This window comes from Temnothorax longispinosus, chromosome 8 (assembly GCF_030848805.1).
Source record: "Temnothorax longispinosus isolate EJ_2023e chromosome 8, Tlon_JGU_v1, whole genome shotgun sequence".
In the NCBI taxonomy this organism is placed as follows: Eukaryota; Metazoa; Arthropoda; class Insecta; order Hymenoptera; family Formicidae; genus Temnothorax; species Temnothorax longispinosus.
Window position 1 is genome coordinate 12,648,626 of NC_092365.1, and position 71,695 is coordinate 12,720,320.

General features: G+C 41.7%; 6 protein-coding genes across 8 annotated transcripts in view; 3 read left to right on the plus strand and 3 right to left on the minus strand.

The window, feature by feature from the left end:
* The window catches only part of LOC139818136 (uncharacterized), a 16,042-nt gene extending 10,149 nt beyond the window's left edge, over nt 1–5,893 (plus strand). Inside the window, exons 5-10 of one of the 3 annotated variants that reach the window (XM_071786676.1) lie at nt 402–555; nt 1,638–1,835; nt 2,719–2,820; nt 3,021–3,304; nt 3,409–3,586; nt 3,692–5,893. In XM_071786676.1, coding sequence (XP_071642777.1) covers nt 402–555; nt 1,638–1,835; nt 2,719–2,820; nt 3,021–3,304; nt 3,409–3,586; nt 3,692–3,822 — 1,047 coding nt within the window. In that variant the 3' untranslated portion in view covers nt 3,823–5,893. The remainder of the gene's footprint in view (nt 1–401; nt 556–1,637; nt 1,836–2,718; nt 2,821–3,020; nt 3,305–3,408; nt 3,587–3,691) is intronic. The other 2 variants (XM_071786677.1, XM_071786678.1) reach the window with 2 other exon arrangements.
* Nucleotides 5,894–27,856: 21,963 nt separating this feature from the next.
* On the minus strand, nt 27,857–57,757 carry LOC139818314 (uncharacterized). Its single transcript, XM_071786930.1, has 3 exons — nt 57,475–57,757; nt 36,323–36,326; nt 27,857–28,154 (listed from the first exon to the last, which is right to left on the minus strand). The coding sequence occupies exons 1-3, from the start codon at nt 57,755–57,757 to the stop codon at nt 27,857–27,859; spliced, it is 585 nt and encodes a 194-aa protein (XP_071643031.1).
* LOC139817766 (putative nuclease HARBI1) lies at nt 47,360–49,159 on the plus strand. The gene is made up of 5 exons (XM_071786056.1): nt 47,360–47,590; nt 47,674–47,870; nt 47,988–48,135; nt 48,488–48,635; nt 48,732–49,159. The coding sequence occupies exons 1-5, from the start codon at nt 47,360–47,362 to the stop codon at nt 49,142–49,144; spliced, it is 1,137 nt and encodes a 378-aa protein (XP_071642157.1). The 3' UTR covers nt 49,145–49,159.
* Nucleotides 57,758–59,945: 2,188 nt separating the features above from the next.
* On the minus strand, nt 59,946–60,548 carry LOC139818315 (uncharacterized). The gene has a single exon (XM_071786931.1). The coding sequence runs from the start codon at nt 60,546–60,548 to the stop codon at nt 59,946–59,948; it is 603 nt and encodes a 200-aa protein (XP_071643032.1).
* Nucleotides 60,549–68,209: 7,661 nt separating this feature from the next.
* LOC139817558 (uncharacterized) lies at nt 68,210–70,303 on the plus strand. Its single transcript, XM_071785753.1, has 2 exons — nt 68,210–68,955; nt 69,112–70,303. Exons 1-2 carry the CDS (start codon nt 68,916–68,918, stop codon nt 70,086–70,088), a joined length of 1,017 nt encoding a protein of 338 aa, XP_071641854.1. The 5' UTR covers nt 68,210–68,915; the 3' UTR covers nt 70,089–70,303.
* Nucleotides 70,304–71,368: 1,065 nt separating this feature from the next.
* LOC139818034 (uncharacterized) overlaps nt 71,369–71,695 on the minus strand; it is a 7,140-nt gene continuing 6,813 nt past the window's right edge. Inside the window, exon 4 of the mRNA XM_071786429.1 lies at nt 71,369–71,695. This exon is cut by the window's right edge and continues 109 nt beyond it. Coding sequence (XP_071642530.1) covers nt 71,563–71,695 — 133 coding nt within the window. The 3' untranslated portion in view covers nt 71,369–71,562.

A 71,695-nucleotide genomic window follows, 5' to 3' on the forward strand; every position in this document is an offset into this window, starting at 1 on the left:
AATACGATTCATGTGGTTACTTTATTCACCTGATTAAAATGGATTGGCATTAATACGATTGAAACCAATTCAGTCGGATTCAGATGAATCCGGAAATATCACATTAAATCCGATTTCGGTGTTGTATTAAAATTTTACGATTGATGCGGATTCAACACGATTCATGTGCTCACTTTATTCACCCGATTAAAATGGATGTGCATTAATACGATTGAAACTGATAACGACGGATTCAGATCAATCCGGAAATGCCGAATTAAAAACGATTCCGATTGATTTGTTATTAGAACCGATTCACTTCCAATCGGGCATCCGATTAACCGGATTGAAAACGCATTCATTCCGATTCAATTTCATCAAATTTAATACGGAACCAATCGGATTTAATCGGTCATTTTCAGCAGGGTTGTTCATGGCTTGTTCAAGATAGCAAGAAAACATTTTGCCTTTATCCACCAAAAAGTCAAACAAAACTGATTCGACAATGGTCCGAAGAGTCTCAAGATCCGAATTCAAAATGGGAAAAAAGTCGAGTAGAAGTTATAAAGTATGCTTGTAAGTACATTTTTTTATAAAAGTTGTTCGACCACTAGAGGGTTAGTGGGGGCTGGACCCCTCACCCCGCAAAAAACCTAACCTTAACCTAACCCAATCTGCAATCTGTATCAGTGTGACAATTAATAGACCTGTTCGTTTTAATTGAACTTCTTGCACAGTTCATCTTTCCTCTTTTTCTCTCCAACGTGATAAGTAAAAGAGGAAAGATGAACCGTGCAAAAAGTTTAGCTAAAACAAACAGGCCTAATAATATTGCTTGTTAAAAGATATACATTTGAAGTTTAATATTAGTAGTAAATGTATACATATAACTGTATATATAACTGTTACATATATCATATGTACAGAGTGTTCCACATCTGCCGTGCTATTAGTCAATAGAGTGCCGCATTAACTTTCCGGTCAGCCAAGTCTGCTAACAGCAGGCATTTAAATCATTATTATTATTATTTATATAGAGAGTGTCCCCTACACTCACAATCAGTGCCAAAACTGGTACAACTGCTTTAGTACATGAAAACACGTCAAAAATGTCTTGTAAACATATGTCCAAATAACAATGGTTTCGGGGTTATAGAGTCTTGAAGTTGCTTTTGTAATAAAACATAAATTATTTAATATTCTTTATTCTTTTTAAGGCTAATGGCAGAAAACAAAACGTAGGCTCTTACGTCAATCATAAACGTGAACGTAAAACAAGACAGAGAAAACCAATATTTGTTTCAAAATAAGGTAAACGTTCCAGTGGCCGGACACGTACCTGTGGCCGGACACATTGGAGAAAAATATTTATTTGAACAATTAAAAATAAAAATAGCTTTTTCCAAATTAATTGTTAAATATTAGTTTTTTTTACAATAATTATTATTTTTATTCTTAAGTGTTGAAATAAATAGTAAATATTTTTCTCCAATGTGTCCGGCCACTGGTACGTGTCCGGCCACTGGGACGTTTACCTTAATCTGCCATTAACAGGTGGGTCTGGGACACTCTGTATAAGTATGTACGCACAAGTATGAGTATTGAATGATTTGTATATTATCATGCGGATTACAGTTTTAAATATATATTTGCATTAGGTGGCTTTGCTCAAGGTGAACGCCGAATATCACGCTATGAAACAACTTTATATGTTCAGAGTAGTAGTGAATATGGTGATTTGGAAGATTCTGAAAATGAATCTGAAGAACCCCACAAAAAACGTTCTCGTTATAATTCATTAAAAAGTGTACCAAATTCTACTGAAGATGCCTTAGATGACATTCCAAGCTTTGATGGTATAATTTATATCTTTTTTGTATATATTGGTATCTTATGCGTAACTTCCCACTTGGCATGTAATATTTCAGAAACATTTCTGCAAAATTCTATTTGAAATATTACACCTTTCAGCAATATTTCAGAAATATTTCACGACCGTTTCTGCAACATTTCTGCATTTTTTGCAATATTATATAAACTTACAAATATTGCAAACATTTTTCTGAAAGATTTCAGAAATATTGTTAATGCAATACTATGAAAAACATAATGCAGGTACATTTCTGAAATATTTTAACTGCATAGTTACAATTGAAATGTTAATGAAATATTTCTGCACCATTTTTGAACATTTCAATATTTCTGCAATATAACATGCCGAGTGGGTTACGTTAAATTAAATATATATTTGTATGTAAAGATTTTAATAACAACAATATAAACCTTTCTTACTTCTTTATACAGTACAATGTCGCTAATCTGGCACTTTGATAATCCGGTACGTCGTCCAACAATTCAGCACTGCACTATCGCGGGCTTCCGCGACTCCTAGAGCAAGAGGCACGGAAATAATTCTAACGCTCACGTATAGTTTATCTATTCATTAGTGATCGTTAGACTGCCGTGGATGCCGCATTGTTCATGTTTTCATGAAAATACATAGCCGTTTTTCCAATTCAATTTTGTTTGTTGTAAATTCAAAAGAATTAAAATGTCCAATTATTTAATTTATCTTCAATATTCTTTACATTGCAATAGTCCGGCAAATCCATTAATCCGGTACAATTTGACTTTTAAAATAGTGCCGGATTGCGAGATTGTAAGGTTTTTATTTCAATATTTATTTCTCAAATGTATGATATTAATATTGTCATAATTATTATTTTATGCTATATTAAGACGCGCAAGATAATACTTCCAATACGCCAAGCACTAACAAAGAGGATACAGATAACGAAAGTTCTCACCTTCCTGTACATAGTACTTCTAAAAATAACAATGGTACGAGATACTTAAAAAATTATCTAAGTTTTTCTATTTTCTTTTCAATAGATATAAAGGGATTATACATACTTCTGTCCTTCATAAAGCTAACAATAATTTTACGAAATATGATTACATTCTTGAAATCTTTTTTTTTTCTTTGTTACATTTACATCTAAATCAAATATCAAGTAAAATTTATGGATATTATTATTCAGGTACAAAAAATTTGGAAATACTGCTTCATGAGCAAAAGAAATGTATAATTGAAAGTATGGAAAAGATTATTAAGAAAGAAATTAAAAAAGCAACAAATAGCATGTTATACAGTGTCCGAAAAAGATATGATGAGATAAAGGCTAAAATGACAACACGTTCGTTAACAGGGCAGAGTGAAATGGATTTACAAAAAGAATTAGGTTTCGATAAATCTTTCGATTCATATGAAGCATTTATAGCCTTTGACAATCGATTACAAGATGACGACTTAAATGTGATAATGGTACTTTTTATTAACATTTTAATATTACACTTACGTAAATTTTTTGTCAATACAGATATCAATTTACACAATATTATACAAGATGTGATTATATTATTTTTCAGAAAGATTATATATCTATAATAAAAAGAGGAAGTAAAAATACATCTGACGCAATAAAACGAATTTTACCTCGACTTATGGCAAAGGCAGTACAATTAAAGTACAGTGGTTGTGGACGACAAAGTGGCGATAAAAAGAAGGAAAGTTTTGCAGAAACAAATACATATAAAATAATGAAAGGTATGTATGTTGTTAGGATATTTTTTTGTATAATTTAAAAATAAAACTACATGTGAAATGTATTTGTATATGGTTTTTTAAAAAATCACTCATTCTTTTTATTAGATACATTAAAACAACTTTTCCCAAATATTTGTGAGAAAGAGATTTTAACAAGAACAAGTCGCTGGTTCTCCGGAGCTCCCGACAGAGATGGTGGCAGAAAAGACAGACTTAAAACAGTAACACAGACTTAGAACAGTATGTTAAGCTGTCTTTACAATACCCGCGTGTCTTCAACGTTTTCTCTTTTTTTTTCATTAATATCTTTATATCATACATTGTACTATACTACTTTGTACGTTATCATCCAATATAATTTTGGAGAGCCACAGCTTGGCCTCTCACAGCCTGTATTAATGTAAAAGATTTGCAATTAGACGTAAATATTAATATCTTTGTATTACATTATTGTAGGTATTATTTGTTTCTTGGTTCGATTTACCCATTGTTCGATTTACACAGAACGCAAAATAAATAGTTACATCTGAATAGTCTTGTCTCATTAGCGCGTGTGTGTAAGAGTACTAATAATTTTTAAATTATACATGAGTTTTCTGAAATATATGTATATGTGTATTGTGACGTTGCGGCTCGCCGCATCGTCGCGGCGCCCCGCCGCCGTCACAAGACGCGGAATTTCGCGCCCAGGGACGGACCAGGGAGGCAACGGCGAGATCTCCAGGGGTCGTATTTAATCGCGTTTCCGCATTCTGATTACTTTCTTTTGTTTTTATGCAATGTAATACGCGCGGCACCTCACCCACACCACGGCAAATCTTCGAGAGAGTACTTGGCGAAGGAAATCAAGGACGATCGATAACCAAGGAGGGGTGGCAAACGCGGAAGCAGCAGAGATCACGGGCTGGCGAGAGCAACGCGGCAGGCGTGCGGCACGTGAGGCAGCGACGGACGAGGCCGCCAATAGCGGGGCCCCAGACGCCTGGGTAAAAACCCGGCTTCAGCAAATGATCTCCACAAAACACCGACCCACGGGGTGGCTGGCCACCGCCCCAGGGTCAAACCGGAGGCACACCGGCACGAGCGAAGTTCCGTCCGCCGCTAAGGACAAAATTTGAGGAGTTGTACGCCGCCGAGGGACCGTTGCCCGCCCCCGAAGGATCTCGTATCGACAGCACTACGCCGGGACACCGCGGGCTTGCAAGCTCGCGCCCGATTGGCTCGCGCGCCCCTCAGGAAGGGGTACCGTATCGATTCCGCAATCGAGCGGGTTTAGCGTTTCACTCTCTGGTCGTCCGTCGGCGAGATACGTTTTTCTAAGATAAGCGATAGCCACCCCGAGTCGGGTATTTCGATCGTTATCTGGCGGATCGAGGATCGTTGGTGGAAGGCGACGGCGAGGAGCCCAGGAGGAGGCGTATCACCGGTGAGGTTGCCCGTAAATCGCGAAATGTAAAGCCACGACACCGCCCTCCGGTGCACGCTCTCGCTCGGGATGACGCATGTTAAGATCGAGTGTAATTTCGCGATCGATAACGAGAGCGAAGGGCCTCGGGATGGTATCGTGGCCGCGGAACCGTGGTACAGGCGTTATGGCGAATCCCTGGAGATCGTGATAGGCGCGTTAATGAGTTCGATATCGCAAGTATATTGCGTCGTCCTCGCGACCTTGATGTACGGCAGCATACGGGCCGGTACTTCGTAAATTGTGTTACCGTTTCTTCGCGTCGGAAAATTCTTGTGTTTTCGCGTCGGGTGTTAGCGTATCGATTGTGTTCGGATCTCGTTATTACGGGTTGCTAATTGTGTCAAACTCCCATTGGTGTCGATGGAGTCGTTACGTTGGGTTTGCTCTCGCGTTGAGAAACTTTCGTTCACAAGCCCCTTGCGTTCGGTATTCCTTGCGTTACGCCCTATGGCGTCCCGCCCTGTGCGCGATGACCTCGAATTTTGCGTTAGAAATAGTATTCCTTGCATTGTCACAAATCTCGACGCCTCCGTGTTGCGCCCATTTAAAAAATTCTCGCGTAGATTAAGATAGCCTGGCGATGGAATTCTCGTAGGGGCGTGGTGTTCACGCGCATCGAACGTGGTGCACCACCATTTCGCGACATTTTTCGTTACTTTCGTATCTCGCGTTAGTATTATTACTCTTAAGTGTTTGAGAACTGCGCCTTCCGTGCGCCTACAATAAGCTTTGCTTCGCGTATGTTTAATAGCCGCGTTAAAGATTGTTTCTGTGGAATAAATCCAGGCATCCCGCCACCGGCTATTCTTGATTTGTTATTGGCTTTATTTTGTGTTTGATCGAAGCCGGATGGATAAAAGTTGTTATTTTCTCGACAACCAGTACTCAATAAATGTTATTTTCTTTGTTATCTGACTGAGTATGAAATTAACGTGTCACCCCGCCGAAGATCGCGCTGCCCTTCATTAACCCCGCCCGTGATCAGGTCAAGCTAGCCGATTCCACGCACCTCCACACTTCGTTTTGCGTCTCGTTTAGGTTTTCGCGATTTCGTGGACGCGAATGTACGCGTCTGGCGCCCAACATTCGGAACATTTCGTGGAGTATCGGAGGTGCGAGGAAATCACTGGAGAGGCCAACCATCCCGCTCTCCTAAGTCCTTTTGATCCGGCACACGTCCCGGAGCGGTCCGGGAGTGCAAAAAGTCGTGACAGTATATATATATATATATATATATATATATATAATACATACATACATACATACATACATATAACTGGACCAGTATTGTAATTGTTAATAAATAGTATCTAACCTGTAACTGACACAATGAGTTTTCTGGAACATATGTGTATATATATATATATATATATATATATATATATGTTCCAGAAAACTCATTGTGTCAGTTACAGATTAGATACTATTTATTAACAAATACAATACTGGTCCAGTTATATGCCCAGTACTGGTCCGTCCGTTATTGCCAGTATTGAACCAGTACTGGCGATTAACATACCAGTACTGGCATGGCATTACACTCCTGTGTCGAATCTGTACTGGCACAGTACTGGCGGCCAGTACTGACACAACGGCAAACAATACTATCCCAATACTGGTCCAGTTATATGCCCAGTACTGGTCCGTCCGTTATTGCCAGTATTGAACCAGTACTGGCGATTAACATGCCAGTACTGGCATGGCGTTACACTCCTGTGTCGAATCTGTACTGGCACAGTACTGGCGGCCAGTACTGACACAACGGCAAACGATACTATTCCAATACTGGTCCAGTTATATGCCCAGTACTGGTCCAGTTATATGCCCAGTACTGGTCCGTCCGTTATTGGCGTTACACTCCTGTGTCAAATCTGTACTGGCACAGTACTGGCGGCCAGTACTGGCACAACGGCAAACGGTACTGGCCCAATGTTGGGCCGTTTTAACATTTCTACGTGGGAATTATATGATGATTCTATCTGAAAATTAGCATTTTGTAATTGATTAAAATGTTTTTTCGTATTTTAAATAACACACTTACCTTGGTTGGACTCGAACTCGGGACCAGTGTCGACCCGATACTGGCAAGTAACATTGGACCGATGTCGCTGACCAGTGTCGACCCAATACTGGCAAAGTTACATTGGACCGATGTCGCTGACCAGTGTCGGATTAACACTGGCACGTAAGATTGGGCCGGACTGATCATTTGAATATTATGCCGACGTCGGCTCGACATTACAGCCAGTGCTGGGCCGACAGTCGCAGGTTGGCAGCCGACGTTGGCCCAACACTGGCTCACTTTTAAAATCGTACCAGGGATGCATTATTTGTTTCGTTTGTTTGACGAAAATTCTCGGAGGACATGAGAGCTAAATGTCGAGCATCAACTGTCATGATTCGAGCTGTTTCTCCTCTTGCCCTCAGACATGATTTAAATACGCATATACCTTGAACGTGATTCGGAGAAAGGCAATTACGTTTCTTCGATTTTACGTCTGTCAGCATGGAAAACACTCTTTCGGCATCAGAATTAGAATTTGGAAGAGATCGAATTGCATTTACTAATTTTGTAACCATAGGATATTTAAATTTGTCATCCGCGTCTTTAGTTGCCATTATTGTTTTCCAGGCATTATCAAAATCCAAACTGATTATATGTTCCTTCTGCTCTGATGTAAAATCCAGAACTAAAGATTTCTATTCTTTTCGCAACATCTCCTCATCAAATCCGCCCAATCGTTTGACAACAAGAAGAACATCCTCAACAACGGAGTTGTTGGTCTGTTCTCTTCGTCTTCTTGCTGCAGAGCAAATTTCGGATAAAAAATCTTCAATTTACTCAGAAAATCCTCTTTGACAAAAAGTCTCCGACGAATTTCTTTAGCAGCGATGTTGTAGAATGACAAACAACTGGCGTATACTGATTTGACAATTTCACTTTGACCTTCTTCATTCAATCGATCAAGAAGGTCTTGGCAATCCTGTCCGACCATAACTTGATCAGGAGATATACGATTGCACGCGAGTAAAGGATCAATTACACCCATCCCTACAAACTTTAATAACGGAGCTTTTACTACATTACGAAGAATGGTTTTCAAAAAATTTTCCGCGGCTGACTGTAATAAATGAACTTTTGTTTCTTCAGCTTAAAAAGATGCATTGAATTTGTTAAAAACATAAAGAATATACTCAAGAAACAAAAGATATGCTTTCATTTCTGGATTTTGCATCATAGATAGTAAAACAGCTCCAGATTTTGATTTTTCGGTTAATTGCTCTTTTACCAAAAATTTCTGTAGCACGTCCCAATTTTCATTCACTCTAACCACGCACGAATGACGTGAGAGCCATCGCGTTTCACACAATTTTAAAATTTTTCTCCTTTTATTATTGAAATTAAATGACTGTTGAAATTGTCGAAAAATACACGGCGCGCTTGGGACTGCTGGAGATGAACGATGCCACTTTTCGCAGGAATTCCTCGCATGCTTCAGGAATTGCTGTACAAGCTGCATTTGCTACTAATGCAGATGCATGGCAAGGGCATGGCATCATTATCAAATTTTTGCAATAGTTTTCCAATTTTGTTTTAAATGATTCGTACTTTCCTGTCATAACGGAGGCGTTATCAGAGGAAAGAGCGAGAATGTTGTGGAACGGAATTTGGTTTTTCCACATTACGTCTTTAAAAGTTGCAAATAATTTATCGGCACTACAATCACTCGCGTCCAAATGAATTAATTCAAATAATTCCGTTCAAACATCCAAAGTTTGAGGGTCAACGTACCGAACAAGAAACGTCATCCATTTATCATTTGTTGAGAATCTAACGCTCGAAAAGTGAAAGCGAGCGTTGGGAATATTCGAGAACGCTCGATTTGCTTCAAAACGCGTTTATTTGTCTTCCCCCCGTTTTTTTGTGGTCTTCCCCCCGGTGTTTTTGCTCGCGCACGGACCACAGGTGTACATCGCGTGATCGCACGTACTGCGACCAATAGTCTGGTCGCTCGATGATTTGGAGCCAATCAGCGTTTCTCATGTCTCGAAATTCCTCGCGGAAAAGTTCGGAGCTCTGGCCGCGATCGTTTCGCTTGCTCCGGCCAGGAGCTCAGTGAGCCATCACAAATCGTACGCGACACTTGTGTTTGTCGACATCGAGAATACGGAGTCGAATCGTAGCGAGTACGAGAGTGCGAAATAGCGAGTGCGATACTACCACGCGAATATTCTGACATTGTAACCAGCTTTGAATAAAGTGACTCTTGTCTCGTTTTAACGAAATACTGACTATTTTTTGTGCTATCTTCGGCGCGGCGCGCGAAAACATCGAGCGGTCCACTAACATTTGATGGTCCTTCGAGCCGGATTATGATAAATAAAAGACCGGCATAGACAGTTCGACCGCCTAAATAGTGATTGCGTTGTGCTGTTCCGAGACAGACGGACCGTCGCGCCCGCTCGACTCGCTCGCAACCGGAGTTCGCCGTTCGAACCGTCGCACATTGAACGTGATCGGGCAGATATTCCCGGTTCATCGCGTTCTCGACTCCGTGGCTCACTCTGCACATTGAGCGCCCTGCACCCGCTCTCCTAAATATTGGTGCCCTGTGAAATTGTGAAGTGCTTCGGAGGCTCCTGCGAGCCCTCCAGCAACCGTATCGTGCTCATTGCGATACGCATCTGCCGCCCGGCCGGCGCTCTGCCTTGCGACGTGCTGTACGTCCCTGCCTCCCGCGAGTATCGCCCTGCTGCTCGCCGCGGAAACGCATAAGAGCGTCTTCGCTCTTCTTGTTCGACCACACGAGCGCTCTGCACCCGCTCGCTAAAAATCGGTGCCCCCCTGTGAAGAAAAAGCCCGGTGCTACCCGGCTTCGCTCTGCTCCGGAGGCTCCTGCGTGACCTCCAATAAACGTATCGTGCCGAGATACGCTCACCGTCGCCCGACCGGCGTCCTGCTCTGCGACGTGTCGTACGTCCCTGCCTCCCGCGAGTATCGCCCGGCTGCTCGCCGCGGAGTCGCATACGAGCGTCTTCGCTCTTCAACGAGATCGATACGCAAGGATCTGAGTGATCACCACGCGATCCTGACATACGCCTAACATGTCTCTGAATCTCAAAAATTTGCTAATCGCCCAAGGCGATGCGACTGCTACACTTAAGCGGTCGCTGATAAACTTTAAAAAGCTTCCCAAAGCTCAGGTCACTCTCCCTAAGACGAAAGGGAGACTGACAAATTTGGAAGGCCTCTGGGAGAATGTTCGAGCCCTCCACGTCCAGCTGCTGCAGACGGCCACACCGGAGGAGAAGAAGTCGACCCCCTATTTCCAACAGGACAACCTTCTTGCCGCCGAGGAAGCCTACTTCGACGCGGCGGATCATCTCCACGAGGTCATCGGTAAATTAAGTAACGACGCCCCGAGCGCGCCGTACAGAGGTAACGAGTCATCTTATCGCGACGCGCACTCCGGCATGTCATTGCATCTGCCTCGTATTTCGCTTCCGAACTTTTCGGGTGTTTTCCCGGAATGGGAAAATTTTCGGGGAATTTTTGAGTCCCTCGTCGGGTTACATGTCTAAATATCCCGGACATAACATCCCGCGACAAAATATCCCGGTCTTATTATCTCAGCGACAGAACATCCCGCGACAATATATCCCGTGGCAAAATATCCCCTGGCAAAATATCCCATGACAAAATATCCCCTGGCAAAATATCTCACGACAAAATATCCCTAAGATGCAGGAATGTGAACATATTCACAGCAACTTATAATTTAATTTATAATTAAATACATAAACATTAATCATAGAAATACAAATTTATATCGCCTCACACTACAACGTTCTGACCAATATCGTGTAAATACTCGAGTAACTTAGAGCGATCATAACGCATCACAACATTTGTAAGTATAACTTAAATAATTAAATGAATAAACATTAATCGTAGAAATACAAATTTATATCGCCTCATACTACAACATTCTGACCAATATCGTGTAAATACTCGAGTAACTTAGAGCGATCATAGCGCATCACAACATTTCTCAACCGCAGATCATAATCAACATAACGTTTGCGTCTTTTCGTTCGAACGTTTCGGCCTGCATTTCGTTGTTCGACTAATAATTCGGTTAAATCTTGCTCTGCCTTTAAACATTCTATGAATTTACCTAACTGAGCATGATTCGCGGTAACTCGCTCATTAAATGACCTGTGCCATTCTTCTACAACGTTATTTGTTCTCGGTACTTCGTTAACAACTGCATCGTAGCTATTCCACATTTTAATATCAAACAGAGCCTTCCAGCGTTTATTACGACGAGGTAGACCAACCCAGGTATGTTCGTAATAATCAACAACTTCGCGCAGGTCATCCCGATTGTCAGTGAAATATTCAGAAATTTTAAGTACTTCGAACGCTTTAGTTACATCAGGAATAGGTACATACGCAATAGCAATCAACATTTTTATGGCAGACGCAAATTCGCTATCGCTACCATACCGATTTTGCAAACCAGCAGACTGTACATGCCGATAAACGCATTGAGCGAAATGACGGGATAGGGATATCGAGGCGTTCGGCGCTCTACCTAAGATACGGCGCGCACAATAGTTGTTGTGCACATGTTCAATTTTGAATATATTCCTGCATTTTTGGGATATTTTGTCGTGAGATATTTTGCCAGGGAATATTTTGTCATGGGATATTTTGCCAGGGAATATTTTGCCATGGGATATATTGTCGCGGGATGTTCTGTCGCTGGGATAATAAGACCGGGATATTTTGTCGCGGGATGTTATGTCCGGGATATTTAGACGTGACACCCCCTCGTCGACAAGAATGAATCCCTCACGAAGACTCAAAAATTACATTACTTGAAAGCGAGCCTCTCCGGCGAGGCTGCCGTGTTAATTAATAATATTCACATTTCTGACGCGAACTACGAGGCAGCGTGGCAACTTCTTCTCGACGAGTACGACAACCGTAACGCGATTATTTACGCGAACATCCATTCTTTCGCCGACTTACCGAAAATAAAAACCGAGAATGTTACCGAATTAAAAAAACTTCGCGATAGCGTGTCCGCGGCTCTCGCTGCTTTAACGAATCTCGAGCGTCCTGTCGATACGTGGGACGACCTCCTAGTTTACATTATATCGCAAAAGTTTAGTCCGCGAAGCGAACGCGCAATGAATGGAATCTGAAACGAGGCGATACGGATGCATACCCCACGTATAAGGAGATTCATGACTTCATGACTCTACGCATTCGCGGTCTCACGGATTATCCGTCGCAATCCGACTCCGCGTCAAATAATGCGCGCGGAAATAAAGCTCGTACGTCGATTAATAATGTGTCGCCCGTCAAGTGCGTCCGTTGTTCCGGAAACCATAGTCTGACAAAGTGTGATAAATTTCTGAGTTTGCCGATTGAGCAGCGTCGACTCGTCGCGCGACAGCATAAATGTTGCTTTAACTGCTTGAGGACCGAGCATTATTTAAAGAATTTCCCGAGTAAAGGACGTTGCAGTCGATGCCGTCAAACCCACCATTCGCTGCTTCACAGCGAGGGTACAGCAAGTGGTACCAAATGTGAGCTTTCCGCGATTAACTCGCCGTCCTCCGCGCCGTCAGCTGTGTCGGTCGCCGCTGCTCCCGAGCCTCCGGCCGCGCCCTCTGCGTCCGTTCAAACCGAGCATGCTATTCGAGATGTAACACAGCCGCCTCATGTACTTATCGCCACTGCGTATGTTAGTCTAAGTACTATCGAGGGCCGCACATTTAAAGTACGTGCACTGCTAGATCAGGGCTCGACATACAGTTTCATATCCGAATCTCTTTGTCAGACTATGCGAACCAGGCGTCATCGTGCCGCGTTAAAAATACATTGCTTCGGAGAGAAATTTAATAGAGTCGCGCAATCTCAAGTTAATCTCACGCTCGCGCCATGCGACAAACAAGGACCGATATTCCCATTTTCAAGCTACGTATACCAACGAATCACTTCGTACACAGCCTCTCAAACAAAGCCAGCCGCAATGTGGCCGCATCTACGCGATTTACCGTTAGCAGATCCCGATCCCTCTTGTAATCGCCCGTTTCGTGTACTAATCGGCGCGGATTTATACGGGTCGTTGCTGCTCGACGGCCTCCGTCAAGGCCCGGTCGGCACCCCGACGGGCCAGCTTACTGTTTTCGGATGGATCGTCTCCGGTCCTGCCGGCACCGCGCGCCCAGCCGGAGAGTCCGCTTTCGTTTTGAATTGCGTATCCTGCGAGGATACAAATTCCTTGATCCAAAGTTTTTGGAAGGACGAAAGTGTATCCCCTCTTAAAATCCTCTCACCGAAAAGGAAGAACGTTGCGAAAATCATTTTGCTAGTACGCATTTTCGCGATTCTCAAGGACGTTACATTGTTCGTTTGCCTTTCAAGAACGGCCCCCTCACATAGGCGACACTTTTCGAAAGGCTTCTTTCTTGTACTCCAAAATGGAGCACCGCCTCTCGCAGAAACCCGAGATCGCCACTCAGTATCACGATTTCCCAAAGGAGTACGAATCCATGGGGCACATGAAAGAGGTACACTACGACGAGCCCTCTCGATACCCACCGGTGTACATTCCGCATCATTTCGTTTTACGCGAATCGAGTACGACTACTAAGTTACGCGTCGTGTTTAACGCGTCGAGCAAAGCGGACGATAAAACCACTCTCAATGATTTTCTAATGGCGGGATCGAAGCTACAACAAGACATCGCTGCAATAATTTTACGCTGGCGACTATCCCGTTACGTACACATGGCGGACATCGCGAAGATGTTCCATCAGATACGCATGCATCGGGACGACGCGGATTTCCAACGAATTCTTTGGCGCCCTCCCGAAACTCTGTTGATTCGACCTTATCGCTTGCTTACCGTGACTTACGGCCAAAAGCCATCGCCATTTCTCGCGCAGCGCTGTTTTCTTCAATTAGATCGTGACAAATGTAAAGATTTTCCCGACGCGGTTTCTATAATCAAAGAATCGACCTACGTGGATGACGTTCTTTTCGGAGCAGACGACCTTCCGTCGCTGTTCGAAAAACGCAAGCAACTCGTCGGCATAATGAATCGCGGATGTTTTCCCCTCCAAAAATGGGCCGCGAATTCAGCCGAACTGTTGACGGATATCCCAGAGGACCAACGTGAATCCTCGGACTATCCGATCAATCGCGATGACACGCTCAAGGTCCTCGGCCTGTCTTGGTCCCCGCATGATGACTCGTTTACTTTTGTAATCTCGCCTTACGCCGTAACTGTTCATACTAAACGTTTCGTTTTATCATTTATTGCAAGGTTATATGACCCCCTCGGATGGGCGTCACCGATAGTCATCGCGGCCAAGATGTTAATGCAAGAGCTCTGGCTCCGTAAAATTGATTGGGACTCTCCGATCCCCGACGATCTTTTATCTCATTGGATTAGTTACTTTTTTGATTTGCCTCATATTAGTGAAATACGCATTCCCCGATGGACAGGGATGCGTCAAAATAAACTCGAAGTGGAATTACACGGATTCGCGGACGCGTCTATTCGAGCTTACGCCGCGGTCGTTTACCTACGAATCGTGCATTCTACCACGAATACTCAGGTTACCCTCCTCGCGGCCAAAACGAAGGTCGCGCCGTTAAAAACCGTCAGCGTTCAACGATTAGAGCTTAACGCCGTCGTTCTATTAACTCGATTGTTAGATTGGGTAAAAAATTCCCTGCGCTTCCCGCGAGCTTTATTATTCGGATGGACTGATTCCCAAATCGCATTGGCTTGGATTCAGCAACATCCATCTCGATGGAATTCCTACGTCGCAAACCGCGTCTCCGAGGTGCAGACGCGCCTTCCGTCAGTACGTTGGCAGCACGTCCGTTGTCACGACAATCCTGCCGACTGCGCTTCTCGCGGCTCTACTGCTGTCGACCTCGTCCACCATGAATTAGGGTGGTTCGGCCCCCCGTGGTTTCGAAAATCCCCGGCCTCGTGGCCGATCCTCCCGACTCCTATCGGAAAGGAAATTTTGCAAACGGTATCTTCCGAAGCGCGTAAGGCTACCGTTCATCTCGTCGATCCAACTCCTGAGTGGGATCTGCCCACCTCTTGCTCGAGCTGGATCCGACTTCTTCGTATTACCGCATACGTTCGCCGTTTCGTTCAAAACTTAAAAAATAAAGTCGCCTCTTCGGCGATCGTCACGTCGCCTTTGACCGCAGAAGAGATCCTTCTGCGAAGCTTCTGTCTTTTGGCTTCGATCGGTACAAGCGACCTGATTTCCTGATGACTTGAAAGCCTTAAAAGTTCATGCCGCAGTATCGCGAACAAGTCCCTTACGCTCTCTCCACCCATTTATCGGGAAGGATCTATTAATCCAGCTGGGCGGGCGGCTCGAAAACTCAGCGCTGAATTACAATGAGCGACACCCGGTCATACTCCCGCGACATCATATTTCTGACTTTTGATCGATCAAGCTCACCGACGCTCCCTCCATGGAGGGACACAACTCACGCTTAGATGTCTCCGTCAAACTTATTGGATAATTTCGGCGCAAAGCATGATCAAATCTCACATCCATAAATGTGTTACATGCCTTCGATACTCCGCGAAAACGCCGACGCAATTAATGGGTGATCTCCCGAATCCCCGAGTCAATCCCTCTCCTCCTTTCTCTCACACGAGCATAGATTACGCCGGACCGATGATTATTACCCCCGTGGTCGGCCGTGGTCAAAGGGGGAGCAAACATTACGTGGCGGTCTTCGTTTGTCTCGCCACTAAGGCGATCCACCTCGAGTGTGTCGAGGATTACTTCTCCGAAGGATTCCTTGCCGCATTTCATCGGTTTGTCAGTCGACGCGGACTGCCATCGGACATGTACAGCGAACTTTCGGGGTGCGGACCGCGAGCTACAATGCAGCTTTCGCTCACTTATGAACAACCCTTCCCTCAAAGATATCCTCGCGAATGACGGTGTGAAGTGGCATTTCGTGCCCCCGGCTGCACCACATTTCGGCGGACTTTGGGAGGCTGGCGTTAAAAGTTTTAAGCACCATATCAAGCGGGTGATCGGTGCTCGTACCCTATCTCGCTCGGAATTCGTGACTATTTTATGTAAGATAGAGGCGTGCCTCAACTCTCGACCAATTTCTCCACTCAGCGACGATCCGTCCGACTTTACCGCGTTGACGCCTGGTCATTTCCTCATCGGTCGACCGCTCACCAGCGTACCGGAGGAATCATTACTCGAAATCAATGCGAATCGATTGTCGCGATGGCAACACGTGCAACTCATGGTCGAACAGATATGGCTTTCTTGGTCGTCGGACTACTTACATTCATTGCAACAGCGCGTCAAATGGACCGAATCTCACGATAATCTCAAGGTTGACGAGTTAGTTTTACTAAAAAATAACCTCCTTCCTCCTTCGAAGTGGGAACTTGCAAGGATTCAACAAGTCCATCCCGGACTTGACGGTCGCGTTCGCGTCGTTACATTACGCACCGCCAATTCCGAGCTGAAGCGACCAATAACGCAGATTTGTCGGTTACTTGCGTCTATTGGGCCCACGGGGGATTGTCCCGATTGCGCACATTACAAATCGGACACGACAATATTTCCCGATTGGACACGGTGTCGATTGCACACGGTGCCGATCGGACACGGTGTCGATTGCACACGGTGCCGATCGGACACGGTGTCGATTGCACACGGTGCCGATCGGACACGGTGTCGATTGCACACGGTGTCGATCGGACACAGTGTCGATTGCACACGGTGCCGATTGCACACGGTGCCGATTGCACACGGTGCCGATCGGACACGGTGCCGATTGCACACCGTGCCGATTGCACACGATGTCGATTGCACACAGGGTTAACTTACACAATGGGGGGGTGCAGGGGGGGGCGAAGCCCCCCCGCCCACGCATGTACTTAATACATTGCCTACCGGGCACGCCGAAGGCGTGTCCATGGGGGGGGTGCGGGGGGGGGGGGGCGAAGCCCCCCCCCGCTCCACGCATCAACCCAACCCACACCACCAGGTGCACAGGGGGGGTGCAGGGGGGGGCGGAGCCCCTAGGGCACCGTGTCCGATCGGCACCGTGTGCAATCGACACCGTGTCCGATCGGCACCGTGTGCAATCGGCACCGTGTGCAATCGGCACCGTGTGCAATCGACACCGTGTCCGATCGACACCGTGTGCAATCGACACCGTGTCCGATCGGCACCGTGTGCAATCGACACCGTGTCCGATCGGCACCGTGTGCAATCGACACCGTGTCCGATCGGCACCGTGTGCAATCGACACCGTGTCCGATCGGCACCGTGTGCAATCGGCACCGTGTCCGATCGGCACCGTGTGCAATCGACACCGTGTCCGATCGGGAAATATTGCTGTGTCCGATTTGTAATGTGCGCAATCGGGACTCACTCGCCCACGGAACCCGTAGAATAACGTTAAACTACAACTATTTTGTCCTTCATTAGACTTAAGAACATTGTGCAAAATAGTTTAAGCTACCAAGTGTATATAGTGTATATAAGTCTTTGTATCATAAGACGTCAGCTCTCATTTGCGTGCGCATCTATGCGACCTCGTTCACCCCCGTTTGTTTCGCATTCCGTTGAATACGAGGAGGGCGGCATGTTGAGAATCTAACGCTTGAAAAGTGAGAGCGAGCGTTGGGAATATTCGAGAGCGCTCGATTTGTTCCAAAACGCGTTTATTTGCCTTCCCCCCGTTTTTTTTTGTGTTTTTGCTCGCGCTCGGACCACAGGTGTACATCGCGTGATCGCACGTACTGCGACCAATAGTCTGGTCGCTCGACGATTTGGAGCCAATCAACGTTTCTCACGTCTCGAAATTCCTCGCGGAAAAGTTCGGAGCTCCGGCCGCGATTGTTTCGCTTGCTCCGGCCGGGAGCTCAGTGAGCCATCACAAATCGTACGCGACACTTGTGTTTGTCGACATCGAGAATACGGAGTAGGGTGGTTCTTATTTCTCAAGGTTTGAATTTTCTTCGCGCTACCTCGCAGTTTGGTTCCATTTTATAAAAAAATAATCTGTGTAAAATTTTAGCTTAATCGGATAAAGGGAAAGGGTGCCCCCACTGCCCCCAGAACCTTAAAAATCATAAAATCACAGAAAAAATCAATTTTATTTGTTTATCTTGCAAAATATTAATTATATGCAAAAAGTATCATACAAAAGTTGTAGATCTATTAAAAATGCACATATTATCATCTACCACTTTTTCTCGTACGACTAACTATTTCCGAGAAAAATGTGAAAATCACTTCTTTTTACTACAAATCTTGACGCTGAGCGGCTGAGATAAAGTCTCTTTTTTATAACCTGGAAACTTTTGGCGATAATCATTTACAATCTGAAGCACATACTGTTTCTATTGCTTATTTTTCGTAAATAATTTATTATAATCTTCCATAAGCTTGACCCCTCTCTCAGCCGAATCATTTACAACTCTCAATTTATTTACTAATTTCAGACCTTTTACAAAACTTTCATTTTTATGTCACGTCAACGGTTCTGTCTTAAGGAATTCATTATTCAAGTCAAATCTTTTGAAAAATCTTCTAGTTTCGGTGGAAACAAATTGTTCAATTCCGTTGTTAACAATTTCTGGGATTTTATCGATTTGTACTTTTATTTGCTTCTTATTTTTGTTTGATGATTCTGTTTCGCGATTCAAAGCATTGACCATTTTTATTTTCGATTCAAATGATAAATTTGTATCAAAGAAAGCTAATGTGACAACTTCAGGGCTCAAATACCATAAATGATTGCTTAGTTTTTGTAAAGCAACACGAGAGATACCACGATCAACAGCTTGATATTCAAAAAGTTTCGAAAGAACCCTGAAATCCAGATACGGTGCTTTGATTGGATACAAAGCACAAAACCATGCTTTGACATACACACTGACAAGAAAGATACAAATATCACAGATCGCATTTTCTTCTTGTAGTGATAATATAAATTCACTTTCCCTTTATCCGATTGAGCTGAAATTTGACACAGATTTTTTTTTTATAAAATAGAACCAAACTGGAGGGTAGCGCAAAAAAAATCTCCCCAAAAAATTTACCAAGAGTAAATAAGAGCCACCCTAATACGGAGTCAAACCGTAGCGAATACGAAAGTGCAAAATAGCGAGTGCGATATTACCACGCAAATATTCTGACATTGTAACCAGCTTTGAATAAAGTGACTCTTGTCTCGTTTTAAACGAGATACTGACTATTTTTTGTGCTCTCGTCGGCGCGGCGCGCGAAAACATCGAGCGGTCCACTAACAAGGGAAGCTAATCCAGTTGTTATTTTTCCGCTAAACCTTATACGTCGCTACTTCTCTGCGCATTCGTCGGACGTCGTCGCCGACCTTATCGAGGGGTTCGCCGCGCTCCGGAAAACGCATTTCTAACACTTGTTCCCGGAGAAGTTTTATGGTTCGTTATCTCAGTGTCGGTAACCTCTAGGCTGACACTAACTACATATTCGTGTTCTCCAGGAACTGGTATATTTATTCCATCCCCTAATTCTCACGGAGATTGTTTGCGCTCCAAATTCGCTGCGCGCCTGTTGTAGGACATCGCCAACGTTATCTAGGTGTTCTCCATGTTACCCAGAACACGGTTCTACGGTTTGTTCCTGAAGAAGACGTCTGGTTTGCTACTTAGCGATCCTGGTGCGCTCTTGCGATGCGGTTTTCGCTACCGGGTGTACCAGGTCGGTAGGACATCGTTAACGAAGGGAAAACCTTTTACGCGTCGTATCTCCAGAACTATGCGCATAATCGCGATAGTAGTGATAAAATCGCATTCTCTACCTTCCTCTCTACCTTTTACCGTAGTGATTTTTTACTTTCGGTGGTGAGTTTATCTAGCTCTCTTGAGTGTACTCATAACCTTAAAAGTTAGCTACCGCTTGTCGTTATTCAGTTCTAGCTACGAATTTGTTTCATATGTTATGTGTATTCCGAGAATAGGAAGGGTTACAATAATATTTGTAATTTCCAAAAATAAACAACTTTGCTTTATTTGTACTATCGCCAACATGGCGTCTCTATCGACTAGCTGGTTTGAGATCACGACGCAATCTAACAACGTCGTAAACGGAACTAAATTACTTTGTTAATAATACTATCATAATATGATTAGGACGTGGCGCTAAATCAAATAACTAGATAACATGGCGCCCGAAAAGAAAGAAAACAACAGTAAGTACCCTCTGGGATTGCGTATCTTAACCATGCAGCCGCACCCTTCAGCGCAGCCACGGGAGCTAAATGCACCATCTCCCGTGCCCATCACGGTGGACCCACGGGTCCTTGTGGAGAGGGTCCCGGAGCCGGCGACAACCGGGCCAGCCGAGAACGAGCCCGACGAGACCTCCAAGTAGGCGACCGGAGGTAACGACCGGCCGTCGGAGATAACGACCGCGATAGCGACACGCGACAATAAGTTTGACGCGAGAAATTGCGTGTGTATTATTGATGAGACACCGCGATCAGCGTTAGAATTAAGATTATGGGAAAAATAAAGATTTCAATGGTGATGGGTTAATAGCATAAGTATTAGGATTCTAAGTATACGCGTATTAATTAAGCGAAATAATTGGCGACGATAATGCATCGGAGGGGTCGTGAACAGGATGACCACGCGTCCCGCGAGTCGATGGGAGAACCGGTTCGAGAACATGCGAGCGGGGAGATCCCGTATCGGAATTCGCGAGACCACAGCAGTTAGCGAGCGCAAATCAGATGACCATGAGGTCCGCGGAACGATAACCTCACTGACCTGAGAACTAGCGAACCGAGATCGGTTGACGAGAATTGACAACGCGAACGCATTGAAAGGGTCGCGAACAAGACAACCGAGAAGTTCGCGAGGTGATCGGAGCACCGGCTCAGGAACAAGCGAACCAAGACACTTCCACAGGAAGTTGCGATGCGAATGCGTAAAGGGGAACCCGAATAGGACGACCATGAGGTTCGCGAAGTGATAGGATTACCAGGTCCGGAATACGCGAGTCGGAGCACTTCCTCAGGAAGTAGCAATGGGAATACGTTAAGGGGAGCCTGAACAACACAGGTATATGGTCCGCGACAAAATCCAATAGCGGAAACGGAACTAGCGAGCCAGGAGTCACCGCCGGGAACCAACGGCTGATTCCGACAAAAAAGGGTCCCAGGAAACTCAGTAGGTAGAGCCAACGCGATACGATCAACGGTTCGGGAGAACGCGGGCCGGAAATGACAGGCGGTCTGAAAGGACCCAGAGCGCATACCGCGTGATGAAAAGGCGCTCGCGGGCGAGAAAGCGAACACAGCATGCAAATACGACGCGTTAATCCGAAATTGCTAAGAAATGCGGGTAAACGTAAGTCAAATAATATATTGGGCAGTTTTGAAATGAGGTATCGTAATAATATCGTAAGAAAATATTCCAATGTAAACTCGTAATACATCGAGCGCGATGGTATGCGGATGTAAACTTATTATTCGACAGCGTGCGGCGAAAACACGCAAAAACACGATCGGCGGAATGCGGAAGACAAATATTATTCGAGCCGGGAACAAAAGGATCACGCGAGCGAGCGTGGCAAGTCACGACGTCGGCCCATGAGGAGTGGGGATGAGACGTCGCTAGGAGAAGCCGAACGGATAACGGCTCGAGGCAGTCGCTCGAAGGAAGCTCACGCGAACGGACGTATCTAACTAGCCTTTTGTAACAAACGGGCACTTAGCCGCGAGTGGCACCCGTTTGACCACGTTAATATTGACCACGGTCCCAATTGACCACGTTAAAATTGACCACCTTGCGATTGACCACGTTGATATTGACCACGGTGTCAATTGACCACGGTCTCGATTGATCACCGTCCCGATTGACCACGGTCCCGATTGACCACGGTCCCGATTGACCACCGTCCCGATTGACCACGGTCCCTATTGCCACCGTCCCGATTGATCACGGTCCCTATTGCCACCGTCTCGATTGATCACGGTCCCGATTGATCACCGTCCCTATTGACCACGGTCTCGATTAACCACGGTTCCGATTGACCACATTGAGATTGACCACGTTGAAATTGACCACGTTGCGTTTGACCACGTTAATATTTACCACGTTGCGATTGAGCACGGTCCCCATTGAGCACGGTCCCGATTGACTACCGTCCCGATTGACTACCGTCCCGATTGACCACGGTCCCATTTTATCACGGTCCCCATTAACCATGGTCCCTATTGACCACCGTCCCAATTGCCCACGGTCCTGATTGACCACGTCCCAGACAGCACACAATATCCTATGGATGTCCATATTATGTCCAGAATGCCCATAGACGTTATATGAATATTTATAGGATATTGGTGCTATTGGGGGTTAAGATTAACCACGTTGAGATTGACCTTGTTGCGTTTAACCACGTTGAAATTGACCACGTTAATATTGATCACGTTACAATTAACCACGGTTCCGATTGACAACGGTCCCGACTGACCACGTCCTGATTAACCACGGTCTCGATTGACCACGTCCTGATTGACCACGGTCTCGATTGACCACGTTAATATCGACCACATTCTCGATTGACCACGTTGATATTGATTACGGTTCCGATTGACCACGGTCCCGATTGACCACTGTCCCGATTTGCCACGGTCCCGATTGACCACGGTCTCGATTGACCACGTTGATATCGACCACGTTCTCGATTGACCACGTTAATATTGATCACGGTCCCGACTGACCACGGTCCCGATTGATCACTGTCCCGATTGACTACGATTCCGATTGACCACCGTCCCGATTAACCACGGTCCCGATTGGCCACAATCCCGATTGACCACGGTCCCAATTGACCACCGTCTTGATTGACCACGTTGATATCGACCACGTTCTTGATTGACCACGTTGATATTGATTACGGTCCCGATTGACCACAGTCCCGATTGACCACGGTCCCGATTGGCCACGGTCCCGATTGACTACATTAAAAATGACAATATTGAATGCGATCTTGTTATCGCTGCATTTAATAGTATTTGTTATTTTATCCCGAGCAATAAATTGTTGTAATCGATACTGCATTGTCACATATTTTTCTTGTATATATACAGCTTGCTTATTTTACATATTGCAATAATTACGTTAGTATAAGAAGTTGGGAAAAATGTCATATCATGATATCAGCAATGTGCAATGCAGTGGTACGGAATTATATCCGACATTGTCATTTTGTGATGACTTTTAGAGAATTATAATTTGTTAATAACTTTCCTAAACTAAATATACAGTAGTAAATAAAAATGCTGGAACAACAATGTTATTAATTAACATAACCAATAACAGAATAAATTCTAAAACATATTGTTCGAGTTGGTTAGCGTTATCTCTGCTAAAGAAGTTCAATTTTTGTACAAAAAGCACTTTTCTAGTTCCTATCTTTAAGCGAAAAAATTCTATTTTTTGCTGAAAAAAAGAAAAGATGTACGTTCTGTATATTAATTATATTATTTGAGGCAATTGCGTTACAATTTATATTACGATAGTGTAGGCGCTTTCGATTTACACTTAAGTGAGCTGAGTCACTCAGTTATGTGAATACTTTAGACTCAGAATACTCAGATAAGACGTCAGTTTTTTAGTGAGTAAAAAGAATTTACCTGATTATTTTGGTGACAAAGCTATTGCATAACAATACAAGTTTCTAATCTCACTTTTAATAGTACAGTAGAAAGGACATGGTCTCGATTGTGAATAAAAATTCATTAAATCTCACTTGCCATCAGCATTAAAGGGAACGTGCATTCAACTGACGTCACAAGTGAGAATTAACTGAGTTTTGATGTAAATAAAAAGCTATTTATGTGTCTTCTTAAGTAAAATATATAGGACTCGGATTTATGATTTATTTATGGTTATCGAATATAAATTAGGTATTAAGGTAAATATTAAGACAGATATTAAGATAGTGGAGAATGTAATCTGCTTTACTTGACATGCAGAAGTCTACCGCTTGACTTTATCGCTAAGTTTATATTTATGAGTGCAAGCAACATGGCTTAATAATATGAAAGGATATCAAATCTTTCTAAATACGTTTTGTGTATTTCACACATTAAAAAATATATTTTTGAGCAGTATTGCATGTACAAAAGTTATCACATTTCAATTTTGTAATTGCTTCATGTTACATAACATTACGTATATCTATCTAATTTTATTGCATCAAAAATTACAAAATACGTTTTTGGATAACTTAAGAATACTGAGAATATTAACGAAAGAATTAAGCAGAACTAAACAGAATTAAACAGAACTACTGTTTCCGCCAAATAAACTTAAATTTGTCACTTACTTATTTTCATTTGGCAAAATCTATTTTATTATTGATACACATTGTGTCATTTTTTCTAGTTATAGATATGAATAAGTATCGCGCTCAAATGCACAGCCATGTTGGATATACATTTAATACTAAACAAGTAATTAAACAGATCTGAACAGAACTAAACAGAATTAAACAGAATTTTTGTTTCCACCGAAACTTAAATCTATGTCACTTACTTATAAAATACATTTGGCAGCACGCATAAAAAAGAAATCTATTCCATTATTGTAACACATATGTTGTGTCATTTTTTCTAGTTATAGATATGAATAAGTATCGCGCTCAAATGTATAGCCATGTTGGATATACATTTAATACCAAGCAAGTAATTAAACAGATCTGAACAGAACTAAACAGAATTAAACAGAACTTTTGTTTCCACCGAATAAATTTAAATCTATGTCACTTACACTTATAAAATACATTTGGCAGCACGCATAAAAAGAAAATCCATTCTATTATTGTCACACATACATTGTGCCATTTTTTCTAGTTATAGATATGAATAAGTATCGCGCTGAAATGCATAGCCATGTTGGATATATACTTATCTATATTAATTATTCTTGCAAATTCTCGCCAATTTTGGCTTCGTCTAACTTGTCTGACTTTTCTTGCAAGAAAATAAGTTTTATTTGTAGTTGATGAACTGTCGATATTCCTGTAACAAATAAATATATTGTTACGCTCCGTTCGCTTTCGAGTCGCGCGCACTCGCAAACGCGTCCGTGTACTCCCGGGATCGCAGAAATAACCACTCTCGTTATTATAAAAGAACTCGGGTTTATTCAGGCTCAGAACGGAATACAGTAAAGAGTTCTGGGAAAATGGTCCGAACAAAACGAGTCACCAGATCAATCTGACAGGCGGTAATTAAATCAATAAATGTCCCGTTGTCAAGGGACCGCTTCGCGACTTCTGCGGAATGATCGCTCGCTTCAGCTCGGAGTTAAGGGCCGTTTCAGCGTGGGCGTAACACTGCCCTCCCTCTTCAAGATTGTCGTCCCGACAATCCGGAAGGGCAGTTTCCTGACTGGGCGATCTGTCGTGCAATTCCAGGGTACTGGGACGACCTCCTGTCCTACCCTGGGCTGCTGCCACAGGTTACCGGGCGCCGTCCTCTTCTCGGTCCCAATCGCACTCCGGAAGTCCAGGACTCAGTCCTCTTCCTTGTGGGCTCCAGGGCAGGCTCCCAATCAGCTTTCCCGGGAAGGAAACTCCCGGGACCTAGAACGGCTTCCTGCCCCTACCTGAGCTGTTGCTGCAGGTTTTCTTGGGCACCGTCCCACGGGGCCCCAAGCTCCCCCCAGCCGACTCCAGGGTAACCCCCCCAATCCTCTCCCTCGCAGGGATCCGCCGTCGAAGAAGTGGGCCGTAGGGCAAATGCTGGGCGGGGACCTGCGGGATGCAGGGTCCACGGGAAGTCCCCTTGTCCGAAGATTTTCGGGAGGAACTGCGAACTGAGGAGAAGGAAAACAATTTCAGCGGGCGGAGGAAGAAGGATCTTCTTGGAAAAAGGATCTTCTTGAAGAATTCTTCCAATTTCGTGGGCGATCAAACCTGAAACTTGTGTTTGGGACTAATCCGTCTGTAAGCACCCGGGACTAATCCGTCTGTCTCGTCACTGTGGCGCGCCGGGCGCACGACTTCAGCTCACGGCGATTGTCGGCGATTTCAGGTTAGGTTTCCCTCGAGCGTGATTCTTCCTTGCACGTGCGTCAGCTTGTATAGGAGGAAAATGGTACGCACGTATCGTCGCAAAACGGCTCCCGTCGATAAGGAGCAACTCAAGAAAGCAGTTCTTGCGGTGAGAAGAGATAACATGAGCACTTACGCAGCCGCGAAACAATTCGATGTTCGGAGAACCACGTTGAACGACTAGTTGAAAAAGAACAAAGATGAGATAGAAAACTTAGATAACGTGATCGTACTACATAAAGGACACATCTCGGTGAGTACTTAACAATTATTAATTTTTAAAAGCATGCACTTTGCTCAGCAAAGTTTATATTCATGCAACGTCTTAATTTCAAATGTAGGTTATGGACTCTGAAACTGAAAAGACTTTAGTGGAATACTTAGTACATTGCAACGATATGTACTTTGGGCTATCTGCGAAGCAAACCCGTGGTTTAGCCTTTGATTTAGCCAAAAAATTGAATGTGAAGGTACCAGCATCGTGGGAAGCCGCTCGCATGGCCGGTGAAGATTGGCTAAGCAGCTTTCTCAAACGACATCCAACATTATCCATACGCAAACCAGAAGCGACAAGTTTAGCACGTGCCACCAGTTTCAATCGAACAAATGTAGAAAGGTTCTTTGCGCTGCTAAGATCCCTGATGGATAAACATCATTTCCAGGTGTGTTAACTGATGAATAAATCTTGCCAGTTTTGGTCGAAAATAACGTTTCTCATCATTTCCAGGCTCACTGCATATGGAATATGGATGAGACGGGAATTACAACCGTTCAGACACCGAATAGAGTCATCGGACGTCGAGGAGTGAAACAAGTCGGGCGAGTGACTTCTGCGGAAAGAGGAACCCTCGTAACTTTGGCGATGGCGGTGTCAGCGACCGGACATTCTCTACCTCCATTTTTTATTTTTCCTCGTAAAAATTTCAAGGAACATTTCCTTAACGGCGGACCACCAGGGTGCAAAGGTGTAGCGAATTCAAGTGGCTGGATGAATGCGGAGCATTTTGTCCAGTTTTTGCAGTTTTTCTAGTCTCATGTGCGTGCTTCCGTCGACGCCCCAATTTTACTGATACTCGACAATCACGAATCACATTTGTCCATCGCTGGTCTCAAATTTTTTAAAGAGAATGGAATCATTTTTTTATCATTACCGCCGCATTGCTCGCACAAAATGCAACCGCTGGATCGCACCGTCTCACAGTGGGGCAGAATCCCAAAAAGCTGGCCAAAACCCAAATTCTTTATAAATCAATCTGTGTTATTCGGGGGTTTTTGGGGTCGCTGATTACGAATCCGGGGTCAAAATTACAAAATTCAAAATGGCGGCTGCAATATGGCCATATCATAAGTAAAAAAGATTTCAATGTGAAGAATAATTATTAGTTTTTGATAAAATTTGTTATACTAATATCCCTGCCTATATTTATTTTAAAGAAACTCTCTTTGAAAGAAAAAAAAGACAGTAGACGAGTTAAGCTATTGAAAAAGATTAAAATAATTAAATTTATTAATAGCACGCGTGAAGCGAGCGTACAATACCACTAAATATATAAAATAGTGAATATATAAAAATGACAGATAAATTAAAATAAAAAATGATCATCATTAGATGAAAAATCTTCATTTGTAGCATCCGTCGAATCTTCTCAAGTTGAAATAATTTCTTCTTTATCCGCAATTTTTCCATGTCTTACAGTTGGAGGTAATAATAATGTTATTGCATCTGACGACAGTGATCTAAGCTGTTTCAAAAGTAGTTGCCGACAACTCGATAGATATGGATCTGATAATACTAAAAATTTTGAAAAAATATTTTTCATAGTCTTTGTCCTTAAGTATTTGCGCGAAAAATCTTCACGAAATATTTTGAAGTATTTGTGACAAGACTCTTGGGCATCTTCAGACATTTGACCAATAGGCAACAATGAAGAAGCTATTATTTCAGTACTATTAATCCTAATTCTTTCTTAAAACCTTTTTGAATGTTTTCTTTTCTTGTCTGAACCGATTCTTTTTCATCATCTTGGCGAGTCTGCCATTTTTTATTTCTAATTTATAAGATAGATGTAAACAGCATTCAAAACAACGAATCCAAGCATGTAGTGATGATAAACCGAATTCCAAACTTTTTTCATTAATTGGCTTACTTAAAATTAAATATATTTTATTTTTCAAAAAATCATATAAAATGAATTAGTAAATAATAATGATTATTTAATGTACTAATCAGGGCGGCAGTGTGGTCTAGTGGTAGAGCGCCAGACTCGTAATCTGAGGAACCAGATTCGAGTCCACTAGAGCCATGAAGCATGGAATGTTTTTCCGATAGCTGCGCCCCTTCGTGCAAGATAGGCTCTTGTGCGGAGAAAACTGGGCTCCGTCTTTCGGAAAGAGACGTTAAGCCGTTGGTCCAAAGGGTTAAAGTGAGAGGAGAAGGATAGTATTGGTAGTAGATTGCGAACCCTGCGGGGATATGCGATAAATTATGAATTTTACAGAAATTTTTTTTTTAATGTACTAATTATTATAAGTTTGAATTATATTAATATAATAAAATTTGCATTTAATTTTTATACAACAAATTTAAAGCACTGTATATAAATACATATAACATATAAATTTACTCGAATAAAGTACAGGCTTACATCCCGCGCATGGAATTTAGGCATGAAATTTGAGTTTTAAAAAGAAATGTTTGCATGTAAATTCTAAATCACCTTACATATACATCATATACGTTCAAAAAAAGTTGAAACAATTATCCAAGTGGACGAAAAACCTATTTATACCTCTTTTAGTTACGCCAAAATAACATTTTCTGTTTTCTTTTTTACAAAAACCTGCATAAAAACTCGTTAGGTACTTAAAGGCAGCTGAATTTTGTTTTATTTTATAGATAATAGTTTCACCTTTCATGTCCAATATGTTAAATGACAGAATTTTGCAGAATTATTAAACTTTTTTTTTCAAAACTAAATTACTTTTTAGTTTTATAACGTAAAATTAACGTAAGTTTATTACCTTATTACTATTTTCTATAAAAATATTGAGTATTCTAATAAACACAATTATATTCTACTTACTTTCATGAGTTGATTCCATTTTGTTAAAGTTAAATCGGTAAACTCTACGAAATTTTATGACTCTTCAAACACGAGCTTGCTTTTTCTCCTGCGTGCGCGCTAGATGTTGCTCGAGCGAAGGTCCCTTTTGTATTGATTTTTAAAAGCACGTATAAGGGATCTGACCATAATACTAACGGATTTTGACCCTTGGGATATCTTTCTAGCCAACCCAACAGTTCAAATTCCCCAACAAGAAACTTTATTTTTGGGGTTTTGGCCAGCTTTTTGGGATTCTGCCCCACTGTGCGTCTTTGGCCCGTTAAAGAAAAGTGTACACGGACAATGTGATAACTGGATGTCGTCGCATCCTGGTAGAACAATGACGATCTACGATATCCCCGGAATCGTGGCTAAGTCACTGCCACTTGCCGTAACGTATCAAAATATTGTGTCCGGGTTTGAATGCACTGGAATTTCTCCATTCAACCCGGACATTTTCCAGGAATACGAATTTTTGCCAAGCAGTGTTACGGATAGGGAGATGCCTTCTACTTCCACTCATCCCGAAGAAATCAACCTCAACGCAACCGACCCGGACACAGCCGATCCGGACACAACAAATTCGGAGACAATCGAACCCGACACAGCCGATCAGAACGAATTCGATCCGTCGGCTTCTTCCATGTGTCATCCTGGTGATACACAAAACTTGAGCGCGATGCTTCAAAATATTCGAGCATTTCCTAAAGCCACTCCGAGGCAACAGACTCGTAAAGGACGAAAACGAAGAAAGAGGGCCATTTTTACTGACTCGCCTGAAATGATGGAATTGGCGGCTGAGCAGACGGAGTCCATGCGGAAAAAAAAGGAAAACCTGCTACGAGAAAGACGTCAAAATCTACACCTGCCACTGCGCCGAGAAAGAGAGGCCGGCCCAAAAAAAATGCCACACAAACAGAACCGCAGCCTTCGACGAGCAGTGGGCGTAAATCGAAATCAAGAAAGCAGCAGCGGTCGGATTCCGACGAAGACTTGGATAATACGTGCTGCGTGTGCTCAAAGAAGTTGACAATCAGAGCATCCTATGGAAAACAGTGCATTGCGTGCGAGCGTAGGGCACACAACACATGCGTGCGCTTGTCAAGATCTGTATTCACGTGCCTTAATTGTTTTATAGAATAGGTAAAACAATTATTCTTTAATAATGTTTTGCATAACAATTTCAAATAAATTTTTATATTTTTCTCTTCAAAAACAATTATTAAAATGCATCCTATCATTTTTTAGGATTAGATGTACGTATATGTATTAAAAATGTAGTGCGACGGTTTAGCCCCGGAAGGTAGACGGTTTAGCCCCAGCATTTTTGAGATTTCAATTTTTGCATTGTTGTCGTTTTTGCTCTATACCGGTTAAACAAAGCGATGTAGACAAAAATTTCCTATATAAATTTTGTAGTTAAAGGTTCACTCTTTACAGTGGTATACCACATTTAACCACAATTATTTATTTTGTTGTTAAAAATTGGCACCGAAAAAAACCGGACGGTCTAGCCCCGGTCTCCCCTACTAATTCAAAATGTTTTTTCTGTTTGCAATCTTACCATTGAGCCTACTGTGAGAACCAAAAAGAAATCCGAGGCAGACATGCTACATAATTTTTTGTGATATTTAAACGCACATCTGTTTTTCAATACTATTAGAATTGTTATTTAATATATAGTATGTCCATCTAATTATATATAAATCAAGAATATGGAAATATGTTACAAGTCTCATGCGTTTTTTACTTACCTTTCTTTAAGACACAATTGTTATGCAGTTATCATAAGATAGGTTGCACATTGGACATCTTTTGTGTATTGAATTATTACTGCAGCTCTCACATACACATACACATAAATGTCCACATGGTACGAATATATAATGCTTGTTCACTTAAGCATATGATACAGGTGCCTGCTGATCGTGGCTCTTTATTATTGTCAATAATATTTTGTACATTATCTATTATATATATTTTATGATATGTTTTTTTCAGGTGATGAAATACTTTCTTCCAAAAAATAGTAATCATCTTCTGGTATTCTATAAATTTCTTCATCATCTGTAAGGAAATATCAAAATATTTATTAAAAAATAAATAAAACGTGTTATTTTTATGCAAGTTATTGTAAGTAAATATTATTTATACTTTATGCAAATGAGTAGCATATATCAATTTTTAAATATTTTTGCAGAAAGAATCTCGAGAAAAGTATTATACATATATAATTACATACAAATATATATAATTATACATGTTCACATACAATTCATATGTTCATGTTATATACGAATCAAATTATTTTTTTCTATTATAATATTTAAGTTTACTTTACTTCAATTCATAATAAATTCCAAATAAGATATACAGTGCTAAAGAATATCTTTTAAATTAAATATGTTTTGGAAAGTTTTTTCTATTTTTATTATAATTTACTTCAACAGTCAAAATTATTATTTACTTTATTGAAAAAAATTACATAATTAAGTTATAACAAATATAATGCAAATAAAATACAATTTTACCTGAGAATTCAATGGATGGAAAAATATTTTCTTGTCTGGGTAAACTATTAGGAGAACGATGCCATCTTTTATTTTGAGTATATGTGGTTTCAGCTAACATGGAATAAATAAGAGAAAAGATAGTAATTTCACTTATTTAGAATTTAATTTATTGGGATTATACTGGAAGTGGTTGCCGGTGATTGGCCGCGCTGCCGACGGCAGCGCTAAATGTAAGAGCGCTAACGCGGCGGCCGGGCATTGGTTGTTTCCCCGGCGAGTGAGAGCAGTGGGGATATTCTGCCGAAGAAGAAGGCGGCAAGTCAGTCCTTGCAAGAACGGCATGTGCTTGCAAGTCCGTGTAAGATTCTTCGATAAAAGCCGGCCATTGTACCATCGAAAATACATTTGGTGCTAGAAAAAGCTGTACTTGTTTGTACCCGCACACACCGCGTTTTCCTCCTACGCGCTATCCTGACGGAACCAGCCTTACAGCTCAGAAGTGGTTCGAGCGCGAGTGCGTGGTACTTTAGAAGCGAATACCGCTCACGTACAGTTTCGTTACTAATCGGACTGCATCGGTCGCGGTGTTCCCGCGTTGACTGTTTTAGTGCATTCCGTGGTTTCTATGGCTTTCCACATGCTCCCCGAGCGATTAATGTGATTGACTATTTTGCTGATATCGCGTCAGTCATCGTTTTATTGCCATTCTGCGCCGATCGTTGTTTGACGACATTCGCGCGTTGGTCAGACGACTGGTTATCGCATGCTTGTCTCAACGATCGTATCAGGCAGTGCGTCGGGGTCTGTTTTGCCGTGATATTTCCAACGGCGTCATAAAGTCGGTTTTACGTGGCACGGGAATAACCGGCATATCGTATCGCCATATTGGTTTCGCGCGCGTTCGTGTCGTAGAGCAGCCAGTGTTGTCTCGACATATCGCGCATTGCGTTCGCCGTTTCACGGTGTCTTCACGTGCTCATCACGTGCTTATCACGTGGTCAACATTCGAACACTTTAAGATTGTGATCTCTCTTCGACGATGGCATCGAAAAGGAGTTTCACTGATCTTACGCTGGCTCAGCTCCAGGAAGAAGCTCGATCTTTGGGAGTTCACGATATTCCAGAAGATCGTTCAGAATGTATAAATGTCCTACTGGATCATACAGGAAAAGGCGACACATTAAGCAATATCCGTCTGAGGCATCTTCAAGAACTCGCAAGCGAGATGTCCCAGATATTCCCGTCGACTGAAGAAGCTTCACATAACGTTACAAAGAAACGTGAAAATTTAGCTGCCGAAAATAAATCTCTACAACAATTTTGTGTATTGATGGCGGAAGAGATGAGACTGCAACGCGAACAAATGATGCGGCAACAAGAATCGATACAGCGGTGGTTTGCATCACTTTCCGTTAACAACTCAGTCCACAAACTCGAACTCAACCGAGCGGATTTACTACTCAGCCTGTGGAACAAGCACGGCAAGTTATGGACAATCGTCAGGTTCCTGAAATTTCATGTGCATCGACAGGTCACTCTGTGAAATTTTTAATGTCGCAGATTCCTACTTTCTCCGGTTCTGACGATGACGACGTAGATCTGTGGATTGAAAAGATGGAAAGCGTCGCTGAGATTCACAACCTCTCACACGTCGTTATGTTATCGGCAGCTACGTCGAAGCTAACCACGACAGCTCGTCGCTGGTTTGACTTGAATACAGGAGACATAAATCGTTCCTGGTTCTGTTTTAAGGATGCTATCCTAGATCGTTTTCAGGAAAAAATACCTTTCAACGTGGTGATGCAGAAAGTTGAAGCCAGGAAATGGAACATCACCACAGAATCCTTTCAGGACTACGCCATGGACAAATTAACCCTAATGCGTACCCTAAAGCTCAAGGATTCCGATTCCATTTGTCTAATTAATTATTAATGGAATTAACAATGTCTCTTTAAGAGGTATTACACTTTCTCTACGAGAAAATTCGGTAAATCAATTCATCAGAGAAATGAAAAATATCGCTGGCTCATGCAGTGATCTTCGAAGATATCAAACCGTCAATAAACAAGAGAAGCCCAAGGACACTTCAAAGTTTGACAAAGCAAAAGACTCTGATAATTCTTCAGAGAAGAGTAGTCAACACGCGAAGAATTCTAAGACGGATCTACACTGTGTCTACTGCCACGGCAAGGACCACATTAGAGACAACTGCCCGAAATTAAAAAAGAAGGAGCAGACTCAAAAAACTGTCCAGTCGCCACAATCTGCCATTAGTTGCCACGGTGGAGGAATCCCCAGAAGAGCAGTCTCCTGTAATTGCGTGCGTTCAAAGCGATGTCGGTAAGAGAATTGTTACCGGTAATCCAGTTGTCGAAGTTGTAGAAATTAATAATGATCCTTGTACTTTATCTGCGTTAATCGATACAGGTAGCCCGATCGCTTTAATTAGCGAGTCGTCATTTAATAAAAATTTTGGTACATCGGTTTCTCTTAAGAAATCGAGTCTTTCATATAAGGCAGTGAATAATTCACCTGTCATGGTCTCTGGGTCTTTTTTCACAAATATAACTCTAAAAGCTTTTTCTACTCTAGTTGCTGATATCAAATTACATGTTTTGAAAAATAACATTTTGGCCAATATTATTATTGGCTGTGATTTCTTGTACAATCATGAAATATCCTTTTTACTTAAATCGGATAAAAATGAAAACAAAAGTAGAGTTGAGTTATTTTCAGAGACCGTTTCTGCTGATATAATTGAAGATTCTCCTAACAGTTTAGAAAATCATTTGTCAGAGGTAGAAATAGATTTCGATTCTTCTGTTAAAAAGGATTTAATAACTGCAATCTTAGAGGCAGAAAACTCTGAAGTAACACAAGTTAACGACGGTTATAAGGTTAAAATTGCCTTGAAAGACGAGTCAGTTTACTCTTACGCGCCTAGATGGTTTGCATGGTCTGAACGAGTTAAATTAAAAGAGATTACGGACGACCTTCTCGCTCGAGGTATTATTAAGCGTAGTTCGTCACCCTATTGCGCAAGGGCGGTACTAATTAAGAAAAAGAACGGATTAATTAGCAACGAGTACGCTAATGGGCGTCGAATCGTTAGGCCATCCATTTACTTCACGAATATATGCACCTAAATCTTCCCACATCCATTCACCAGGACTAACTGTAAAGAACCATGCCGCAGGTCCGTATTCTTGCGTCATAGCAATTAAATCACTTCTTGGTCTACGCCAGTATTGTTCCGTATTTCTTAAAATGGAAAATATCGAACTCCAGTCAGATTCCATATCACCTTTCTGCAATGCTTCTAAATATTCTTTAGCCGTATAACGTTCTCGTGAATCTGTTGTATACAATTTATGATAAATACCGCGACTTAATTGACGAATATTCGCATTATTTAACAAGAAAAATAAGAATTGTGGACTTAATCTAAATTGTGAATGTTTGGATGTCAAACAACATTTAATAAATTCATGGCTATGAAGTTTAACCTGTCTAGTTTCGCGTTGTCCATTAATACCAAAAGGAAATAAATCGGGAAAACACAATAAATTTAAAGATTTCTTACGATTGTCCAAGGGCAAATCTTGAACTTTTAACATTTGATATAAGGCAGTAGCATTTTGACATGATTTTTTTTCATACAAAGGATAAATAATGTATTGCTCGTAATAACTATCTTGACTTTCGTCAAAAATCTGGGTTAACATCGTTTCACACTGATTATTTGAAGTAGCGTTTACGTTATTATTTTTTGTTTCTTCCATTGGAACTTTTGAACTCAATTCTTGTTCGTCATTTGATAAAATAGCGTCTACGTTATTTTTTGTTTCTTCCATTGGAACTTTTGGACTCAATTCTTGTTCGTTATCCGAAACAGATTCACTATCATTTTCCGTCTCTTGTGCTTCAAATTCATTATTATCCAGTTTCTCTAAACATAATCCATCGTGAGTTTCTGAGAGTGTTATAATATTGTAAAAAGGATTGTTACGTTTGAGTCATGTTGTTCGAGAGCACGCGGTTGCGCGAGATTGCGCGAGGTAAGAGGACGACCATAAAAGCAAGGAGAGAGACAGCAAGTACAGAAAACAATAAAGTATATAATGTTTCCAAAAATCAGATATGTACAAGTTATTTACAGTCCTTTTCAGGTGAAGAGCCGTGAGCGCGCACAGACTTGAGCACGGCAAAAGCGGCGAGCGGTTAAGCGAATGCGAAAATGCGGATGGCGAAGCGAAAAGCGGTTTAAGCGGTATAAAGCGGTGTACTGGCGGTGATCTACGAACGAGAATCGATCCCGCGCCGAGGCGGCGGTTGTTTTATCACCTCCGAGGCGAAACTCCCTCCAGACAAATTTCTATGAATTTCGGGAAGGTGATTGGCCGTCGGAGCCCTACGTCATCACGCTGACGTCATTGTTTGCACGTGACGATCCGCCGGATCGTTACTTATTTGCGCTTGCTTTTGTTTATAGCATGGACCTTTCTATTGTGTAGCTTGACTTTGGTTGTTCACTCGGTCAGCTGCGGCAATGTTTTGCTGGCGATTAGCGAACTTTCTGGAATATGAGCGAAAGAAAGATCCATGCTATACTGACGAATTTAATATTGAAGAGGCGATTTGCAATGCGGTTAAGACGACACGGTGGAAATTGAATCTCGTCGACCGCCCTCCCGGCATGCATACGTGTTGCGCGAGCAATTTAGAATATCTTGCCTTATGCCTTGAATTGCTGAAATGACGCGATTTTCCGTACCGAATTGCACGATCTCGAACACATGTTAAAGCCTTGTGTACCTTTTTACGATCTACGTATTTTTCCCAAACAATTTTGGATTTTGTCGGAACACCTCTAACACGTACGTAGTACATTTCATGATTTTTATTAATTGGATCAGTATCGGAACATAATTTGTTCCATGTCTCTTGTAAAGGTAATGGTAAATAAAACGTTCTACCTTTTACTTTTTGTACCATATTTCTATGAGGCAGTTTTTTGTTAATAACAGTTCCCATTTTAACAACAGTTTAAAAAGCCTTAGTTCTTTGTGTAAAAATTTTTTCAAACGTGTTAAGAGATGATATTTCTTCGGGTGTATCACGTAAAAATCGATTATTTAAAACGCAATACGCAGGCATTAATCCGTTATGGAATTTTCCTGCACAATAACGACATATGTATTGTGGGGTAATGTTATGTTTTTTTAAATGCGCTATTAAATCTCTCCAAATTGGAATATCTAATTGCGTTTTAAGCTTATTAATTTCAGAGAACTCCTCTTATAACAAAGTCTCTCACATGATGCACAAACATATCGAGGTGTGTCCATGCAGCGTTTGGTAAAAGCCTTAAATGCGTTGCTATAGCGAGAAATGATATCGTCATCACTCAAAATAGTACAACTCTGCTGATGTTTGTACATATTTGCTTTTTCTTGTTCCAAAGTTATAATTTCATTTAATGTGTCTAAATCAACGGAAGTTAAAGCCTTCTGCAGATTTAACATTTTCCAATAGAAACTTGTTATTTGATAAATTAAACGTTTAATATGTCTCACCTTTGGAAAATGAGATGAATATATTTGAACACAAAGAAACATCGCTTTGCAAAGTTATTTGAATTTTTTATCGTACATGTATAAATCTTTTCTAACAATTGTGGTATTTTATTTAAAGTACATGTACTTATCGTTTAAAGGAATTTTTCATAACGATCGATTAAAAACGGATCATCAATTATACACAAGGTATTACATTCCCATGATTTTTTTTGCTTGTGCCTGCTGCAAAGGTAATACATTCATAATTTGACCTTTTACGTTCATTACCAAAGGTTGTGACGAAGTAATGTTATGATATGTGTCGATAAAATAATTTTCAGACGAAGCCGTATGTCGCGATATGCCACATAATGCACGTATTTTATCGTCAATTGTAGAGCATTCTTCGGCAAGAGTCAAACACGCTTCTGATTTATTTTTAAGTGAAGCTAATATTTTATAGACTAGACACCACAGACGCGCGCTTCGCGCGCGCTATTTAGCTTTAACATTATGCAATTACTTTTACACTATTAACTTCTTGATACACACAACTGTCAAAATATACGATGACAGCTGCAAATGAAGTAAGCGCAGCGAGAGAACCAATTGACATCGCGGAAAAGCGGCAACAAAAAACTTCGAGATATGCGAGTATCGACTTAACATGCCTTTTTTTAGAAAGGATCCTGCGGACAAAACTGTCTCGAATATGCATACACCAACGTACGATTCTTTCGGATTCTAATCGTCTTTCAATATGATTTCTAATATCAAGTTTCTTTTCAATATCTTCAATTGCCATAGGGCGAAATTTTATTATATAATTTTGTGACCAAAACTTTGCATATTTTCTAGTAATATTTTTAACAATATCGCGATTTTTTTTGCAGGTACGCATTTAGACTTCTTTCTCTCATAATATCGCTTATTATAAAGCCATTTACGATCAGAATATTTTCTTTGTCTATCTCGTTCTTGCTGAGAATGTAGAAGATAATATTTTCTTTTTCTATCTTGTTCTTGCTGAGAATGTATAAGATAATATTTTCTTTGTCTATCTTGTCCTTGACTCCGTTTTTTAGCACAATCATTTTCTGAATCTTGTTCCTCTCGACAACGTTTCTTAGCGCGATTAATTTTAGTATTATTAACACAATTGTTTTCTGAATTCTGATATCGACGCCGTTTTTTAGCACGATCATTTTCTGACGAGTCCTGTTCCTCTCGATAACGTTTCTCAGCGCAATTATTTCCAGTATTACTAATGTTTTCACAGGAATCTTTCTTATATAAATGTCTATTTATACGTAGAGCAGTCGCTTTAGCTTCTCTATCTCTTATTACTGCTAATAGAAGCACTGTCTGAGCATCACTTTGTGGATCTTGAGGAAAATGTTCAATTGTATTCGATTCGAAAATCTTCAACAAATGTGAACTCATTACTCTTTGATCATATCTAACTTCGTCAGGTTTAATATTAAACAATAATGAAATCGCAAAAGCTATAACAAAAACTCCGCAATCATTACAGTTTGGTTGATATTGTACAGTAGGAATTTCGACAGGATTATTCTCAAAGTCGTATGTTGGAAATAATTTTCTCAAGAATATTTTGTGATGTTCGTGCAATTCTTGTTTATTTTGTGAATCATATTTTTGTTGTATCGTAATAACTACATACCCAATGTGCATTTCTATCTATAAGATTTAGATCTGCACAATTGAACGGAGCTGACGCACTGTGCAATATTTGTATATGTTTTCTATCTTCTGGTATACGTTGAATAAATTGAGGCAATTGGATTTCCCATGTTCCGACAGGTTTATAATCTGAAAAACTTCGCAAAATGTATGGAAATGATCCATATGAGCGTCCATAATCCATTCGCCTCGAATTGTATCTTTTTCTTTAGACTTTAAAATTACTTTCTTTTTTAAATTCTGTTTGGATTGCTTTATAATAGCGCGATTGTTTAAATCCTGCTGCTCTGCACGAGATTTTGTAGCATAATTAGTTTCAGAATGTGTCTTTGCACTTTTAGCAATTGCTTCAGTTTCTGTCACTTTTATTATCGCTAATGGAAGTACTCTTTGAGAAATAGCACATTGTGAATCTTGAGCACGATTATTTGGTAAATTCTGTTTGCATCGTTGCTGCTTTGTAGCGCGATTTTCTAAATCCTGTTTTTCTGCCCGACATTCTTTAGCGCAATTACTTTTAAAATGTCTTTTCATACGTTGAGCAGTCGCTTTAGCTTTTCTATTTCTTATCACTGCTAATGGAAGTACCTTTTGAGAATTAGCACTTTGCAAATCCTGAGGAAAATGTTCAATAACATTATTTTCCAAAATTTGTATTAAATGTGAACGCATAAACTTATGTTTATACTTTACTTTGTCAGGTTTAATATTGAATAACAGCGAAGGAGCAAAAGCTATAGCAAAAACACCACAATCTTTACTGCTCAATTGATGTTGCACAGTAGGAAATTTGACGGAATGTTTTTTAAAGTCATGTGTTGGAAATAATTTTTTCAAGAATTGCTCATGATTTTTACACAATGTTTTATTACTTGAAGAATCATATATAAAAATATTTTTTGTATCATAATAGCTACACACCCAATGTGACGAACTATACAATATTTGAATGTGTTTTTTATCTTGTGATACAAGTTGAATCATATCAGGCAATTGTATTCCCCATGTTCCGACAGGTCTATAATCTGAACAACTTTGTAAAAGTCTATGGATGATCCATATGTATGTACGTTCGTAAGCCATTCGCCTTGGGTAATTATATCTCTGTCCGCAGACTTTAAAATAATATTTTGAGTCTTTAGAGACATTGTATAAAATAGGCGCACAACAGATTTTTTAAAGCGCTAAGCAATTTATTTGTATAGGTGCAGAGCAGCCGATTTTTACAGAACAACCAATGTTTGTAGGCGCAGAGCAGCCGATTTTTATGGGCGCAAAGCAGCCGATTTTTAAAGGCGCAAAGCAGCCGACTTTTAAAGGCGCAAAACAGCCGATTTTTAAAGGCGCAGAGCAGCCGACTTTTAAAGGCGCAAAGCAGCCGATTTTTAAAGGCGCAGAGCAGCCGATGTCAGTAGGCGCAGAGCAGCCAATTTTTATCAGCGCAAAGCAGCCGACTTTTAAAGGCGCAAAGCAGCCGAAGTTTAAAGCCGCAAAGCAGCCGATGTTTGTAGGCACAGAGTAGTTGATTTTTATCAGCGCAAAGCAGCCGACTTTTAAAGGCGCAAAGCCGCCAATTAAAAAAAAAAGAAAATTAAAAGGGGGAAAAAAAAGGAAGAGAGAAAAAGAGAGAGAAAGAGAAAGAGAGAGAGGGAGAGAGAGAGAGGGAGAGAAAGACTTACCTCTGTAGAAAATAAAAAGGCAATTTAAAACAAATAGAAATAGTATAACCTTAATTAAACTCCTTACATCATTTTAAATAAAAATTTGGTTGATTTTAATACAAGTATAATAATAATAACCTTGAAATAGAAGTTGTACATCTCGTGAAGATGTTTTCAAAACACTATAATAAAGCTCGCTTTCGTTAAGAATTTCTTAATTTTGTCATAATATTTTTAATTCCTGATATTTTAAATTTTGTGTGTCATAATATTTTTATATAAAATACAAAATATCTCGTAAAATATTCACTTTTCAATAACTTTACTTTGATATTTTTATACGTAGAACAATAAAATGTAAGAAATTAGTCGTTTTTAAATTTCTTGAAAACGCCAACATCTACGACATGGTTCACATCAGAATCATGTGTCTTCCTTTAGAACATACAACTCTTGTCTGAAACATTTTTCTGTATCTTCTATACCGACACAAATGTGAGCACCCCATGCGTACAAGAGTAAAGTACCAGTTAAAATACAGATAGCGAATTGATTTTAGTTTTAAATTCTCTTCGGTTGACAAACCTTCCTGAAAATAGACACCACCCAACTTAGAAAGTACCAGTTAAAATACAAATAGCCAATTGGTTTTAGTCTTAAAATGTTCCTCAAATTCTGTGCTTTTAAAATATACAGAATAAGATTTTTGTGCTTATTCTCTTCGGCCGAAAAACCTTTCTAAAAGTGAGCACTACTATACTTACAAGTGTAAAGTGCTTACTAACATAACGATTCGTTTCCAGCGTATTGATTATCATAAGCTGAAAATGTTTCTCCACTTATTTTTGTACATTTATGTGCTCTTAAAATATTTTTGATTGGATTTTGACGAGATTATTGTAAACATATGATAGCTATTTTATAAAAGTAGAGATTGTTATAAATGTAAATAGATAACACGGAAATTTCATTGTGCATATATTAAAAGTACATAAATTGAGGAACATTTTAAGACTAAAACCAATTTGTTATCTGTATTTTAACTGGTACTTTACTCTTGTACGTATGGGATGTTTACATTTGGGTCGGCTGAAGGGGATAAACACGAAAATTTCATTATGCATATTTCGGGAGCACATAAATTGAGGAACATTTTAAGACTAAAACCAATTCGCTATCTCTATTTTAACTTATACTTTATTACTATTACTATTACTTTATAACTATTACCACCTTAAATATATTCTAATTTATAAGGCCCAGAGAAAAATTAATGTAACTAAAAAAATAGCTAAAATTGTACGGTACGAAGGGGGCTATCTATAGCGACAATAATTTTTGTCCAGGTGGAGACGCTTTGGAGATATCAAAGTCATCTTCATTTTTTTTAATTGATTCGGTACATTTTTTTCCACAATATAATAAAGGAACTGAAAACAAGTTCAGAACTCATGACACAAGATCATTGAACAAGATAAAGTAAAGAAAAAACGATTAAAAAATACATTTTTGTATTGAATGAAATTTATGTTTAAAGATGTTTGAAGTGATGGCCATTATTATACGTGCAACACTGGAATCTTTCGATCACTGATTGGCTTGCTCTTGCTTTTAATAACGTCGGGAGTTATTGATCTACAGGCTGTAATAATCCGTTGTTGCATGTCTTGAAGTGTAGTTGGTTTTTCTTTGTAGACCATATCTTTTAGGGTTCTCCATAAAAAAAAAATCCAGTGGTGTCAAGTCTGGCGAACAAGCTGGCTACACTATACGACCCCTATATCCAATCCAGTGATTGGTAAATTTTTCATTGAGTTTATTTTTCGCAATCAAGACATGCAACAACGAATTATTACAGCCTGTGCATCAATAACTCCCGACGTTATTAAAAGAGCAAGCCAATCAGTGATCGAAAGAATCCAGTGTTGCATCGATAATGATGGCCTTGATGGCCATAACTTCTAACATCTTCTTTAAACGTAAATTTCATTCAATCACTTTAAATCTTGTTCAATGATCTTGTGTCATGAGTTCTGAACTTGTTTTCAGCTTATCTATCATATTACCGAATCAATATCTCCGAAGCGCCTCCATCTAGGCAAAAATTACTATCGCTATAGATAGCCTCCTTCGTACCGTACAATTTTGGTTACACTAATTTTTCTCTGGTCCTTATAGATTCAAATATATTTAAGGTGATAATAGTTATTGCCTCACTCTGTATAGATCTTTATTTGCGTATATCTTTTAATTTAACTATTATAAACTAGTTTTGAGGCATTTGAAATTATATGTAATTTTAATGAGCCACTTTTAATTGCGATTTTCCGCGAAACCGCTTGAGCACAAAAACCGTGAAGCACACAATTAACACAAAAAGCACTTAATTTCTATATGTTATTCCAATTTTTTGTGGAGGGGGAGGGGTGTTAACTTAACAGACATAATAGCTTTCCATATCACCCATGAAGTACTATTGTTGTTTTTTTTTAAGTAGGCTTAATCCACTGATGACTGAAACGACCCTTTAACTAATTGAACAGAAACAGAATTCAATAAATGAGTGACATCGGTGATGATCCTTTACCGTGTCTTATGCGACTTGCTACGTGCAATATGCAGATTGATGTTCCCGCTTTCGCTTGGATAAAATCTTTATTTCAATAATTACTTAATTCTACTTTTGTTCAATTAGTTAAATGATTATTTCAGTTATCAATGGCAGGTTAGACCTACTGAGGATATACTTAAAAAAAATGTCAACAATAATATCTTATGTATGATAGAAAACTATGAAGGGGAAATAGCGTTAGACGGATCCAGCTGAAAATTGGACGAGAAGCTTGCCGAGCTCTGATTCATAAAACTGTTATAATAACATGCATTTTTCAAAATACATACCTCAAGACACGCAAACACACAGTTGCATTGAATGCCAGGCACAACCTATAAAATATGTAAATATTTAATATATATATATATATATATATATGTATATATAAAATGCACGCATCGATACATGAGGGGAGAGAAAAGGAGGGGGGAACGAGAACGGAGGAGCAAAAGAATTCGAGAAGGAGGGAGATGGAGAGAGAGAGAAAGAAAAAAAATTAATCTAATATACTTTCATCGCGACTACGGTCGTCGTGTACGATTATACTCGATACTCGAGAGGAAATACAAATATCGTCAACGTTATCAAACCTTATTGATTGTAGGTATATATCTTTCCGATTCTACGTCCGTATCGCGTCTCCCTTCAATGGCTGCAATTTCAGGTGAAACAAATTCCGTTGTCAATATTTTTCCATTTACCGTGGTGACTATTGGTTTCATTAATTCTAGATTTTTTACGACATTTATTAAATATATTAAATATTAAACTACGCGCAACGATACGCCTGTAGCGTAAAAAAAATTAATTATCTACCAAATATTCTTGATGTTTCTTCCTCTCGACTGACGTTTTTACATTCATCTCCACGAATGTTCGCGTACAACTGTTGTGCGTTTTTCACGTTACTCATTCCAAATTCCAACACGTTACAACGATTCCGAAGATTTGCCATTTTTAGATTCTACATACAGAGAAAGAGAGAGAGAGAAAGAGAGAGAAAATTTATACAACGTTGCCATCATTTACATTTGTAGTATCCACGTTTGTCGAATGTAACAAGCGAAAAATGTATCTACGGTTAACGTGCAGCGCGCGCGCGCACGTCTCGCGTTGATTTGTTCGAACGTTACATTGTTCGCCGTGGTGTTCTGACGCGTGCGCGAAGAAGACGTAGAGCGTTCGAAGAAAGGAAACGTCGCGCTTCAGGTTTCATTTGTTGAAAACGTAATACTCGACGATGTGTATACCATAGGTCGCGCGATATGTTGAAAAATGATATGTTCTAAAGTAAATATTTCATGCTCAGGGTGTTCGCGCGCGCGCGCGCTCCCGCTATCTTACGTTTTCCGTACGTAACGTTGACAATATAGACCGTTCGGGCCTCTCGACACGTTTGTTACGAGAGCGCGGACAATACTCTGTATTTTATACTTTAGAGAGAGCGGCGGCGAAAAGTTCCGAGCGACAGAATACGCTTTGCTTTCTATTAAATGTACGACGTACTGTCGGAGGAAGGGGGGGGGCAAGCGTTACCCCATTGTCATCGTTGTTGTCACGTCAGTGGCTTTTGATTCAAATATTTCATTGTATTTCTCGTAATGTCGTCCATTTCTTTTATTATTACAATTCTTGATCGTTACTTTTCGACTTGCAAAATACATATGTACCTTAAGCACGATCGACGTAACGTACCGAGTCTATCGTTCGTGTTACCGTTCTCTGAACCTAGTGCGGTTATGATATATCGTGCATCGCGTCGAACGTGTGCGCGCCCGTCGTTGATCGGTGATTTTTTTTTGGGGGGGGGAGTATTTTATGACCGTCGCGATATATAAAATGTAGAAATGTCATAAAACGCATACACATAGAGCGTGCCATTTTACTGCGCGCTCGGTTTGCTGTCTGAGAGATGTTTACACTTACTTGTAGATCCACGTGTGTCTGTAGTTTTTCTTTTTCTTTCAAAATTTTCTTCGTCTCCGATGTATGACGCGCGGTTTGTTTCTCAATCAGACGTATCTTTTCCAATTTTTCTTTTTCAAGTTGCAACCGCGTGTGTCGTAATTGCTGCCGCAACGCGGCACGTTCGCCCGCCTCGACTGTACAGTTGTTTAACACGTTTTTGTTTTTAGTTTTTACTTTTTCCACGTCTTCATCACCAAAAAAAAAAAAAATAAAACCATGAAACACACGCGAGAATATGGAACGATCCGTCACATATATTTTACACGGGTAGTAGGAGTAGGAGTAATAATATTACCTTGTACGATAAAGTTGACGTCTCGTAGATACGTGGCGTCGTAATTTTTTTCCGTTGTCACGTTGTCTTCAAACTGAGAATACGTTATCTCCGTTATCGTGCGGCTCGTCGCCGGTAGATTCTTTTTTTGCGCGCGCAGCGTGATCTTTTCTATAGCCACGTTTGAACACGACGTTTCATTATAAGCACTGGAGCGTGTCGTTGCTGTTGTTGTTTTTGTTTTCTTTGAAAAGTCCGCGTTCATTGAACGCAACGCACCGTCAAACACGATTAGATTCCTCAACGACGCGTTGGCTTTCTTAAAAGTAAACACTTGACGTGTACATAAATCTTATAGCCCGTTTATCAACAACTAATTTTTCCTCTCGATAAGAATGTCATACCTGTACACAAGCTTGAGAAGCGCGTGTCGTAGTCGTTACAGAGTGGGTTTCTCCGTTTTGCCGGCGCGTAACGTTGTCGTTTCCATGCTGATCGCGGTACTGCGCCAGCGTGCCGTTTGGTGACGGTGGACTATTTTGTGAGCCGGCGATATGTCGCATCTGTTTGGCGTATGCGTTCGTCTCTTGCTGCGGATTGCTCGAGTTTCTGTTATCAAGCATCATTTCCGTGGGCTGAAGCGCGCGCGTGATCGCCTTGTTCTTCGGGTTGGACATCCGTGGGCGACCGCGTCGACCTCTGATTACCGGAGAGTCTATTTTCTCGATATCTCCTTCGTGGACCGCATTTGTCAATGATGACGACAAGGTCAACGTTGAAAGAACATCATTCCGTGCCGTTCTCGTTGTAGGGATTTTTTCCCGTGTCCCACGATCGTCCAACGTATTCGTATTATGATCGTCGCATTTCGCTCGTTTCGCAGGCAAAGGCGCGTCATCCATGATTGGGTTTCTTTGAGGGCTGATTTAAATGTCGTAAGATGAAATACTAAGAAGCACACCGACATACACCGACGGTCGAACGAGCAACGCGGCGGCGGAAGTTTTTGTCCCATTAGAACGAGGTTAGGGGACCGTGCGCGCGCGAGGAGTCATGCCACGCAAGACTGATGTCACAGAACATATACTACACTGATGCCATGTCGCGCGCGCGCGACACATCAGCCACGCAGCGTTTAGCTAGAGGGAGAGAGATCGTAGTTGGATTCGTTTTAACGTTTTCAACGCTGTAAGCATCTGTCTATGGGTGCATCCTTATGGAAAAAGAAATAGTGGAACGGACGTAAAACGGACGTTCTTTGATTGGCTAATATCCCATCTTGAGAGCTCCCACCTGGAGCGTAGCCAATCAGAGTACGTCCGTTCCGCTATTTCTCTTTCCATGGAAATGCAGCCTATCTTTGTTGAACAATAAACCGCAAACGAAGATAGAGGGATGCTTTCAGCGCTGAAAGCGTCAAGACGAACGCAGCCAATCGAGTCCCTAAATATCATAGACCATCAATGATTGTCGTGCTATATTTGCTATCAATAACTTCCAGTACTAAAAATCTATAGTATACGTAACGTAACGTATAGCGTTACTGGGGGGCTATTCTCGAAATAATGCGTATGCGCAAGTACTGATTTGCGAGCGCTCAAATTCAAAAGTGTATTCTCGAACCAAAAATGCGTGCGCGGACGGTAGCGCATTCGCAAATTTTCACTCGCAATGCAACGAGTGGGTAACAAGCACTCGCATCTCTAATTGCGCATACGTTCTGTTAAAAAAGAGACACATATTTGGCAAAATAATGGAGTTAATAAATCAAGCTATTGGATTAAATGAATTAGAAGCTGCCGAAATTGCTGCAGAACGGAATCCTCGTCGAATTTTTGATGAACGTGATCCGTTTGAATTAAGTGATAATCGGTTTATCAAGATATTTAGACTATCAAAAAATGTAGTTAATGAATTCATTGAAGATGTTCAATCTTTTATGCAGCAACCATCAAGGAAATCTGCTTTAAGCATACAAAGGAAAGTATCAAAAATTTATTTTTATAACTGCATATTACACATAATTTAACTCATTTTAATAATTTATTTATATTGTTTGTCTAGTAGATATTATCTGCATTACGTTTTTTTGCAAGCGGTAGTTATCAAATAGATATAGGTAACAATGTGGACATTGCCGTTAGTCAATCTTCGATATCAAGAAGTATTCACGAAGTAATTAATGCCGCTAATCAACCTAACGTAATGAAAAAGTGGATACAATTTCCTCGTACTAGAGCAGAACTTAATTATCTGCGTAATGGGTAATTCACGATCTTATAAATGTAATGTGTGAAATATTCAAATATCATATATAAATATATTATATATATACAAGTGACAGAGAGACATATAAATATTTTTGTATTATACATATACAGATTTTACCAGAACTACAGATTCCCAGGTGTTTATGGGTGTATTGATTGCACACATGTTGCAATATTCCCTCCTAAAATTAATGATGAGGTTTATCCGGAGCATGCATATGTTAATCGTAAAGGATACCACTCAATAAATGTTCAATTAGTACGTATATTATACTTTTTACAGCAGTAACATATATATATTTATACACACACACACACACATATATATATATATATATATATGTAGGTCTAGAGGTATGTTCCGGGACTGTTTACGTTTTTTGAAATGTACAGTCCTGGAATATAACGCATATATATGTAATCAGATTCAAAAAATTGTCCCGAAACGTGCCGTAGGACATGAATTTTTTCCAGGACAGTCCTGGAAACTGCCAAATGTCCTGGAATATACCGATGTAAAAAAATAAAAGTCCCGGAACATACTTCCGGACCTACATATATATATATATATATATATATATATATATATAAAACTCCATTTTCCTTTTTAGATATGTGATTTCCGATTAAGAATCATAAATGTAAATGCACGATTTCCGGGAAGCTCACATGATGTATATATCTGGAATAATTCAAATGCTAGACAACTAGCGGAACAAATATATGCAAGATATGGAAGAAATACTTTCTGTTTGCTCGGTATGTACAATATATTTATGCAACTTTTTATTTCGTTCATACGTGTTTTCATATGTATGTTTTAAACTCTCATATAATAATTGCTTCAATTTGCAGGTGATTCAGGATACCCTTTACGACCATGGTTGCTAACGCCTATTGCTAACGCACAGCCGATGACCCCAGAATGTCGATATAATGAACGACAAATGTCGTGCCGTTCGTTGATTGAAAGGTGTAATGGCCTTTTAAAAATGAGATTTCGTTGTTGTCTAAAGCATCGAGTATTACGCTATTCTCCAGTTATAGCTTCTAAAATAATCAACACCTGTGTTGTTCTCCATAATATGTGCATAGCACATAATGTACCAGATCCGTTACCGGAAGAAGGGGATGATCTATTAGATTTTGGAATGTATGTTGATGACTGCGATATTATTCCAGAAATAAGAAATGCACATAGGGTCAATCCGGATTTAGCAGCAGGCCGATTAGTCCAAAATAAAATAGTTAGAAACTATTTTACTTGAATTACACACAATATATACTTTTTATAATTATTAGATAAATATATAAAATAAAAGACAGAAAATTCATTTCTTAACAATCGTTTATTTATTATTTATTAATCAACTTTAATTTATATATTATTTAAAATTCGTTTGTATCACTGCGTGTATGTACGTTTTAAGTATAATCTAACATAAGTAAAAGTAACTCTCTCTTACATTAAAACTACATAAACTTTTTTATTTTAGTATTTATTTAACACCTAAGTATTTCTAGTTTTTGGCAAATATATTGGTAAATTTTCGTAATACATTTCTGTAGTATGCAAATATCACAATAAGAATGTGTGTACCTTAACAAATAAAAATACCGACTAGTGCTATATAATTGCTAGTGACATAATTTTGTAAATTAAAATTAATTACGTAAATAAAAATAAAATTAGTATGTCACACACATTACATGAAAAATTACGAATAAACATAAAATAAAATGTAAAAAAAAAAACATTTTCTTAGAAATAATATAATATTCTTAAAGCAAAAACCGTAGTTGAAATGAGAAACTGAAGATTATAATAACATACGAGTATAATCACATCGTGCTGCAATTATTTTTTGCACATTTCTTCGCAGCTCTTGCCATGCGCTCCTGAGCTTTGGCCGTTCTTTTCTTACATAGTATGAGGTCGTCGCAGAATTTCTTCTTCATAGTATATGTCTTTTCTGCAACATCGGCTAATATACGGGTAGAATCTTTTACTTCATTTACTTTTTGCCTCGAGGATATCCGTTTCGACTTTGTCAACGTAGATGGATCGTAATTTTCAGTATTTTCGTTGTTGTTATTAATATTTGATGTTTCGATGATTGCCTCACTTGCCTGTATAGCAGAACCAGCTACTGAAGCTTGAATGACATTATAATCATCAATGTCATCATCAAGATATTCTATATGTTCTGCTTCTACCAAGTCATCCTACAGATATAAGTAGCAATTAATAATTCTAATTATTTATTAAACTAAGAAAATAGCATTATAAAAGAATTTTTATTACAAACCTTTTCGCCCAAAGTAATGTCCATACATGATTCCGAAATATCTGCATGACCCTTAGTTAATGATGTTGGAATTAAATCCAATACTTCTCGTTCATCTGGTGTAAGAACTGCACTGCACTGTGCTCCACCTCCCGTTTTACGTCGTTCCACGTTTATCCCTGTTTGCTTCGTTTTACTACGAGAGCGATAATCTTGTATAAAACTTGTATAACACTAGAAATAAATTGTTTTGTTATTAATTTCTGGAGATCAATGCCTTGGAATTAAATGTTTGGTATATTTAGTAGATTAGTAAATATCCTGTAAATATAATTATAAAAAAATATATAATTATAAAAATTAGTATATAATTAATGTAATTACCTTGCGCCATGATTTCCAATTTTTCTCGGTACCGTTGCAAGCATTCAAAATGTCGGTCACTTCTTGCCATAACTTGGCTGCATGATCGTACGTAAAAGTTTTAGAAAACTTTCCCGATACTAATTCTGGATGAATTTTCATAAATTCGATGAGCAAACTTCTTTGTTCTTGTTATATTACCGGTTCTTTTCTTTTTATCCATGATGCTGTAAAAAATAAAAAAAATTGTGTTGTTAAAAAATAGTTAAAAAAATAGAAATTTGCATACTGAATATGTACCTCATTATTTACAACCTCTATACTCAATACCATATTCCCTAAGCCATGTATGTACATCAATATACAATAGCTTAAATAAAAAATATTAATTATCTTGATTTGAAAACGCGAGATATGTCTAGATTTAATAAAAATTATTCCCGATGCTTGATCCATACACTGAATCGGAATTTGCGCCGACCTCTTTATCAATTCGCCAGTCTGCAAAAAGACAGTTTTGGATTAGTTTTCCAATAAAATTGCATGTCTAAACCACTGTCTTATTTGTTGGATTAGTTTTCCAATAAAATTGCACGTCTAAATCACAAAGTCTTAATATAAGTTATATTTAGCTCGTATATGGAATATAATTGTCTATCGAATTGTTACCTTGATGTCTAAAATACGTCCTTTGTATCGACACGTGCAGAGTAGTGAGCAGCAAAGAGGTTATACTTACAAATATAAATGTCAGTTAGGTTAATATTTGCACCAATTTGCACTGTTTTGCCAGATGTATTTCGTGTTCGTATGCGCACGATTCCCATCTAGTTTCGAGCACTCGAATCTTTCATTCGAGAATAGCAGTTGTTGAACGTATTTGCATCTTTGACCGCTCGAATCGTGCGTATGCGCAAGTTTGCGAGTGATTCGAGAATAGGGGCCCTGGTACTGACAGTGCGAATATCGGAATACAGCCAATATCGTCATATCCCGCGAAAAAAAACTTTTCGCGCGCGCGCATGGCGCCACGCAACGTACGTGGATCGCGGGATCGCTACTTGCGACTCGCATGGCGCTCGGCGTGTTTCTGGTCCGAGAACAAACCCGTGCGCGCGGGAACTCACACGTTCGTACTCAATCTTTAGACGGCGTACGCGTCGGTTCGTACCGTGCGAAAAAGACACGGGGGCCGATACGCATAGTTTTATATATTAGACTAGGTCTACAGTGTGTATGCGCGTCGCTAAGTACATGACATTTTTCGTGTTCGCGTATTCTTTTTGCGTGTCACATATATTTCACTGTATTCGTTGAAATAAATGTTTTTCAACACGGACGCTTAAAGCGATAAACACGCGTTCGCGCACGTAGTGCGGGGCCGACGTCATCAACACATGCGGGGTAACACTCTTTTCGTATAAAATATTTTTGTGCGGCACGCCGTACGATATACGTGTGTGTTTTATCGCGTGCAAACGAAGATCCTCGACAATGGCATCGTCGTCGTCGTCGTACGAACAGTGGTTGTGGCGAATGCTGTCGAATCCTTGGCTGAATTTCCAGGACTTGATTGGCCCTGCCACGACCTGGCCGCCATTTAATCGCGAAAAATTTTGGAACAGACATTTCACCAATCACAATCACATGATTGTGGTAAATTTTTCTTTTCTAAACAGAGCATCGGTGGATGCTCTGCACGAGGTTCTGCAATTTACCCTGGGAACAGCGTACACGAGAGAAAGAAGACGCAATATCGAATATTGATATCGATATTTGAATCACGAGGTTAGTGTTCTTTCAATATAGATTTTGTCGACAACTCTAGCGAAATAATTTTTTTTTATCTCGTAGACTTTGGGATACGTACGACGTAGACGTATCTACAGTTTTAGCCTGTACGACAGAGAGACGAGGGATCTCAATGGCGAACCACGATACAGCTAACATGTGTATTTCGTTAATAAAAACTTTTATTTTACAAGAAAAAAAGGGGGGGGAAATCAATTATTTCCAAATATTTAAAGCGCACCCGCCGCGCGCGAAGTAACGTGGATCAAAACGGTTGACGACTTGAAAAGCGAGCGCGCGGCGTTCTTGTTTTTGGCCGTTTAAAATATATATTTTAATTAGCAACGAACAAATTATTTTTTAGATGTGACGTAGCAGGCATTATGCCTAACTAATTAATAGTTTGTACTCGTAACGCTTGAAAAGGACCTAAACCCGAGGTCGAAACGTAGCGTGCTATTTAATAAAGTTGGCCAGTTGGGTCGAATAAAATACACCTAAGTTAAATTAAAAAAAAATATATAGAGTAATTCCAATAACTTTCAAGTCATAAATTATTTCTCTTATATACTGCGTGACATTTGGTAAGTCCATCTATTTAAGATATAATATGAGTTAAACGATTAGTTATCTATTTCTATACATTGTAAAATTTTGCCAAAGAACTGGACATTCTGTAAAGGTTTGATAAAAGCGGGCAGTGCTGTTTGAATAAAAATAATGAATCCACTTTTAAAAAAGGCGTGTTACCTGAGTGAATTTCGTTTGTATCGTAAAATTGAAGCCTCCTTTTCCGCGATGCCGATTGGCTATCTCGATTGATTGCCGCGCCGCGTAGCTTGCTTCATCCCGTGAGGGACTGTCATCGCGGAGTGTGGCGAGTTTCGTGCGTGTATAGTGCGTCGTGTGTCATGATGTGACAGCTCGCGTCGTGTCGCGAGGTTAATCGTCCCGCGTCGTGTCGCGATTATTATACAATAGCATAATGTTAAAGCTAAATGGCGCGCGCGAAGCGCGCGCGTCTGTAGTGTCTAGTATATATAAAAAAAGTCAATTTTATTTTGCCAAATATTCTATATTTATAATTATAACTCAGATATGATTTGCTTTACAAAGATGCAGACTGCAGTAATATATATCATGCAGTAATATATCTATATATTATATATATCCTTGCAGATAATATAAAGAAACGAGAAACTGTCTCCTTCGCGTTGCTTGCGCAAACGTATATGGCACGCTTTTCTGCGTGTTCACAATGAGTGGATACATCTATTTATGGCTTCCGTGAACCATTTCCAAGGAAAGTCCCACGATCATCTGTAGCCCCAGGTTAAACAGCAGGTGAAACTATCCAGCGTGCAAGAACACGTAGAAAGCGAATCTCCAAAGCTCGAGCCGCTTGTCTGGTCTGTAAATGAAAACACTGTCAATCGGCATCGACCTGGAGGGATTCACCTGACCCATCGTCACTGTGTAATACGTGAAGAAGTCAAGCTCCACGAGGGTGATGAGGATGATGAAAAGAGGTGGTAGACAGCATGTGTAGTGATCGGCGTAGTACTTTCGGTCCCGCTCCTCCGTGAAGAATTCATCGCCAATCATGCGGACCATCATGATAACGGCATATCTGTCACGCACACCGTTCCGTGCGCGGCTGCTGGTATCACCACGTTTGATATTCGATGTGCACCGAAGACAGAACGATGCTTACAACGCCGTGAGCGTGAATCGGACCGCAGTTAACGTCGATAGCACACACATCGCGAGCTGGTAGGCTCGACACCCCGCGCGGCGGAGAGTACGCGGGTAATTGCGTAAAATATATCGCGTTATATTTATACAATATTCAACAGTTTGATACTTGATACAATCAATTTATTTTGCCTAAGTCGCTTGCCTAAGCTCACTCTATTCTTCGTTGGATAAAAAAGATTATGCTTATTGCGTCATTCCTTTGAATTGAGTCTTGTCAAGAGCATACTGCGAGAAACTTCGAGGGGATGAAGCTTTTTGCCGGGATGACGAGACAGTGCAGCGGCGATCCACTCACGTCATATCCTGCAGGGAACAAGCGACAATGTGCTGGTTCTCACAGCCCACCCGCGCCAAGCCCACCACTAAACTCTGTTTCGTGAACGCTATTAAATGCAAAAAAGTTTAAAATTAATATATAGGTATGTAACGAAGCGCCCCGTAATCGCATCGTTCTCGGCCAATATCAGCCGAACACCGCCCGGCCGAACATCCGCCTGGCGAGGAAAGGCACGGTGTGCCATATTTTTAATCATTTATAAAACGCGTGCGAATAAGTTCGAGGGACTTACCGCGGCAACCGCCTCGGAACACCGAGCAGTGCCGAAATCGATCGAAGACCACCGAACGCAATCGCGGCGTGTCGGGACGCCGTAATTTCCGACCGTCCCGCCGCTCCATTCCGGCGCTCGCGATTGCCGTCACTCGTACCCCCGCCACTTGCGAAGCGCCGCCGCGGATATATAAACCCGAAATTTTTAGTAACAATTCGTATTCCACCGTGAGCCGGCACACTGATCCGACCAATCACCCGCTGCTCTCGGCATCCGAATCCTTAACAACAAACAAGTCCTGGGGTAGAGAGTGCTCTGCCTCTGTCGAGTGCATCTCGACGGCTTTTTGCTCCCAACCGCTCCTCGCTTTATCGGCACGTTCGAGTCTAGAAAGTCTCTGGACTTGCTGAGGGTCTCAGCCGTCCGATAGGACTATCCGTCCAATACACCGTCGCGAACCAGGATAGAGAGGTACAGTCTATCCTCGAGAGTCGAGAGTCTCGGCCGCACGGTACCATTCCCTGACCGACGGAATCCAGGCGATCCAGCTTAGGGAGTCAGTCCCTATGCTCGTTGAGTGTCTCAGCCGCCCGATACCGTCAATCCTTTGCTTTCAGACCTGCATCCTCGCTACCGCCGAAACGCCATGCGTTAGCATAACGCCACGACCGTCATCGCGACGTAACCGTGCACTGATCCGCACCCCGGTATCCAACCGCGCCACAGCGCCGCGCCGTATTCGGCGAGCGCGTCCATTCGCCGATCGCCGCTTGCATCCCGCCGCGCCGGCAGACCATCTCGCGCTCCCAACATCGCTGTGCCTCGCGATCCACCCGCGAATACGACGTTTCTGTACATACGCGATACATGTAAATATATCACCGATTACCGTAAAATAAATCTTTGCTAATATCGACACATGTAAATATCTCATCAAACACCGCGAAATAAATTTTTGTTAATATAACTTGAAAAACCGAGCCTTGTGTCTTCCTCCGCGCCTACTCCGAATCTTGACCAGCCGCGAGCAGATCCAATCGTTGAAAGTTAGGTTGTTTTATGCCCGAGGTATATTATTAATTTTAACAATTATTATTTATATGATCATTATATAATTTATGTGATCGTTATATTTATCTAATTTATATGATTACGTTGATGAATAACTACAATCTCTCGCTAGTATCACCACGTCGATAGCACATACACCGCGAGCTGGTAAGCTCGACACCAGACGGAGAGTACACGTTCACTCAGCCTGGCCAAGACATTCGGACGAACGGCGCCGACGACGACGACGGCAACGTTGGGGAGGACGACGCGACGAGAGGTACGGTGTCTTACCTGAAGTGAGAACTTCTCTTGAATATATAGGAAATCGATCATGACAACGGCAGTGGAAATTAAAGAAAGTATAAATTGGCATTTTTGAAATTACCTCGGATAGCTTTTACCTTATAACGCTCTCATTCAATATTCATTCATTCATTCATTCCTTCATTCATTCATCCATTCATTCTATTTATTCTATATTATAATTTAATAATGTTCCTATATTTTAAAATATAGAAACATTATTAAATTATATTATAATATTTCATCGAGATTGTTCAAGCTACAATCATTCAATATCAAACATTCATTCATGCATAATCCATGGAAGGTCACATAGTATTAATACCGCGTGACACTTCCATGGTTTTCTATCACCGCAGTTAATCTTTGGGGCATAGATTGCACTAAGTTCTGGAATAACGCAGGCCTTGCGCGAAAACCCTCTCACACATCAAGAATGTGTTGTGCAAGTTCCTCGCGTGTTCGCCGAATTCGTGGATTCCACTCTTGAACAATTGTCCTAAAGATTTTGTATCACATTTATATCCGGAGATTTGGCTGGCCAATTCAACGTCTTAAGGGTTTTGTGGCCAACCAATTCTGAACCAATCTCGATCGATGCACTCCTGAATTGTCTTGAACAAAATTAACACGAGGTACACCAGGAAATGTTTCCGCAACGTATGGCATCATCACATTAGACAACATGTCTACATACTCCGCACTGTTCATACGTGATGTGGTGCGTACCAACGGTCCAGAGCCGTGCGAGGTTATGCACCCCCAAAACGCTAATGTGATGCGGCCACTTTGTTCGCAGAAATACACGTTATTCTCATCGTATCTCGTGCTTTTTAATCTCTACAATGCACAGTGGGCCGAAACCGATCAGAAGCTGGACAAAATTCAAAACCTCATGTAAATGAAAAAATCCATTTTTACAGAGGGTTTTTGAGGTGAATTCGAATTTAATCTCAAAAATGTCTGTTAGATCCCCGCTCTCGGTATTACCCAGGATCAACGACGTGGACGTGGCGAGGATTTGATCCCTGTGTGTGTGCTTGTGTGTGTGTGCGTGCGTGTGTGTGGTGCGTGTGTATGTGTAAAAAAACTGGTTTTTACTTAGTACTTATATTTTTTATTTCATTAAGAAGCTCTTGTCCCGAAAATGTTAATCTCCATCAGAATTGTTTTGATCACGTTCTTCAGAAGAACTGCCGACACTTTCTGAAAAAGAACTTCTTTCTTGTGTAGGTGCTTGTGGCAGTTTTAAAAGACCGATAACTTCTTTTGGAAGTGGTCTTAACTTTTTAGACGGAACTGTTATCTTGGAACCAATTACAGGATCGGATAAGATAAGCAATGCGTGAATTAGATCGGTCATAGTATGCAGCCTTGAACACTTTCTCGTATTATTTTCACGGTATTTTTTCATATCTTTATTTCGCGATTCCTGTGCTTCCTCAGAGAGTTGACCAATTGGCAGTACAGCGTTTTCTATGATCGCTGCACCATGAATCAAAAATTTATGTACAGAAGCTGGCATAAAATACCAATCATACAGCTCTACGTAGAGCCTTGCTGCACTGAGAGCTTTTAACCCAAATGCTTCGCTATTGATTTCAAAGCCGGATGACAGAGTTTTTAAAATCACAGCAAATTGTTCTATTAAACGTATGTCAATTCCAGTAATGTTAGATGATGTAATTGGATCCTCAAAAAATCTACGAGCTGTGTTCCCGTCATTAGTAGTTCCGCTTCCTCCTTGCTTAGGAATATCAACCAGCAAACCCATCCTACTCTTAAACGCTGTTTGAACAGCTGCTTTCTTGTTTTTCAAACTTGTTTTTTCAGCAATACTTCGAGCTTGCCACTTTTTGAATTCTAAGCGGTAGGAAATATGCACCAAACATTCGAAAAACCTGATCCAGGCGTGTAAAGGGGAGAGGCCAAATTGAAAAGTCGACGGATCAGTTTCTCTTTTGATAGCTTCGTCAATGTTATTCATCATCGTTGGCTTTGACCCACAAACATAACATTTTTGTGAAAAAGCTGTTTCAGTAAGGGCATTGCAGACTTTACCGTCTACCATTGTCAATACCAAAGAGTGTGTAATTTTTATGTCTCCTAATTCGTCATGTTTAATAACACTTGGAGAAAGATGATCTATTTGGCATTGAATGTGATCTCTTTCAGCTTGAGATACTTGAGTAGTCTCTTTTATGAACTGAATTCTTATTGGTATACAGCCTCGAGGAGATGCCGGGCAATTATTTCTCCACACGATTATTTTGTCTGGTGAATTAGATACAAATGTATACAGCTCTAAGGATACGAGTGAAGTAATGAAAAGGCTTTGGTCATCTAAATCTGAAAGAGATCGTTGCTTATACAGTGAGTGGCCTGTACTACCATCAAAACCCCATTTTACGATCAAAATTAAATTTGAGAGACATGCGGGAGAGAGTGTGCGCAAAACAGATTCACTGACCATCACTAGACGTTTTGTTAGATGATTCAAAAGTGATTGTAACTCTATTTCGCTCTCTGCTCAGTCACCGTAATATTTTCAAGGTAACATCTAGTTTTGGCTTCCCTTATTTTATGGTAAGAAGGATATAAATCGACCCCCCTTACTTTTGCTTCTAATCTGATGTTGAGATATTGATGTTTGGTCAACTTATTGGTCGCAATCATGGCTAATGCTTCATCAGCAGAGTAAGGTGTAAATATCAGATTTCTTTTTAGATTGCCATCAATATTTTTAGAAGTTGAAAGTGCTACATTTTTTACCGTTTTCGCACCTGCACTGTTTCCCTCTAAATGAAGATTTACTGATGCAGCATATGCTAATTCAGTTCCATTTGATCTTCGTAATTCTAGTGTTTTTCTAAGCTTTGTGCGATTACAAGAGTTGTCAAATAATTTTTGTGGTCCTCCCCTTTTAGTACGAGTACTTACAGAGAATGGCGCTTCAATTTGAGAATCAATTTCAATAGAAGAAAACTTGATTTTTTCATTTAACCAAGATTCATTCTGCTTCAAAACCAAATCCCAATGTCTTCGGGCTTTACACAATTTTCTAGAAATATCCTTACAAAAGTTTGTAACAACTCGCAAAACCTTCTGTTTTACCTCTTTATGACGATTATCTAACTTCAGATTTTGAATCACATATTCTTGTAACTGCTTTGTCTTAAAATTAAATGACGTTGACTGATCTCTTTTTGAATACAAAAATAGAAATAAATCTTTTCTTGTAGGACTAAACTCCATTTTATCTAGAGCTATCTTTCACGGCAATCAATACTGCAATGTACCTAAATATCTTATGCTATGCTATGGAATAATTGAATCAGATTGATGCACGCCTTCTGGTGTGTGGATCAAGGAAAATAGGAAGCTGCTCGAGGCTGATCCAAAGATTGGCCTAAGATAACGAAGAGCTGAAAAGCACGACAAAAATCGAGAAGATTTGGGAAATCCAGACTCGTCTCGAGAAGATCGATTCAAAAGAAGGATTTCTATTCTTAAAAAAGTCCGAATAAATTTAAAACCAAGGTTTTCTAATAATAGAGAAATCATTTATTTGCTCTAAAGAATTAATAATTCTTGTTTGCCGAGCTGCCCTAGATATAGGGGTCGATGTTGAATCTTAATCACGCGAGAATATACCGGCGATGCGCCGCGTAGCGAGCACGAGTCGAACCCTTTCGCCGAATCTTAATCACGCGAGAATATGTGGGGGTCGTAGAAATGATCTACTCAGGGTTCCACACAACGTAAATATATTCTCACAAAAGGTATAAAAGTCTTTGAATGCCGCGTACAGAAATAACGTATGTTCGCACGAGTAGCTCGGAGAGAACAGAAGAACGCTATCTCAAGCGTTCCTAAAGCGCTCGGTATCTAGACCCGCGGAGAGCGCGATCCTACGGACGGCTTCTGATTGGACGGAGGTTTTCGACCAATAGCGTGGCTAGCTAGCGTCGCCACACTACCCCCCCCCCTAGTGACTGAGCGGGAGCGAAGGTGACGATCTTCTTGGCCTTGGGTCCTTGATAAACTCTTAGAGTTCCGGATGTGCTCGCTTGTTGGGAGGTGTCCGGTGGTTGACTTCCCACCGTAGGCTCCTGCAAGGTATTGTTCTCAAGGTGAGCCGGTTTGACTCTGTCTATGGATACAGTGGTCGGCTGGCCCTTGATAGATACTTTGAAGACCTTGTCGCTTCGTTCTAGCACTAGATAGGGGCCTTCATACAGTGGCTGAAGTGACCTCCTAACAGCATCGACTCGGACAAATACGTGGCTGCATGTGGCTAGATCCTTGAACAAAAAAACTTTCTCTTTTTGATGATGGATAGTAGGTTTAGGCCGGGCTACCTGTAGATACTCCCGTAGCTTCTGAGCGAAACAGCTTGGGTCGGTGGGAACGTCCAGATCCAAGAAGAACTCTCCTGGGAGTGTGAGATTCTCTCCGTACAACATCTCTGCTGCAGAGGCCTTGATGTCCTCTTTAATGCTCGTTCGTAGACCAAGCAAGACGGTCGGTAACAATTTGGTCCATTTTTGGCTGCCGTGACACATAATAGCTGCTTTGAGGGTCCGGTGCCATCGCTCTATTAACCCGTTCGCTGCTGGGTGATATGCGGTGGTGCGTGACCTGAAACAGCCTAAAAGTTTTGTGAAAGAATCGAACAAGGCCGACTCAAATTGGCTTCCTCTGTCAGAAGTGATGGTTCTGGGTGAACCGTAGCGTGACACCCATGCGTTCCAGAAGGCGTCGACAATTTCGTCTGCTAAAGTACTTGATGGGTACGGCTTCTGGCCATCGTGAGTATTGGTCGATCATCGTAAGGCAATAGGTGTAGCCTTCCGAGGGTGGAAGAGGTCCGATTATGTCCACATGTACGTGCCTGAAGCGTGATGAAGGCACAGGGATGTGTTGAACTTCGGAATGCACGTGCTTTGAAATCTTGTTGCGCTGGCAAGCTAGGCATGTACGGGCCCATCTGGTTATGTCCTTTGCCATGTTCGGCCACACGAATCTCTTCTGGATTAATTTCTTGGTGACGCGTCCGCTCGGATGAGCGCAGTTATGCACAACGTTAAAGGTACGACGACGCAGTGCTTTGGGTAAGTATGGACGGATATCCGGCGTTGAGACATCACAGTATACGACGTCTTCTGAATCGTCGATTCTAAGCTTTTTGAGTTTTAATGCGGAGTCTGATTCGAGGATGGCTTGTAACTCCTCGTCTTCTTTTTGAGCGTTTACGATTTCTTGCGTGTCGGTGATGGTCGGCAGGTTTACCACGTTGAGACGTGACAGGGCGTCTGCTACTTCGTTGTCTGTTCCTTTGACGAACACGATTCTTGTTGTGTACTGTCCTATGAAATCGAGTTGTCTCCATTGTCGTGGTGATGCCTTATCCGAACGCTGCTGCATTGCGAAGGTGAAAGGTTTGTGATCTGTCCTCAGAATCAGATTTCGTCCTTTGATCCACGGTCTGAAGTGTTTCACTGCTTGGTATGCTGCCGTGAGCTCTCTGTCGTATGCGCTATATTTTCTCTGCGTCTCTGTAAATTTTCGAGAGAAAAAACCGAGAGGTTCCCAGATTCCATCTCTCTTTTGCTCTAGAGTTGCGCCCATCGCGACGTCTGATGCGTCGGTGGTGAGAGCGAGATCGGCTCCTTCGCGCGGGTGCGCGAGCAAGGTGGCGTCGGCCAGAAGTTGCTTGGATCTATTGAATGCTTCTACCGTTTCGGGCGTCCATGGCACAGGACGTTTATCCTTGCGTTTGGCGCCCCGAATATATTCATTCAGCGGTGCTAGTATATGGGCTGCACCTTTACAGAAGCGTCGGTAGAAGTTCAAGATACCTAGAAAACGACGAAGTTCAAATATTGTTTGTGATTGAGGATACTTTTGGATGATCTCTACGCGCTCAGGTAGTGGGCGTGATCCGTTTTCGTCGATGAGGTATCCTAAGAAGGTAACGGAGGATTTTCCGAAATGGCACTTGGCGGGGTTGATCGTGACGCCGTATTGCCGCAGTTTTTCAAACAGGATGCGGAGATGTTTGCGATGTTCTTCGTGATTTCTTGACGCGATGAGAATATCATCGAGGTATGCGAAACAAAAGTCTAATCCGCGTAAAACTTCATCTATGAAGCGTTGAAACGACTATCCGGCGTTCTTGAGACCGAAGGTCATCACTAAGAATTCAAATAGCCCGAAAGGAGTTATGATTGCGGTCTTAGGCTGATCTTCCGGCGCTATAGGTATCTGATAATATGCGCGTATTAAGTCTACTGTCGAGAAGACTGTACAACCGTTCAACCGATGTGAGAAATCAGCAATGTGGGCTATTGGGTACCTGTCATCCTCGGTGACACGGTTGAGGCCGCGATAGTTGCCGCATGCTCTCATATTACCGGACTTCTTCGGTACGAGGTGGAGCGGTGCTGCCCAAGGGCTGCTGGAACGTCGGCAAATTCCTGCCGTGATCATGTCCTCGAATTCAGCCTTGGCAATCCGGTACTTCTCGGGTGTGAGCCTGCGCATTGGCTCTGCTACCGGCGCGTGATGATGTGGTGTTTCACTCCGGTTCTCACGATCTTGTCTGTTTTATTAAGCGTAGCGATTTCCTGAAACTCTCGCAATAATTCGTTATAAGGATTGTCACCATGGACTATACCTACGCCTGGGGCCTTGCTACGGATAAGTTGGCACGGGCGTTGTAATCCTGTCACTCCGTCGACCAGGCGTTTCCTACAAAGGTCGACCAGTAAACCGTAATGCTTGAGAAAATCAGCTCCAATGATGGATTGGCTAACGTCAGCGACGAGGAAAACCTAACTAACTCCTTTCCATTCAAAGTCTCGGCGTAATCCTAGGGACAGGTGAACCTTCCGTCTTCCGTACGTGGAAATGACCGTGCCATTCGCTGCGAAGAGTTGAAGTTCTGATGGTTTCTGTCCGCGTGCTCTCTAAGACCTGGGAAGGACCGAGATATCGGCCCCAGTATCGATGAGAAACCTAGCGCCGGTTTCCTTGTCCTGGACGATCAGGCGGTTTCCGCTGTAAGGACCATCGCACGCCGCCTCCTGCGGTGGCCCACTCAGTTTTCCGCTTTGTCAGCGTCTTTAATGGCAAGTGGCTTGACCCACGCACACGGTTCTGAACAGTTCCTAGCGTTCTTTCCGAACTTGGCGTGGTAGAAGCAGTATTTGGATGACTGCGACTTATCTCGGGCACGTCCACGAGACTTGCTGCGCTCGCGTCGTTTCGGACGGGCTCGACGCCCTTCGCCTTTGTCTGCGACGAGACGCTGTAACTGTCAGGTAAGCTCGCTGATAGACGACATTAACGTGGGATCCGTAATTGATGTCGGGGTACCGGCGGCTGCACCGGCTGCGACGGCAGGAACGGTTCTCTCCATGGCCTTGTCGGCCAATTCGGCCATTTTATCAAGAGCTACTCCCTCGACTACTGAAAGTAACTCCTGCACACGTGAAGGCATGCGCTGTAGCCAAAGAGTCTGCAACAACTGCTCGTCAACAAAATTATTCGTAAGTCGTCGCATCTCGCGAAGAAGGTGGGTCGGTTTTCGGTCGCCTAATTCGACGTCGGTGAGCAGCTTCCTCCAACGTTTCTCGTCCGAGTCAGTGAGTCGGGAAATAAGCGTCTCTTTGAGTTTTTGATACTTATCCGAGACCGGCGGCGATTCTATTATATCCGCGATTTCGAGCATGGAGTCTTTATCCAGATTATCTACGACTACGCAGAATTTGAGGTCGTCGGATCTAACGTTATGCGCGCGGAACTTGGCTTCGAGTTGCGTGAACCAGGTTTTCGCGTGGTCGCGCCAAAATGTGCACGTTTTAATCGCGCGGACGGCAAACGTTTGCGCCTGCGCGTCATCAAAAAGTGCGTGCGGGAAGGCCGTGCCGGCTCCCGTCTGGGCGTTGGCGCCCGGTAGCGTACCGTGTGCGCCGTGCTCGTTACCTTGGTCGTTGAGCCTAATCAGGGGTGTCTGGTTCTCTCCGACGTTGACATTTGCGTCAGCGTCGGTCTCGTTACGGTTGGGTGTACGGTCGACCGGCATGGTGAACATCTCCTTCGAGTGAGCATCCGATGCTTCTATTTTGCGCTTGCAGGTCCCTCGAGGTGATCCTCGCACGTCGGGGTCACCAATACGTGTGGGGGTCGTAGAAATGATCTACTCAGGGTTCCACAAAACGTAAATATATTCTCACAAAAGGTATAAAAGTCTTTGAATGCCGCGTACAGAAATAACGTATGTTCGCACGAGTAGCTCGGAGAGAATAGAAGAACGCTATCTCAAGCGTTCCTAAAGCGCTCGGTATCTAGACCCGCGGAGAGCGCGGTCCTACGGACGGCTTCTGATTGGACGGAGGTTTTCGACCAATAGCGTGGCTAGCGTCGCCACAAATATACCGGCGATGCGCCGCGTAGCGAGCGCGAGTCGAACCCTTTCGCCGCGCAAGCCCGCACGCCATTTTTGAAAGCGCACGTGAGCGTACAAAAATCAGGCGTGATTTTGAAGTTTAAGTATCAACTAACAAAATGCATGTGGTCTCCAAGTGGAACGATGTGAAACACTCAAAATATATTAAAAGAAAAATGACAAATTTTTTTTTATTACATTTTACATAAAAAAACCAAAGTTTTTTCATAATATTATTGTATAAGCTGTACTTTTTTCCCATTAAAAATAAACAGTTATATTAAAAAATTAAAAATATTCCCCAAATAAGCCCCAAGGCTTACATTCAACAATATAATTATAAAATAAACACATATATATTTTGTATAAGAGTTACGCAATTTTAATTGTGATTTACATTGTCAGTACTGAATGAGAACAAGAACACCATTGAAGACCTTATGCTTATGGAAAGTATTATCTCAGGAAGTAAGAAAAACAAAAATATATTGCAATATAAATTTAGCAACAAGTGCAAAAATGGATTTTTGTCCAGCTCTTGGCCCACTGTGCAATGTCACACGTCCAGATTCATCCGTTGAAAATACTTTTTCATCAAAGAAAATAGTATTCTCTCATTCATTCTCCCAAGGCAAAGTTCTAAAGCCAAAGCCATCCGTTGGTCTTTGTGATTTTGCGTTAGAGTTTGTTTTTGAACAGGGATACGATGATTATATGCCTCGCCATCTACGCCGAACAGTTTCCCCGGAACAATTTAAATTATTTTCCACTACCGTCTGTTGTGCTGACCGGAATGCGTTCGCTTGAATTAAATTGTGGAGAAGTTCGTCGGCTTCAGCGAAAGTACGTCGCGGTCGACCTGGTGTGGGTCGTGGGTTCACACCCCCTTCTACTTCCATTTGTTGCAGTAATCGATATACTGTACTCCTCTGCAATACGTTAAACACATATTTTAAAGATTAAATTAAATAACGCAATAGATGAGTTTAATGACGTGTAACTTATCTAAATAGAGAGATACAGTACCACAGAATAATAAATAGATACTTTACATTTACGTGACATATTTTAGAAACCTCTGTTACTGTCAATCCTACATTTGTATATGCAAGTATTTTACTTCTAACACGTTGCGAAATAGGACCAGGCATTTATATATCAATATTGTATTTACACTAATATTTATTGTTAAAAACTAAAAAATTGGTTAACTTGTCTCAGTTTAATAACATAAACAAATTGTCAACATAAACAAGTTGTCAATTGTTATTATATAGGGATATATCTGTTTTCTTCTAAGACACCGTACCTGAAACATATTACGCTTTGAGTAAATTACTTTTTAAAATTCAAAAAAGAAAAAGTTTATAAATAAATAAATTGAGCTTATTTTCCTTTTTTTTATAGAGTATACCAGGCAATTATACCTATATGACTGTCTCTTCCTTCCACGGCCACTTACCTTCCTTCGAGCGTCGAGCGCATCCAACATCCGCGTTGATGCTCGCTATCGGCACGGGTGGATTTGCGAGTCCGAGCGGCCAAACACCGTCTTGTGCACCGTCGCGTCGTCCTCCCCAACGTTGCCGTCGTCGTCATCGTCGGCGCCGTTCGTCCGAATGTCTTGGCCGAGCTGAGTGAACGCGTACTCTCCGTCGCGCAGGGTGTCGAACCTACCAGCTCACGGTGTGTGTGCTATCGACGCGAGTGGTTCCAAATCCCGAAAAGCTGGCAAAAATTCGAAAAATAAAGTTTTTATTTAGAGACTTTTAACTGTTGGAATAGTTGTAGTTTGTAGTGATACTTTTACCATATTTCTACACCGGTTATTAGAGCGCAGATGGTCGTATATGCCTTTGACATTTATTTCCAAAGTGAGCGTCGAGCGCGTCGCATTCAGCTCTCACGACATACAAAAACAAAAGGTTATTTAAACGCGCACATAATTTTTCTTAGTTTATGTATTTTAATTTGGCAAAATGGATTCTACTCCTGAAAGTAAGTACAATTTTAATATGTTACTCAAAATATATATGAACAATATTTTAAACAATAAATTAATAATCAAGTAAGTCATAATTTTCATGAACGCGCTCCAGAAAATCGTGACATAATAACTAATAAGTTAAACATCTTGTCAGATCCTGCCGTCTAACCAACATTAAATTTTTTATTAAACATTTCTTCAAAACATATCAAAAAATTGGCTGCCGATAGCTGCCTATTTGGCTCCTGTGATAGTTTTTGTACGATGACATATTCTACTGTGTATTTTTTAAACTTTTAATGTCATAAATTATTGTTTTTTATAACAGTATGTGACGTGACATTGTCGCGTCCACCGCCCAGACAATAGCTCGGCCGAAAGGAGGGTCGGGGATAGCGCCTCGACTCAAATCGGGGAGGGCTAATTGCGTTAACTAATTATTTTCTCTAGTTAGATTTTGTAGGAACGACAGGTGGAGCCGGAGCATGAGATTGACGACGAAAAATGTAACGACGTGAGTCGCAACGAGGGAAGAAAGGACGCTGGAATGAGCGGTTGACCGGCGGGCGGGTCACGCGGGCCCCCGCCGCCAAGACGCATAGCACATGACCCCCGGGGTCTCGCCCAGCACATCCCTGGCCCTGTCGCAGTATAAGGAAGGGGCACCGCTACCGCGGAGCGAGTGGACGCCCCGGACGCCTTATCCCGGCGGTACTTGGGGTGCCGAGCAGGATAGCCATGGCCTGGCCAGCCAGGCTAACACTGGGCCCATACGCCAAGACAGCTGGATGAAATTGCCGCGGGCAGGCAGCGGATGTGAGCAGCGCCGCGAGCAGGGCGGCACGCGCGACAGATCGACGAGGCGGAAAATCGCGAGCCTGAGAGCGCATGCGCGCGGCCCAGCGTGGTCCCACCGGGCTGGCTGCTCATCACTGTCGAACCAACCGCAGCCGAGGAGCCAGTCCCGAAAAAGTGTCCCAACGTCGCCGAGCAGCAGCGAGCAGCTAACTTGTAAGATCTTTGCTCCGGTGCCACCGCGATAATTGGGGCTCGATCTTGACAAGGCCCGATCTTGTTAATCGTAATACCGATTAGATTACCGTGTAGATTGGTCAGATTACTGTGCGAATGCCGATTAGGTTACCTCGGCATTTTGATAGAACGCGTGGTCGTGAGGCGGCCGAGATAGAGTCCGGAAAATATTAGAAAGTCCTCCTCGGAAGCTCAGATGCGGCCGATAGTCAATTTGCGTTTATTGTATCGTATTGCGTGTTTGTGAACAGAGGCGTGCTACGAACGGTGCGTATCGTGGAATACCGTGTGCGTTGTTGCGAACGTGCCGGGATAAGTGTTATTGCGTGTCGCGAGGAGAAGCGTATCGCGGGCCGTGTGTCTTGGGAGAGATTCGCGTACTCGTGGAGAGCCTCGTGGATACTTTGCGTCGTCGTTCGCGCGGGCAAGTATTGTCGCGCTTGCTCGGCGAAGTGTTGGGAGTATTGGATAGGAATTACATAGTATTTCTTTTAGCATTTCTCTCCAGGAAAAATGTAGAACGACGTGCAGTAAAAACATTTTTTTCTAGAATGTACGTTTATAAATAAAAAAATTGACGTCAGAATTGTTAAAATCGTTTAGCCGTTTACGAGAAAAATGTTGACCGTGTTGTAACATTATACTTTTATTGTTAATAACTTTTGCGAAAAAATATTTTTTCGCGACTGAAACTCGGGAAAATCTTTTTTTAACATAAAAGCTAAAACAAAATCTAGGGACTTCCGGTTGGGTAAGGAAGGAAGACGGGAGCTCCGTAAAGGAAAGAAGGAATAAGGGAAAGTTCGGGCGGAGTAGGAGTCAAGGAACGAAGAGAGAATAAAGAGAACCCCGAAGGAAGGAAAGAGGAAGGCGTACAATTGAAGAAAGACCGGAGGGCAAGAAAAATCGGAAGTAAACCAAGAAAATACGGCGAGGAAGAAAAGAGGTTAGGACGGAGCAAGACAAGGGAAGGAGAGAAGAAGAGAGAAGAGGGAGGAACACAATTGAGGCAGGCGACCGGAGAAGGGAAGAGGAAGTGGGGAGCACGGGCATGCGCGAGCCGCGGAAGCAGAGACACGTGCGTGGAACAGAGGTTGATCAGTGCTGAGGCGGCGCGGGGTGCCGGCCCCTCCAAAAGAGTGGGTTGGCACTACTGCGGATCGCCGAGGCGGCGCGGAGTGCCGGCCCCTCCTCAAAAGAGCGGGTTGGCACTACTGCGGGACGACGAGGCGTGACACGAAAGCAAGTGACATCTGCACGAGAGTAGGCGAAATGGCGCGGGTCGCTGCAGTGGAAATGCGGTGAGTGAGAGGGCCGATTGAGATAGGGTGGCACGACTGAAAGGCGATAGAGCGGCGGTGCATGCCTGGCACGAGAAAGAATACGAGAAAGTGGACTGTAAGCACAACGCAGAGCAGGTGAAGAGCATATCGAGGAAAGAATAAGATAGTAGGTTCGAAAATGAGAAGGAGAAAGGAATCGAATAGAATGGAGGAAAATCGTAAGTAAGAAAAATATAAGAAGCGGGGGAGAGGGGGTAAGAATAGAAGTAAGAAGAAATGAATCATGGGGCAAGAAGGCGGATAGGTTAGGGCTTGCAAAGAGAGGAAAAGAAGGAGGACAGCGCAATAAGTAACATAATTCATTATGCACACAGTGGCAGACAAAGAAGAGGCACAGATAGCGGCGCGAAAGAGGGAAGAGACAGGATGGATTAAGGAAATTACGAGGGAGCTAAGGGAAATCGGGCATGAAATTAAAGAGGAAATAAGACGAACGGGAATGGAAGTCAAAGAGGAACTGAGAAAGCTAAAAACCCAACCGGAAGCGGAGGAGAAGAGGATGGCGGAGGAAAAGGAAGAACGAGGGGAGGAAGGGTGGAGCGAGGGATGGGGAAGGGACTGGAGCGAGGGATCGACAGACTCAGGGGGAAGGATCACGGAAGGGACGGACAATGGTCGTGAAGACAAGAAGAATCGGGAAGCTAAGCAAGATAGCCAAGGAAGGAAGAGGGCGGCAGAGAAAAAAGGTGACGGAGGAAGAGAGAAGAGCGAGAAGGAATGGAGAAGACCGCCGGAAAGCGACAGAAGGAAGGAACAGGAAGAGGAGAGGAACAGGCTGAGACGAATGATAGAGGAGAGAGAGGAGGAGATAGGAAGAAGAAGAGAGAAAAGAGAGAAGGAAGAGGAGAGAAAAAAAGAGAGAGAGAGAAAAGAAAAAACTGAGAAGAGGAAAAAGAATCTGATCTGGAGGAGAGTGGCAGGAGAAGGACCAAAAGAAAGAAGAGAGATGCTGGAAGCGATAATGGAAAAGGTAACAGGAAGAGAGATAATGATAAGAAAAGCGTGGGAGGTGACTGGCGTGGATGGTAAGATTGTAATTTTCACGGAACTAGAAGAAGAAGAGGACAAGGAAGAGGTGATAGAAAGATGTGATGAGATATGGAGAAGATGGGAGATTGGTGTCGACGAGGAATTAACACTTGAAGAGAGAGCATACAGACATAAGCTGGTGGAGAGAGCAAGAGAGGAAAGAACGAGGGGCAACGCAGTGGTATTAACAAATAGAAGAATGTGGATAAACGGAAGGGAGGTGAAGTGGGAGGAGGAAAGGGGCGGCTGGAGGAGGATGTAGCTGGACGAGATTCACGACAAATATAAGTAGAGTTTGCTGTCGGTGGATTAGCTTTATGATGTAAAAAAGTTAAAAGATGAACAGACTGAAAAGGATAGTGGTTATAACGTTGCATTGTATAGATTCAGACGATGATGGGTGAGCTGTAATGGTTTGGGAACGTTCCATAAAAACGCCCTTTAAGGCCCCTTTGGGGTAAATAAAGTATCCTTACATACATAAAACAAAATCTACTTTACAGCTAAAAAAATCGAGGTAATTCTTCAGTTTAGCTACAGCAGCACAAAAAACGATGAATTTAGGCTCATTCGACGCGTTTTTGCACGAAACGACCGAATCTGGCAGAAAAAAGTGTCGCTCTGCCGCGCGACGCGAGATATTAATCGTTAAAGTTGACAGGAATCAGGTTATGATTTCTGTCATACCGACGACATGTAGCAACACTGAACGTGCCCTGCGGCCACATGCGCATGCTCAGTGGTCGCACGCGCATGTAAAACTGCGCCAATTTTAAATGAATCAATCGTGCAGAATAACCAAGCATCTCGATTCAAGCAGTTAGGTCTCACGCTGGGAGTTTCTTTAATTTAATTATGCGGGGGAAGCACACACACACACACACACACACACACACGGGGGGTGCAAGGAGGGGGCCGAAGGCCCCCCCCTCCTCCGCACCCACCCCGCCGGTAGGCAGCGTGGACCTCGCTTTACAACATAAAGTACATGCTAAGTTGTAAAGCGAAATTATACAGTACATGCATGGGGGGGGGGTGCAGAGGAGAAAAGCCTTCCTGTTCACGTGCACTCACGCATGTAAGCCAGCTTGCACCCCTCCATGCATGTGCTTTATAATTTCGCTTTACAACTTAGCATGTACTTTATGTTGTAAAGCGAGGTCCACGCTGCCTACCGGCGGGGTGGGTGCGGGGGAGGAGGGGGCCGAAGGCCCCCCCTCGCACCCCCCCGTGTGTGTGTGTGTGTGTGTGTTTCCCCCGCATAATTAAATTAAAGAAACTCCCAGCGTGAGACCTAACTGCTTGAATCGAGATGCTTGGTTATTCTGCACGATTTAACTGTTTAAGGATTTTCGTTAAAGCAGGGCACACACACACGTGTGTATGTCCTGCTTTATAGAAGTTGTGATTTTCGTTAAAAAAAAGCGTTATCTAATCTACATAGGTTAGATGACGCGCTTTAAACACTTAAATACTTTTAAAGCGCGTCATCTAACTTATGTTCATCATTGAAAGTTAATTGTAAGTGATATGTAAGTGATTTATAATTCTAATAAAATAGAATTAATAGATTTTTTAATTCAGCATGGAGTATTAGCAAATATAATTAAGTGTAGTCAGTGCGATAACAATATAAACATTAATAAAAATACATTAAAATATTGATGTGGAAAACGATATTACATAAAAAATATACATAAAGAACGTGTCTCCAAAATGTGCGATATAACATGTTTTTAACGTGCAGTACTTGGTCCCGGCTCCTCGGATGAGACTGGCTGGTCCTCGGTAATGGACATTGGAGGATACATCTCCGCGATGATTTCGAAAAAGGCTTCAATACGTTCCAGTCGTTTATAGGCGCGTTTG

Excerpts from the sequence above, each read along its gene's own strand:
- LOC139817766 (XM_071786056.1), top strand. The coding sequence starts at position 47,360 with ATGGAGTTAATAAATCAAGCTATTGGATTAAATGAATTAGAAGCTGCC. Across the intron at positions 47,871-47,987 it reads CTTAATTATCTGCGTAATGG|ATTTTACCAGAACTACAGAT; the intron begins GTAATTCACGAT and ends ATACATATACAG. Across the intron at positions 48,136-48,487 it reads ACTCAATAAATGTTCAATTA|ATATGTGATTTCCGATTAAG; the intron begins GTACGTATATTA and ends TTTCCTTTTTAG.
- LOC139818314 (XM_071786930.1), bottom strand. The coding sequence starts at position 57,757 with ATGGGTTTGCTGGTTGATATTCCTAAGCAAGGAGGAAGCGGAACTACT.
- LOC139818315 (XM_071786931.1), bottom strand. The coding sequence starts at position 60,548 with ATGTGTCACGGCAGCCAAAAATGGACCAAATTGTTACCGACCGTCTTG.
- LOC139817558 (XM_071785753.1), top strand. The coding sequence starts at position 68,916 with ATGAGAAGGAGAAAGGAATCGAATAGAATGGAGGAAAATC. Across the intron at positions 68,956-69,111 it reads GAATAGAATGGAGGAAAATC|TGGCAGACAAAGAAGAGGCA; the intron begins GTAAGTAAGAAA and ends TTATGCACACAG.